We start from the raw sequence: 71,843 nt of genomic DNA, 5'->3' as shown, positions 1-71,843 counted from the left end.
CCCCAGAAATATTTCTGCTCTGAGATTCTTTCCTTACTGTCTTAATGAGAAAACACCATCTCCCCCTCTTGATTACAAACAGCCTCAGAAAAGTCACTGGTGTTAAAAGGAAAACATTTGACCCACTCTATTGACAGAAACAATTAGCATGCTTGTTGTAAGAGCAAATGGATTAGGTTAAGGTCATGGAAATGGGAAAGAGAAAAGTTTTGGAGCCCTGGAATCAGTAGAGTGGGAGGCAGAGAGTGAGGCGAGCCAGCTGTGGTCTTACACTGGAAAAGCTGCATTTGGGTTTAAAAACAACCGGTGCCCTTTGTCACCTTCAGAATCACTCCAGACACACAGCTCAGGGTGAGTTTTAAGATGAATTATTGATATATGACACAAATACATATGCTAAGAAGGAAAATTCTAATGAAAACTTGTTGAATATGTTTTTCTAAATACTTATCTTGGTAACTTCATAATGCTTTTCCTTCAAAAAACAGAAGTGAAGGTCGCTTTTCTTATATTTAATGCATTTCAAACAAAAGTGGCATGGTTACTGACTTTTCTGTGTGTGCAAGGATGATGCAAATTGGCCTGTATGTCCAAAGAGATTCACTTCTGCTTCACTGTTATTTTTGAAAGGAATTTCTTCAGCAATGCCGTTCAAAGAAAGAAGCCTGTTTTTTTTTTTTTTCTCTGTTGTTGCAATTCAAATAGTAATAAAACCTAGTAAAGAGAATACTTCAGAGTCTCTTATTTTGTTCTCTGAAACAGGATTGCTGATTTTTAAATAGTTGCTTTTCAGCTGCTTGCTCAGAATCCCTTATACAATTGACTATGCCAGCTTGCCTGTTACTGATGTGCCTGAGGCAGATGGCTATGTTTTCTGAACAAACAAATATTAAAACACACATAGAATTCAGCTGAATGTTAAAAACAAGGCAGTGGAGTCTGTTTACAGCTCTCAGCAATGTTTTCACAACAATTGAGACATTTTATTTTATTAAACCAATTTAAAGCTCTGTTTGTCACAGAATTTCTATTGATGTTTTCTCCCTGGATGATCTATTTAAATCATCATTAAGTGATACAATGAGGCTGGTTTAAGTCCTACTTTAGCACTCTCTTTTCCAGATTTTATCAATCTGATGTTTCTGGACCATGGAGGGAAGTGTAACACCATTTGCAAGGAGAATTTTGACAGAGCAAAGCTGTGACTCCAATGATTATATCCTGTGTGTACAAATACAATCCTACCACTCAAGAATTGTTTCATTTTGAAAAGGGAAACGTGTCATGTTAGATAATTATTTTTTCTGTCCTGCATTTGTGCTCTTGAGAATGCTGACCATTCTCAAGTTTTACTTTATTTTTCAAAACCAGTTAAAATCCTGGATTAATTATAATAATTATTAATACATATATAGTATATATAATATTTTTTTTTTGCTGAGACTTGAGGGGCTTTTTGGTGCAGCAATGATTGTAGGTCATGTGGAAATTAGTAATGAATGGCGTTCTCTTCATTAATCAATGTTCACAACTTGGTGGCATGTTCTGTGAAATTGACTATTTATCAAAAGAAATTTTTTTCTTGCTGAATTTGTCCAGTTCCTATTTTTGTCTCAACACCTCACCTGGAAGTGTTTGAGGGGTAGGCAAGCAAAATGAAGAAGGTTGTGGTGGCCCCTAAAACACAAGGGATCCCAGCTGCTGTTTCTGAGATGCTCTAGATCTTCCTTGTCTCCTATGGAAACAGTTAACTGTCCAAAATATGTGTTAAAGAATCATTGGAACAGCAACTGGCTTGCTGATAAACTAAGAGCTCTTGTCACCAGGTCAGAGAATTGTTCTCTCTCAGTCCTTCTGAGTCAGGGCACATTTCAGTATCTTACAGAAAATTACACAGCTTCTGCAGCAGTGCCTTTACAGAGGTACAAGACAGCGCTGCTCCAGTACAGTCATGATCCTGGGAGACAGATTTTTCAGGATCAAATATAGAAATGTCTCCCATTTTTATTTGTATACTCCGTTTGCTCTATTTGTAAGCTCCCCAGCCACAGGACTACTACAGAATTCCCTAATCTGCAATACTTCTGGGAATTTGAGTTGAAGGTTATGTGGTTGTATCTTCACTTAGTGACAACTTAAGAGAGAGGGTCTTCAGAAAATTCTCTATTCACATTCCTTTCAATTCAACCCCTGCTCACTGAAATATAACCAGCTGTTAGTAAATAAATGGATGTGCTGGTGCCCTTATCATTCCTCTGAAATGGGCAGCTCTGCAAGGGTCAGCTGGCTCTTGTGGAGCACAGTAAATGATCCCCACAATGTCAGACCAGGCCAAGCTAAACTGCAGATGAACTGTCCTTTTGCTCTCAAAGTCTGCAGGCATGTTTATGAAGTACAGGAAGAAGTCAGAAGCTTGTGTTGGAAGGAACAAGCTTTAAAAGGACTAATGAAAGCATAATTAGATCCCAAATTTTGTCCCTTCTCAGCTGGCCATCCTGAACTTTAATTTTTTTAAATTAACTGCATAACTACTGTAAGCTTGCTTTATTTAGATAAATGTAAACAGTGCCTTAGGGTACAGGATGTAGCAAATACTACATTTGGTAACTGGTTACACCTATCTTGCTCTTTCCATGTAAGAACTACCTTGTACAATCTGGGACATGTTTTACTCCAGCCTTGCTGTATCCGAGCAGGACTTCAAGATGCATTAGTCATTAACACAATAGCCTGATAGGACTTAATTGAGAAAGCTGCTGGTTCTTTGCAACAATATCAGGCTTTAGTCTGGTAATTCAAAGTTCTCAAATATCTGAGACAAGTTGCTTTGCCTTAAACTTCCTTTTTGACCTTTTCACTGGCATATACTTTTGCCTTACACTCTTTTCCAAATAATCTCAGCTTTTTATTGACTCCAGTCCAAAATGTTCTGTTTGAACTCTCTCAGCAACAATTTCTCCTCTACACAATTTGGTGTTATCTGCTCGGTTTTTCTTGTTTTCTTTGACATTCAGCAATCAGCAGGCCTGGCCTGGGATCAAATAAGTGCTAGAGCTGAGTCTCCCTGAGCACATGCAGTGGCTGCTGACATCACAGGGTCAACTGCAGGATACCCTTTCCTGGAGCTTTTGTTATAGGGTATCAAATGGGCTGTTAATGGCTCTTGTCCTGAGACCTTATACCCATTCTTGTCCTATTAATACAATCCAGGAAAATTCTATGGGCTGAAATTGCTGGACCAAGAAAACATTTACCAGTGGAAGAATATTTTCCAAATATTTCTTTGGAAAAATATTTACCATTGCCAAAGATTTTCATTCACTGGTTCTTCACAGTAAGGATTTTAGTACTGACCTGTTGATAGCAAACCAGACTCTAAGCAGTTTTTATGCAATGCAGGGTCTCAATGCCTTATCCTCCACACTTGTGCATAGGAATCACCATGAAAATCTCATGCTCACATTTCCTCTTAAGACTATCTTGTCCCAGTCTAATTCTAAACATTCAAGAATCAGTATGATAAGTTCCAGCTAGGAAAAGCTTGAATCTTTAAGTTATTTAAGGTCTTGCTCCTCTACATATACAAATCTAGTTGCACTCTGTGGTCAGTTTAGGAATGTCCAGAGAACCAGCCAACCCAAACAGTCTGAGAGCCTGAAAACTTGTGAGCTAATGTTTTTCTCATTTGTTTATCAGGAAATAGGCTTATTTATATAATTTAAATTCAGGCATGGTTGGCCTTTCTAGATACATAAAGAATTAGATCTGATATCCTAGTGGAGCCAAACGAGATGACATACATTTGGGAAAATGAATACATGGCCCTTACATTTCCCAAATCATACCATTAAAACTAGCTTTTTCCTTTACAAAATAACCATACCTCTTGGAGTTGCTTCCATGACTGTTCTATTATAAAAATTGAGCTCTTAGGAAAGATAAGATGACAAATTAGAGTAGCAAATACTGAGTGTTGGAACAACAAGGAAGATGTGTCAGTAGTGCAGGACAAGAAGGGAATAGAATGGAGAGAGATGAGCTGTTAAAACTTCCTCAAAGGAAGCAGAGGGAAAAAATAGAATCAATACCAAGCCTGAAAGAGGACTCTAAAAAAAAACCCAGAAAGATGGCTTATTTTTGTTGTAGAAAGAAATATGTTCAAGGCTTGGGGAGGAAGGAATAATCAAGGATAGAAAGCTATAAAATTATGAGTTATTGCCTGGAATTTCATCTGAGGCTTTGTGACTTCAGTTTCACTGTTAATAATTTAAGTTAATAGACCCACCCGCTATTGTGATAGAAAAATGGCCCCTTGGTTTAGAGTGGACTGTTTATTCTATATTTAATACTCCCTGTAGGTGATGGAACACTTGAGAGTGCCGACTCTCAGCACAGCCATCTGATATTCAGAATTAACAAGTCAATAAATATGCCCCCTTTGTTATGTGCAAAAGCCCAAGATGTTCTTGTGTCTTTGATTTTTCCTATTCATTAAAAATACACAGCCTTTCAAAGCATTCCCTGTCAAACAGAGATAATGGAGATTTCATTGGCCATTGCCTTGTACATGCTGATATATCCTCTAAACAAAAGTGTTGGAATGTTGACACAGGAGGAATCCAGCCAGCTGGAGGGCTTTAGTGAATAATAAAATATAAAATTAAAGCATTTGTAACTGTTGTGTTTAATATAAAAAATCTGCACAAGTTAATGATTGGATGGGTAATTTAAAACAAAAGCCCCAGCAGGCAGAGAAACATAACTACAAGCTAGCAAGGGGGATTCTTGATCCAGCTCTCTGGAGAGCAGAGTTGGAACATGGCATGTATTTTTGCAATACAAAGCAATTACAGGCATCTCCAAACAATGACAATCCATAAAATGTTCTGGTGTTCTGATTATTTTTTTTTCATTAGATAAGGTTGAGAAGTTACAGGATCCCATTTCATGCTGACAGCTCTCCACATCTGATAGGAACACTAGGAGATAAAAATGCTTAAGTAATCAAATGCTGTGCATATTTTTAAATGCACCCATTATGTTTAGTACAGCATCATGAAAATAAATATGTGAACTTGTAAAAATTGAGAGCTGTATTGGTTCCTTAAAAAATCAAATTCAGTGCCTGTGCACATGCTGAAACAACCCAAAGTTCAGCCAGTGAAAGAGGTGAAACATCACAAAATCAAATCTAGCCTCTAATAAGTAATCTAAATTGACTTTTACAGGCTCCTGTTGATGGTGACCATATTACCCACTGTGGGAAAATCATTCATCTTGTCTCTGCAATGCAATGGAAACTTTCGATACTCAGAAGTAAAAGGGATTTTCAGAAATTTGAAAACCAGGATGTCATGCTTCCAGATTCACTCTACAGAGACAAATCAATAGCAAACCTGGTTTTGTAAAGCTACTTACCATTTCAGTTAATCAAAATGTGTTAAGCTGTTCCTAGTAAGAAATTTTAAACATAAATGAAAAAATATATGGATTCATTCATATTGAATTCATCACAGAAAAAAATAAAGAAGTTTTCCTTGATTTACATTTGGCTTTGGACCACATTATAAACTGAATGGCAATATGTGTAGATTTTTTACTTATACCTGAAAAAATTATTATTTAAAATAGCACATTAACTTAGCTTGAGAAAAATCTGTTTATATATCTCAAAGTGTGTATCCATTAGAAAGCTTAATTCAGTAAAACTGCATCTGATAAGATTTTCCTGCTATTAGGCCTAAGTTTACTGATATTTAATATTTTGATCAGTGATCTGGAAGTAAATATAAAATTGCAGTGGATAAAATGTGTGGAATCCATGAAGAGTGCCAGAATGGAAGTTTGAGGGATGAGCTGGAGAAGGTAATGCCACAGACATGAAGGCACATTCTGCTCTCCTTGCATCCCCTTAGAGTGAGAGAATGTACATTGGTCAGCCTATTGATTTTTAAAAAAAGAACCAAAACCCAACAACTGAAGCATTTTCATCTCCAGAAAAAGAAAAAAGACAAATTCTCTTTAACAAGAGCAACATGGACAATGGCTGTAGCTGAAGGAAGACAAATGTAAACTGGAGATAGGGTGCAGATTTTTAACTGCATTCACCATTAAAGGATTAAATGCCTCAACTATAAAACATACAACAAAATACTAATGAGTTTATTATTCTTCACTATAGAAGGACAGGAAGGCAACAATATTGTCCCATTTGACTTAGAAGTTTTTAAACTTAGTAGTTTAAACTTAGCATTTTATAAGTTAGAATGCTGGCCAGCAACTAAAGAGATAGCAAAGTAGGGAAGGAAATCTCTCAAAATGCTTCTTGTTTTCCATTATACCTACAAGGTTGGTAACTACTTTTGTCCAAAGGAAATCTTCCATGATTCAGTAAACATGAGCACAACTGTAAGTTGAAAATGTCTAGGATTTTGAAAGTTCATGTTCATTAACTGTATCAGATAAGACAAAAGAGATAATGATCTGTGGTGCTGAAAAAGGTTATCGGGAGCTTCTTACTGACATATGAAGTGTAAAGTAATTCCAGGCAATTCTGGTCAAACAACAACATATAAAGTAATTTGCAGTCAGCTGTTTCCTGGCCTCTCTCCTCAGCTCAGTTCTCAAGAAAAGTTCCCATGATTTCTGGGGATGCAGCTAGCTGGGGCTGTTTTCAGTGTTATCTGCAGACTAAGCAGAATTCACTTCTTTGAATCCTGTACTTGAGAAAGCTCTCTATTATTGAGCACAAAGTATGAGCTGGAATGTTTATGTTTACATCTGAAGAAACAAAAAATTTTTCAAGTACAGAAATATTATTTCAAGATTATCTATAGTATAAGTTGTTAGGTATAATGACTTATTAATTTAAAAATAATTTTTTACAATTGATGAAATAGGTACTGGTTTTAAATCTTTGCTTTAATATATTTTAAAATTGCACAATATGAATTTTTTTCTTTAGTCTTCTGTGAAATTGTGTTGTCTGCATTTTCCAGCCTTTAATCAGTAACACCCTGCTGTTACTGTTGGCCTCTTTTGTGGAGGAGATCAAACTTGGATTCTCTCCAGAAATGTAACTCCTTAACCTTTACAGAATTCCTTAACTGGCTAGAGGGCAATTTGTCGTGTTCTCCCTTTACAGAGCTGAAAGAGCTGCCTCTGCTGCCCTGCAGAATGATGAGAGCAATCAGGCCACATCCAACCTCAAAAGAATTCTGGAAAGTAACTTGTTAGTAACTTTATGTTCTCGTTTGGGGGTGCAAAAGAATGCCCTGGACTCACTCTCTCAATGCATTCCTCAATATTTAGCATGAAATCAGAGAGATTCTTCTTGAAAGCTCTGTCTTCTAGTCAGATGCTGAACTACCCTTTAAAAATCTGCATACACTCCAAAATTGTATTTATTATGGAACTGATGCAATATAAATTACATAATTTTATTTCTGTTTTCATGAAAGTCCTTAAAGTTGAGAATCCAAATCTCCAAGTTAAAGAATGTGGGTTTAGTTACTTGATCAGCTGCTGCTTTCAGAGCTCTTTAACTATTCCTCTCTGTTCTGAACATCCATTTTCAGTGACAAAGAAGAAAACTGGATGCTTTAACCAGTAAATATCTAAAGATCTGCACAGCACCACTACAGGGTATTTGTCCAAAAAAGGCACCAGAGCTACTAAGATCCACGAGCTTTGAATTGTTTGTGTATTAAATTATTTTTTAAAAGCATTTTTGAAATAATGCCTACATGTAATACATGCAGAAATATTCTAAATGTTTCAAATAACACTTGAGGAAAAAAAAGAGGAGTATTTTAGAGTTCACTATGAGCTGGAAACTAGTGCATAATCTAAACAATATGATTGCACCTTGCCCTTCCAGCGATCTCCAGTAAATCCATGGCCTGACCTCATCAGTTACCAATCAGAAAACATAAAGCTAAGCTACAATGTGATTTTATGGCATACCTTGTCACTGATTTATGACAATAATGAAGGTCTGTTATGCATCTTGACATAACTGGGCATTAATAAAAGCAGAGTTGCATTAGCTCTGCCTTTATAGATGTTTCTGGAATGTATCGGTATTATTTTGGCATGCTGGTTTAAATTGAAGAGATGTGCTCTGCTGTACTGCAGTTCCATTTTTTTTCCTATAAACCACTTGTGCTTAAGAGAGCTCCAACTAAACATAAGTTGCAGTGCTTTGTGCAGCAGGTACCAGATATCACAAAGAGTTTTAAGCTAGTCTATGTTCCAAATTAACAGAATATTTCCTTTTTCCCTGTATATATCATGGCAGTCTCCTTCAACATGGCCTGGAGTTTTCATATTGCTTTCCTGATTCAGGAAACCAATATGAAAACTCCAGGCCATGATTGGCAATACCTGATCCAAACTCCAATACCTGATTGTCAAAGGATGATCTGGTTTCTCTTCTTAATAATCTTCCTGATGAATCCTAGCCTTCTTTCTCAATAAACTACTGAATATTAACAGGCAGTCACACAGTTGTTCTATGCACATTAAAAATGTACACATAATTTACATATTAAAGCACCTGAGATTCTCCTGAGAAGGAAATGAGGCTTTATCTTGCTAAATTAAAAATGAAATTACATCTGCATAAAGTACACTGTGACTTTAATGTTCCACTCAAGGGACATGTTTTCCTGTTGAAGGCAAAGGTGTTGTAGCAACAGTCAATAAAAAGTCCTTTAATGCATTTTGGCCAAGTTCTGGTTGTGCATCTGACTCTTCAACCTGGCTACAAACACTTGTCCCATGTTTCACCTGGTCTGTGCCAGGAATGTGCTGGAAACCCTGCCACGGTGCATGCCAGGGAGAGCAGACAGTAGATATTAAAGTTTATGTTGTTTGGAACCTGAAAGCTGCAAAGCTGCAGATCAATGCATGGATTGCTGTGGCAAGTTCACCACCAAAGAAGCAGAAATAATTTTCTGAGTAGCCACAGCTAGAAAAAAATGATTCTGTGATTTGCCACTACCTGGAATGGATGACAAGTACAATGAACTGCCCAAGTTCTTAACTACAGCTGATTATGAACAGAAGAAATTTTTGAGAGGTAAAGAAAACTAGATTTTAAGATTAATATAATGACAAAACACAAGGTATTTCCAGTGGAGAAGGTGCAGCTACCATGCTTGAGTTCCTGAAGATCTCTCATTTAGTAACTTTCATCTCATCAGAGATGGGCTTTAGCTGACCTGCCAGCACCTAAATTCCCTGTCATACCAAACAGCAGAACCCATGGCATCTGACACTGAACAGAAAGATTTTCAAATCTTACAGTGCAATTCTTCCAGTGAAATCTAGAGCTAGTGGCCACTCCAGCAGTTTTGCATAGCAAGAAAGAGAAAGCAATTCACAAAAGCCTGAACGGTCAAACACAAATCTGATGCTGCTCCACTGGAAAACACTACAGGAATTCTGGTGCTCATTTTGTAAGCTTCCGCTGCAGATTTTCTGTAATTTCCAAACATCTCTGTGTGACCTCAAGCCTCACAGATTTTTATTGACAACTTGTGAAGAATGCAATAAAATGTCTGCTATTTTTGTAAGCTTCAGGGCTTTATGACAGGTAGAGAGAGCTCATTTGATGTTCTCCCTTGCTGAAAGTTGTTCTTTATTCTTATATACTATAACCTTGTCACAAGTGTTCTCAGAGCTGATCACATTTCTCTCCTTGTTTATCTTGAATTATCAGATTTTTTGAAAGTCAACTGGAAACACTAATCCAGTGATGAAAAAATTTCATTTGCCTTTCTTTCTCCCTACAAAACATACTTTTTTGAAATTGTATACAATATTGTATATTGTAGAAGTATAAAATTCAGGTCCTCAAAAAATATATTTTCTATTTATGAAAGCATGACTTTAGACACCATAATTTTTATCTGCAAGTCATATGCTACATTCTACATTGGATTTTGCACAAAAGCTTTAATGAAAAGAGAAGTGTTGTCTGCTTGTTTTCTGTATTGCAGAACTTCCTAGAATTCCTCCCTAGGAAGGAATTTCATTCTCATTCTCTAAAGGGAATATGCCTTTGCTGAGACTGGTCTAAAGTCATGGGAGGCAAATTTCATTGAGCTGGCTTTCTGATTTTCTGATATTCCTGATAATGACATCTGTGTTTGTATGTATCCTAGTTCTCCATTTCCTGTGATTTTTCCAAAATAGAAAACTGAGTAATGTATTTTTCTTGATATGAAATCTCCAATACTCCTGAGAACAGTTCAGTTGTGACAGACACTGTTAAACAGCTCCATGGGCTGGGTAAATTACCAATGTGCAAAATGACTAAGGAAAAGCATCCAGGCTTTATAATTTTTGGTTAAACACTAAAGCTCTGTGCAGGTTTGCCAAGCTCTCAGGAATCAGGGAAGCAGGAAGAGGCTGCCTTTCCTTGCATCACTTTGCATCACTCACTCACCCTTGACATTGTGGCACCATTTGCACTTTCCAAAAAAACAAACAAGAAAGCCAAAAAACCAACCAAACAACCTACAAACAAACAAACAAAACCACAAAACAAAAAGTAAAGCAAGCAAAAACAAAAACAAACAAACACAAACCTCTTTGAAGTCTGACACATGCAGACACAAAAACAGATAAAGAGATAAGGGAGGGTAAGCAACTTGTCTCCTCTGTGCATCCCATTTAAGCAATTTTGTCTCAAGAACCCTCTGTGTCCTTGGAATTCTTCCTGCACTGTTATTTCCGGGAAGAACAATCAGCGACATTTACAGGGGACAGAAGCTTCTGAAAAGCCTGAATTTTTGGCAGCAGGATCAAAGAAGAGTCTTGCAAATCCTACTCCCATCACTGACTTCCAAACTACTAAAATCCCCCCTTGGTGTATATATATTCTGTCTGTACTTTTCCTCTCTCTTTATAAAAACACATGCACAGTTTTGAAGTCACTTAAAACTGACCCTTATGAAATTATCAGCATTTTTTTTAAATTTTGAACAGAACTTGTACAATGCGTATGGGGAAAAAATATTCTACTTTTCAGCCCAGAGATGGCTTAGGATATATAACCCTGCCAGGTGCCAGTCACAAGTTATATAATTCTATTTGCAGAAATCGATGTCCTTAACATAGTTTTGCTTCCATTTTCAGATAAATCCATGTGCAGCTTCACAATTTATTGGTTTTGATGGTGTGTGCAGCATGTGCTTGCTGACCAAAGAAAACACTGTATTTGTCATTTAAGTGGCAGAAGTGTTTTTGCAGTCTGGAAATGGTCTCCACAGCTTTTCCCATCATGTTAGCAAGCTTTTATTAGTTAATCTGAGTTATTTATTAGTTAACTGAGAAGACTGCTGTTACAGAAAAGCATCATGGAGTTACTACATGGATGAGCACAGAACTTGCAATGCCCTCTAGTGTTTCTTGCCTGGAAATTAAAATTTAGAGTGAAATTTTGTTAGCAAGCTTGGTTAGTTGCACTTCTAAGTGCCTTGGTGGATATTGAAAACAAACCCATTGTAAAAACAACCACACCATGAAACACAGATCCTCCATTAGATGGAAAACAAACAAATAGCTGAGATTGCAGAGACCACAAGAAATTAAAGTTGCACTGTAGTTTGATGAGAATTGCATTATCTCAGAGACAGGGAGAGCACCCTACCCTAAACCACCCTGAATTTTATGTGAGTACACACTGAGGAACAGCCCTGATGCTGGAAGACAACAGCCAAGCCAAGACATGACACAATGTATTTACAAAGTTCTCTCCCAAAACGGCAGAAATCATAAAAGCTACACAAACATCAGGATTTTGTCATCTAGCTAGCAGCTATCTAAGAAATAACAATTATTTTTGGAGCAGTGGCTGCTTTGATTTGACATGCAGCACAGCAGCTGCAATGGATCACTACAGCACTGTGCCCAAGCTAAACAGCTTTGATCGTGCTTTTATGTTCAAGCAACTCTCTCACAAAGTATCACCCTTGCTCTGCAAGGTCCTGGTGGCTGAGATCTCCCCACCCTCCTGCTCTGTGCACTCAGGAAGATATGTCCCAAGTATCTCTTAGATTCCTAGTCAGCAATTTCTTCGTTCTGCTTCATTAATCTGAAGAAAAGTCCATTTTTAGTTGGTTTTCATACTTCAAACACATCAAAATACAACAGAAAAAAGCTTCCAAAACAATGTTGTGGCAAACTCCCAAGCTATCCCCTACTCATTTGTGAGGGTTTAACTAGTTGTTGGTTTGAATGTGATGATCTTTATTTCAGGAATGTGTTGGCTTTATAATTTTTTTACTTACAAGAAATGATACAAAATTCATTTTTAGATAATGAATATAAACAAAACAGTGTCACACAAAGTTGTGTTTGTGGGACAAAGTGACCATAACAATACATCAATCACTGAGAAGCAATGAATAGGGAACTTCTTTCAGAAATAAATATATAATGCCTAGAAATTGAATTCTTAGGGATTCCTCCTCAGGCACCTTCCTGCCCATTGATTTCAACAGGTTTTAGGCAGCTGAAGTCCTTTCAGGATATAGGGATTGACCTCAATTATGCATTTATTTCTGAGCACCACAAGGAAGCCCAGAAATAATTAGAAAAAAAGAAAAAGAGCGGTGAAGTTCACTTTTATCTGGAGTCTCTGATCATCCTCAAATCTAAACCAGCTGAAGAAAAGCCTAAAAATCATATTTAAATCAAAAACTCCTTACACCTGTCCAGAATGTTTAAACTAGAACTTTTTCTAGAAGTCCCTAAAAACTGGTAAATAATGGATAAAGATTTAGAGGGAAGAAAGGTCTACAAGAAAACGGAGCCAAAGATTAATAATAGAAAGAGGGATAAGGTTATTTCTTTATCTAACCTCTAGCTGATGTTGTGAAAGCCGCTGGTTTATCCATATAGCAGTAATCTCAAACTGAGAGGGTGGAACTGATCGTGAAAACTTTGATCAGCACCAGGTGGTGCTATTTTGCTTTTTTAAAATTTTGTAGCTTGGTAAAATATTTACACTTATAAATAATAATCTCTGATGAAAGCTAAATGAGTGAGAAGAGTATCTATTATCTCATACTGTAAATTATTTGTGGCTGCTTTTGGTGTTATGCATTTATATATTTAAGAAGCAGAGGATTCCCAACACACCTGATAGGAAAATTAAAACTGTCTTTAGTCTTTAAAATAATTCTACTTCTCTCACAATTAAACTAGTTTTATAAACTGTTTAATCCATAGAAATTCTACATATGCTTCTCTCATATTTTCACACAAAAAAAGAAAGTTCATGTTAATCGAAATCCTGTTTTGTGAGGTGGCACATATAAAGTAGGTGTATTTGGTTATAAATTTTTAAATTACAGACATGCTGTTTCAAAGCAATGCACTAAAGTTTGTGCCTCCAGAAACTCAGACAAGACTAGAAGCTGGGGATAAGAGGGAGAGAAAGATTTAAAATCAATCCTAAAAAATAAATCTGGAGTCAAAATTCAAAGATTATTTTTTTATGTAGCATGTTTGCCACATATTCCTATACTTTGCCCAGATGTTGTTCCTATAAAAAATACATTGCCCCTTTTTATGGTTCTGATCTATTTCTCACAAGAGCACATGGCCACAAACTGTATTTATAGACAAGTTGACAAGAACTTTATCAGCTTCAGTTTAACAAAGTCTAATCATATTTTATCAGTCTTTGCAATATATCAGTCATGTAATAATTTTTGGGGTGGCTTTTTCAATGAGGTTTAGGTTTCTTGTTGGTACAAGAACTGTCTTAGAGGAAGTAATAAGAATCCAGCAAGTTGTTTTAAAGGCCATGAAGTAGCCACATGTTGCCAACATATCCCCACTGAAGATTCTTGGCAGAAGTGAAAGATTGATATGAAATGAGTGACATCATCCAATGCTGCTCTTCAACTTGTCACTTACTCCTTGGATTAAAGGTTTCCCCACAGACTATAAACTTGTATTTCCAGGGGTTCCTGTACTGCTGACTTCACCAGTTTGCCAAAAGAATTGCCTTTGTGGCTGCTTTTGAAGAGAGCCCAGAAGTGCAGGAGATTTGTTTGACAAATAAATTGGGTTTTCTCTATTGCTGCTGCAAGGCTGGGCTGAAGGCAGAGCCTGAAATGCACAGAATGTTTGGTGCCCCTGCAGTCTGACAAGAAAAGATCATTAAACTCAGTGCAGCAGAGCTGTTCCTTCTGCTCTCTACAGTGCAGTGCTGATGTAGCACAAGGCAGGTAACAGGACAGCTTGGGCAACCCAGCTGTCTCCACACAGACACAAAACAAGGAGCTGTTCTTTGAGTGATGCAGTAACACCAAAATCTCTCTGTGTTTAAGGGTTTTTTTAGTTTTTTTTTCAGATGCCACTAGCTTCAATAAGAATATAAGCAAATCCAGAGGTAGATGTCCATATCTGATTGTGTCAGAGGTGAAAATTAGAGTGTTGCCTCTGCCTTTTAGAATCTTTCCAGTTGTTTGTGGACAAGAGGCACAGCCAGGAAACATCCTCTTGGAAAAATTCCCTACCAATCCCACTCCTCAGTCTTTTAAACATGGCAACAGACAGGCAGCAGCAGCCTGAGGATGCATCTGGTGAGGGAGAACCTCCCCTGTTGTCCAAGAACAGCAATGCCCACACCACAGAACTGCCAACACTATCCACTGTTAATCAGCAAAAGATCAATCATACTGATTCTCCTAATGCCTGTAGATTTAAGGAATGTTTCTAGACAGAATGGCAGAACAGGAAAGTAACCTTGTACCCTAACAAACATTTGCCATGGCCCTTACTTTGGGAATGGAATACAGTAAAGTACAGTGTCCCTTACTCACAGGTATGACCAAACAGAAAACAAAAGAAAAACAGGGACTTTCTTCCTTCAATTCAAAGAATGAAGTCTTTCCCAGAACATTTCAACTCTCCCCATCATGTGCTAACATCTCAGGACTCATGACATAAATGACACATCATACATATGAAATAATAAGCTGATTTCCACCTTGTGCAGCCCATAAATGCTGATTAATCTTTGATCCCTGGGTACACTAAAACTCACCAGCCAAGTCAAGGAGATTAAAAGTGTTTGAATACTGCAAAAGTAGCTTTACCACCTCTTTTAGTCTTTTCCAAAAAGGGATTATGACTCAAAAACTTCTGACCTTGTCAGCATAGGAAATAGTTGCAGAGTCTGCTAAAGCCTCACATCAGCTGGAGAAAAAACACAGTATAATTTCAGAAAGAGGAGTATGTCATGAACACAGCATCAGAGCATTTTGCTATTTCTTTTTTTCTTTTCTATCAGCAACACCAGAATTGTTCTGTAACAAAGCAGAAGGGTTTTCACAAGGCAGTTCAGCTGGCAGCAAAAGTACCACAAATAGAAGTGGAGCCCAGGTATGTTATTGTTACTTTGTAGGCAGGCTGTCTCTTAAAATTCTCTACTATTGTCATTTCTGTGTGTTTAAACTGGTTGGATTTCCTCCTTCCCCAATCCCTATAGGTTTGGTTTTGTCTGCATTGCAGGATTTTATAATCTTTCTCCAACTGCACTTATTTTATGGATTCAGAAAAATGTCCTGTAGTGCCATGTTCTCATTTGTGTACCAATACAAGAGCTGAAAAACTTCAAATGGAATTGTGACCTTCCTTTTAAGTTGCCTAAAATCTTGCAGAAAATACAATGCAATTGCACTTTGTATTTTAGTGAAACTGTAATCTCCAAAACTCAATAAAGTAATTCTTGTAAATGTCAAAGGCTGGGATATCTGCAGGATTGATGCCCGCAGACAGATGCCCGCAGCTCAGACTGTTGTCTTTTAACTTTAAAAACTTATGTAAAACTAAGGTAATGCAAATATATTCAGGAAAAAAAAATATAGGGCTCTGAAAGTATCCACTGTATCACTTTTTACTCTCTGCTTCTCTTTCATTTTTCAGTCATGTCACCCAAAAATATTGAGTCTAGGTATACTAAATGTGGTAGAAATTGTAATTCACACCCAGCAAAACATTCTATTTGATTTTAAAATTAGCCATGTGGCTGTTTATCAACAGTGTGGTGCTATGTGATCTTCCATTTCATAATCTACAAAAAACCTAAGTTACCTTCTTTCATTTTGGCACATTTCGGGGGTCTCTATTCTTATATTTACACATTCTAGCTTTGATGAGTTGTAAGCAATTCTAATAAAGACCTTCACAACCAATTTTAAACCCATGTAAAAGTAAAATACTATTAGCAGATGATACTACCATTAAATTCAGCATTAGCTCAGTAGCTTAAGAAACACCAAAAAAAAAGTCTCCCAGTGAGAAGGAGCCCAGGGAAAAAGAAAAGCTGACAAGGAGCTTGAAAAGGCCTTCTGGACACACAGGGTGATTTTGATGGTAACATTTGGGGGTTTTGTTGTTTTCTACCGTCAAATTCCTCACCCAGATGTGGAGTTGGTGTTGTCCTGAGTGAATAGGGAAAACACAGCCCTGTTGTGTACAAATGAAACATTTCTGCTCCCTCAGGGCATGAAAAAGGTAAAAAGGCTGAAATACAAGTGGTGCCTAAGTGTTTTTCTAAGGCAATGGTGACACAACCACCAGGAATTTTCCATCAGCTTTCTGAAATCAAATGTGGGTAATGCAAAAAGTTCTTTGCTCAGTGCCACTGTGGAAGCATTATGCTGATCTTGATGCTGTACACATCAAACTCCTCCAGCCACTGCTACTTAGACACAAAACCCTGGTGTCCATTCAGCTTCCCTAGCACCCTTCTCTTAAAATTTCATGCTGGTATCAAAGAGAAAAACAAAACAAAATTTTAAGAAAAGGAAAAAATGTTAAGACACCCAAATACTCGAGTCACACTACTTGGTGAGAATCCCACCCACAAACTCAGGGTAATTCCGCATTCACCCTCTCCAAACTGAGTTGTTGCCACCACCTACTCAAGCCAAAGTCTCCAAAAAAGCTGAAGCTTTTGCTCCATGTGGTGGCCACCATACCACAGAGTGTGGTGCTAAAAATATTCTGTGGTTTCCAGTTTGCTCTCCATTGCCTATCATGCCAGTGGTCCTCCTCTTAATGGTCTTTCTGAGAAACTACTGCCTTGCTGTGCTTCTGTTACAACCTCAGGCACAATCTCTGAGGGAAACTAAAATTCATGGGTTTTATAACAGATTGCAAGACTTTATTAGCTATTGATCTTATGTCAGCTGTCAGAGAAAACCTGGAGGAGATGACCACATCTTGAAAAATTAGAGAAAACTAAACCCATAAAAGGGAACAGAGAAAATCAATTACAGCAATTCACAGGAAAGAATAAAAACTGTGAAGATGTAGGTTTTATACATTCATGTCCCTGTTCATTCAATATACTGCATCAGAATTTTACAGATGGGAACACAGTAAGGAGTCCTATGATCATCTGAAACCACTTGTAACTAGTATTTTGTGAAAGAGGGAATAAAGACCGGATTGGATTTTGTGCGATTGGTAATTATTCACATTGTTACTTAAGGAAAGAGGATCAACCGGAATTCAAAATTCAGATCCATTACTTTGACCAGCAGGAAAATACACGGGGAAGAACTATTTTCTCACATAGCAGGCGCTGGGCATGAAGCTCTGGGTGGGGGGGAGGTGTAAATTTTCGGCTGCAGCTAGGAATTGCTTTACTTCATTCATCTCAAACCCTGCTTTTCACGCTTGGCGAGATCCTGACACAAACCACACACGCCGTGTCCCAGCGCGGCGGAGCAGGCGCGCTCTCCCGGCCGCGCTTCCCCCGCGCCCCGCGCCGCGGCGCCGCTGGGCCCCGGAGCGGACAGACGGACGGACGGACGGACGGACGGGCGGGCTGCGGGGCTCTCTCCACCTGCCCGCGGCCGCCCGCAGTGCCCATGTTCGGGGCGGGCAGGTACAGCATCCCGCGGCCCGTCACCAGGAACCTGGAGGACCTGGACTCGGTGCAGAGCGTCCTGCTGCACAGGTCAGTGCCCGCCGCGGGGAGCGGGGTGCCCGGCACCGCTGCTGCCCGGGACCGCTGCTGCCCGAGACCTCTTCTGCCCGGGACGGCTTCCCCAGCTCGGCAGCCTCCAGGACCCCCGTCCCTCCGCCGGGCAGCGGAGCCACCCGAGCCCCAGCGAGCTCCCCTTTTGCCGGGGCTGCCCCTCTGTGCACGGCAAGGGAAGGGAAGGGGAGGCTGCAGGCAGGGAGCCGAGGCGCCCTGGGGTTCCCCTCCCTCCTTCCTGGAGAGAGGAGGATGTGCAGGTGAGGGGCTCTTACATGTGCAGAGAAACGTGCGGATACTCTTTAATGGATTGATGCTGTTGCATGCATGCCATAAGCGTTTTGAACCCTTCGCTAAGGGCAGGGGATAATGTATTCTAACTCGCACACAAATCCACGAGGGATGGGAAAGAAGTCCTTAAGTGGATGTACAGGAGGCGGCACACTCTACGAGAAGCAGCTGCTTTTCCTCCTGCTTTCACCATCCCTAACGTGCGATTTTCCACGGTATCCCCCTACAAAGGCATCTCGACAATAGGATCTTGCCCAGATCTGAAAGCCACCCTTAATGGCATTTTCCATGTGCTTAGCTGAGAGCCGCAGAAACTTTACGCAGAAAAACGCATCCCATTCAGCAGAATCCAAGAGAACTCATCTCCAGTTCTGCTAAAGTGTTTCCTGTTTCTCAGCCACGCTGGTTCATTTCCAGCTGCACAGAAAAAGCTCACGGGCACTTCCAGCGCCAGCTCCAAGCAGCTCTTGCTATGGAAACTAACAAGTGGTTGTTAACTCGGCTCAAGGCGAGAGAAATCCATTCCTGGGAGCGCTGGGGATGCAAACACAGAGGGCACGCTGCAATCAGCCTGTCCGGCACGGCTCTCTGAGGCTGCTTTATGCACAATAAATGTGCTCTGTGCAAACAGAACCCCGCGGATTTCTCAGTGACTTAACTGAAAATGTTCTGTTTCAGGGCTGGATTAAAAACGTGCTGCCCCGTGGTATTGCTTACGTTCATGTACTCTTAAGTGGAATAAGGCTACTCATGCTTGAAACATTTGCATGTTGACTGACTGCAAATAATGGCTTTCTTTCATGCCTGACATGCCTGCTATGCATAGCAGGTGATCCTAAAAAAAGGGCATTTAAAACATGTAAGGTGAAGTAAAAGCAATAGGAAAAAATATGAAAATTACAGCTGCTTTTCATTCTGGAGAAAACTCTTAACTCTATGAGACTGTTTTTCAAAAGAATGGGATGAGTTGTACTGCTCTTCCCAGCTTTTCATGGCTGTCTCCCTGTTGGTTTTGTGTTCTTCTGAAATACCTTCTGTGACCAGAGCTGGTACAGAATGCTTAAGAAGTCAGAATATTCTGTTTCATTTATTGAGCACTAGAGTGTTTGCTCACAAAATTTCTGTCCCTTTGGTCCCAGAGATAGCTTTCATTCTCCGTGGAGTCTGTTTATATGTAAATATGCCAATTAAAATGACAGCCCAGTGTCACTCTTCAATTCATGCCACTTTGCTGTGGATGGTCTCTGCACAGCCCTGTCAGAGGAGATTTTTTAATCACAGTCTTACAGAGTTTTATGGAAACCTGGTAATCAAAAAAATCTTAATTATTAAGGAATCCTTGTGAAATATGTATTTTGTCCTTTAAGAAACACTTGGGCAGGCGAGGTGAAAGTTGTGTTGTTGTCATTAATCTTTAAAAAAGAGGGAATTATTTCTGACATATTTTGCTTATGCTGTTCCCTGGAGAAATAAAAAACCCCAGGAATCAATAGCTGAAATATAATGTCACTCATATTTTTTGGCTAGCTTTTCTTTCAGTAAACAGGTGTTAGCAAGAAACACAACTGAAAAACAAAGATGAAACTATTTCCCTCTTAGTTTTATCTGCTTTATCTGTGTATCATTTGTGTCTGTCCAGTTGTTGGTAGAGCCTTCCTGGAAATATTAAGTGATGTGAAATCAAGAAAGGAAAAAATGAAACATTAACAAATCACTTAGGGTCTTCTTACCTCATTATCACTAATGAAGAGCTGCAATTGGAAGCATGGACACCAGTGTGTCCTATACCCTGTCTTCTTTTAACTCCAGTCTCCTTCTGAATACAGGCACGGATCAAGGCAGGCTGTTATTTTTAAAGCACAACAGCTTCTGAAACAGGTTAAGCCAAAAAAAAAAAAAAAAAAAAAAAAAAAAAGAAAGAAATAACAACAAATAACAACAAGGAACTCTTGCTCAGGAAATAAATTTCCACACATGAAAGCTGTTCTTTGCAGGAACAGCAAATCAGAACAACCTTCAGGCTTTAATTATCCACTGCTAAGTGCTCATTACCCAGTTCTCCAGTGAGGGTGAGCACTGATACTGATGCCAGTCATACCCCCTGGCAGATTTTTACCATCTGCAAGTTAAAAACAGCAACTTGGCATAGAAGGCTCATGGATTCCTTAGTGAGGAGCATCAGCCCCAGCTCCTTGGATTAAGTGTGAAGTGTCTGGCAGAAGACAAATTATTTCAAGTTTCATCCTAGTATTTATGCCCAAGAAATGACAGGCTTTCCTCTCAAGAGGGATTGTGTGGGAAAATCTGTGTCTTCACTAAAATAAGATCCTGCTGTGTGAGATATATATCCTGCAATCTTTAATTGTTCCCACAGCAGCAGAAATTCCACATTTGTTTCAGCAAAGTCTTTAGGTGGCTCCCAGCTACTCCTCTCAGAGGACCCAAAGCCTTCCATCATCCTTCCATTCCCAATATGCTTATTCCTATAAAATAGCAAGTGGTGTAAAACCACTGGCTCCTTGAGAGAGAGCCTGTATTTCTCACTCAGTGAGCAAACAACTGGAACCAATTAATCAGCTCTTGAACTCAAAGAAATTTAACTAACACAGCACCATCTGGCATTGACTATCACTTCTCTACAGAAACACTCCAGTGTGCTGCTCTGTGTATTAGAAAAAAGTGCTTGCAAATGTAAGCATAATTAGGGAGGGTGGCACAGTGTATCTCACCTTCTAAACGAAACCATAGTAAAAAAGATTTTTTCTTCAGGAAGTGTTTCTGTGTCCCTCTCTGGATAGGTTTGTAGTCTTAATAACCATGCAACAGTAATTTATCTGTGAAATCAGGTCTTCTTCAGGGACTTCAGAATGGCCCTTCAGTACTTAATATAGGTATTTTTACTCCAGTTGAAGCCTTAATCACATGGATGTGAGTCCAAAATATTTCTGTCTGTTAATTCACTTGAAATCACGCTTGCTAATGTACGCTTCCCTAAAGCAATTTCAGGCACAGCAATTTCATCCCAGGATTCTGTCACTCCTCTGTAGTGTTCCAGGGCTATAAAACCTCACTGCTGAAGCTGTGCAAATATCCCACAGAGCAGAGATTAAATCCAGCCCATGAAACATGTTCCAACAATTACTCTCCATCCCTTTCCCCGCTCACCATGTGTGTCCTGATGGCTTTACTGACACAGCTGCCCTGCAAGCTGTCTGCAGGGCTGCCATAGGTCTTGTTTTTCATGGATGTGAATAATTTAAGTCCTGAAAACCGAGTGGGGGGAGTTCTTTTGTGTATGTGTCTCGGCTGTGCATGATTTTACACGTGTAGACTGCAGGGGCTGTTTTAAGGTATTTGTTTGGGCCTGTCACGTCCTCGCTTCTCCTGAACAGCCCTGCTAAGGAGAAAGTAACTTAATTCCTCACAGCTCGTTAAATTGATACAACGGCACATAAAATAAAGCACAGAGGCATCCTATTGCTTACCAGCTGCCCTCAGAACTCTTTTTACCTCGTGTTTCCCCCTCCTGATCAGTGTTTGGTTACAACGCTCTGCGCCTCACCGCAGGACACCGGAGTTTCACTGCCGGTGTGTTTTACGGGACGGCTGCTGGGACCTGGCAATGGGGCAAGTAAATAAAGTGTGGTGCGGTGCTGTTGAGGCAGGGAAAGGCGTGGAGAGCCGGGGGAAGCCGGGGGATGCCGGGCACACGGCAATTCCCGCGGCCATGGAGGGTTCGCCCCCAGCGCGGAGGGACGGCCCCTCATGGCCGGGCGCTCGCGCGTCCCTCCGTTCCCATGGCGATCGGGGCCGCCGGCCAATGGGAGGGCGCGGCGCGCATCACGTGATCCCCGCCCGGCTCAAGGCTGTCATGGCGTCCCGGAGCGGCGCTGCCGAAGGGATGGAGGCGGCACGGGGAGAAAGCGCCGGGCCCGCGGGAACCGGCAGCGACACCGACGGCGGCACCGACGGCGGCTCCGGCGGCTCCTCGCTGGCCGCCAGCTCCGAGTAAGGGCGGGGACGGGAAGGGCGAGCCGCGGGGGCTCGGCTGGGGTCGCGCCGCCCGTGCCCAGCAGAGGCTGCAGGAGCGGCCCGGCGCTGCTGGGCTGGGCTGAGCTGGGCTTAGCTAAGCTGGGTTTAGCTAAAATGAGGTGGCTGTAGGAGCAGAGAGCAATGCGAGGTTTCAGTGCCTCCCTGCCGAGCCCTGGCGATATCGCTGTATGGGCTCAGGGCGGTCCCTGCGCTGGCTCCTGCATCAGCCCTGGGAAACGGAGGGCAAGGAGGGACTTGGCACAGGATGTAGCAGGAAAGGTGCAGTTGTTCATCTCAGTGTCCTAAGTCAAAAGGGAGTTCTGTATAATACGTATTTTAAAGTACCTCCGGGGTTTTAGTTAATTTGTATATTTTTTAGTCGGGATGAAATTAGACTTAAAACATCAGCTTGGTTCCCTGTGTTAAGACAGCTGTGCTTTACACTTCGAATGTGTATTTCACACATATTCTAAGTCAAAAGATAGTTCTGTAATAATACGTATTTTAAAGTTACAAATGCAACCTCCGGAGTTTTAGTTATTTGTATATTTTTTAGTTTGGATGAAGTTAACCTTAGAACATTGACTTGGTTCCTTGTGTTACAACAGCTGTGCTTTACACTCTGAATGTGTATCTCAGACATCTTCTAAGTCAGAAGATAGTTCTGTAATAATACATATTTTAAAGTTAAAAAAACACCAACAACCTCTGGTGTTTAGTTTATTTGTATATTTTTTAATTTGGATGAAGTGAAACATACAACAACAACTTGGTTGATTGCAGCTTACAGCACTGACTTGGTTCCCTGTGTTAGGACAGCTGTGCTTGACATTTCCAATGTGTATTTCAGGGTCTAATCAATAGCATTTCATTCAGCATGTTAATTTCATCAGGCTGTGCAGGGCAAGGGGAAAAAAAAAATGGTTTAAATGGAGAAGTTAGAATTGTGTTCAAGCCTAGTTTTATTTGTAGTTGCCCTGTACCTCTGGCTCAGAGACAAAGCTGTTGTATGTACACCTACCTTACTTTATTCCTATATTTATAAGCCAGAAGTCAACTGTAACATTTCAGCCCGAAGCCATGGGTTTCTAATATTTTTTATGTTTGGGTTTTTTCTTTTCTCAATTCTTTCATCTGAAATGCCATTTTACTGTAATTCTTTATGTATGTTTAGGGGATAAAGCTGTGCCACAGATTTCAGCACATAACATATGTCTACTACTTGTAATAATATGTGTAATACTTTTAATAATTTATCTGTATAGCAATTTATCCAGCAGAACTTGAATCCTTTCTAATTTATCTTTCTTCCATGAATGGACAATTTCAATCAGCACAGTTTTTCAGACATTTATCCCAAAGAGGAAATACCTGTGTGGGATCAGTGAAACTATTCTTAGAGAAATGCAAGCCTTCAAGTCTTTTAGCTCCTTTGACTGAAGCTTCCAGTCCTAGAGGCAAGTTGAGGTTATTGTGTAAGCATTTGTTTTGACACAAGAGAAAACAGGTCAAAATTAGTTTTTTTTTCTTTTATTTCTTCTTGCCTTGCTTGGTTTAAATTTATTGTGATGCTACAGGATTAGGAGGGAAAACCTCTCATGCTAGGTGCTGACTTGTTTCAGATTTGCTTTTCCAGATGTCTATGTGGATTTCTGTTGGGAAAGTGAGAGATTTTGGGTTTATTTTTTACAGTACAGTTCCTTCTTGACTTCTCTGTGGAGTGGTTCTGTTTGGGTAAACACAGAGTAAACACCAGACATGCCCACAGCATTTTTTTGGCCCATATTGTTCTAATCAAAATAGAGAACAAAGCTGGAGGACATGAGTGTATGAACTCATGTCCAGGCTGAAATTTTGACATCTACCCCAAAGAAGAAACAGCTTTTCCAAAGATCAGTCTTCTTTAAAGAGGGAATAAAATGCTATCATACATAACAGGAGTTTTTGCTAATCCAGATGTAATTTCTTTGTAAATTTCTAGTGTTTCCTTTTTTGTTTCCTTTTTTGTTTGGGTTTTTTTTTTTTTTTTTTTTTTGGAGGGGGTGGAGTTGGTTGGCTGGTTTGAGGATTTTTGGTTTTTTGTTTGTTTTGGTTGGGTTTTGTTGGAGGCTTTTTGTTTGTTTGTTTTTGCTTAGTTTTGCTTATACATGCCAGAATGTGGGAGTACTCCTTAAAAAACAAACCAAGGAAAAACTTTTCTCGTGTTATTTCTTGCCTACCAAATTCTGAGAGAAGTTGGATCAGAAAGAGTGTGCCCTTGACAGCCTTTAGGTTCTGTCAGCATTCTGATACTTTCTTGAATAAGAACTCAGGATTTTGGAAATCACAAACTTGGATAAATCCCTCAGGTATTGGCAGATTATCACAAGTGGTGGCTCTTCTTTTAAACTATCTATTTGGGCAAAAAAGCTAAAAATGCAGAGGACATAGGTGATGTTTCTTCTTGTCTGCAAGACCCATAGACTTTTCTCAATAACTCAATAACTGGAGCTCCAGAAAGAGTAATGCCAATGTTTGCTGTATTGTTAGTCCAGCCAGATCCTCTTGTTGAGCCCTTAAAGGTGTTCTGGTGCAATGTCTGTATAATGTTCTCCATTCAGCTAAACTTTGTCATTTATCTGTGTTTTTGAATTAATGATTCCCTATTTGCACTCTTTATTCAGTAAAAGTAGTTCTAGTGTAAAATGTAGGAATGTGTGTTAACTTGAAACTATTATAATAATGATGATGTAAATCTCCAGTCTCAGTTTTCCTTATATGCTTTGTATGAAAGAGAGAGACCTCTTTCTCATCTGGTTAGGAAGAATTAACTGGTTTTGTCTGTTCCTGAAAATCTTCCACGCAGAACATCCCAGGTAATTATACCTCTGAGGATTCTTCTTACTTTGGCCATTATGGATTCTCATCTATCTGGAGTAACACTCCATGGTTCTCCTCGAGGTTCATTTGGTTTTTTGCCCTTCAGCAGGCAGTTTTTGGTTTGTTTTGTTTTTCCTCAGCCAAAAGAGTATGATTTCCTTCAGTCTCCTTCCATTTAAATGTGTTTATAGGCTACATAGCATTTATCTCTTTATTCTGGGTGTGTTCCAGTTATTACATCTTCCTTAAAACCTGCTATCCAAAACTGGACATGGCTGACACATCACTGTTGCCAAATTAGGACAAAATTTTTTTTGCACTGAGCTGATGATGTTTCTGTTATATCCTAGAGCTGCTTTGCAGAAATGTCTTGCTCTTGCCTTTGGGTGATCCACACCAGCTGCCAGAGCTGTTTCTGTAGCAGTGCTGCTGCCTCTTTGCATTTTTAGTGTGCATTTCTGCAGATGCTATTTGGAACTTGGGTTTTAAAAACTGTTCCCTAGATTTAATCTTAGATTGTTGTGGGGTTTCTTTTAATGTTAAATCGAAGTGATTTTTAAAATGTTTATCTTCTCTTTCCAAAGGGCTGGCAGTGCAAAGTGTGTTCCCATAGCATTACAGAATATCCTGAGTTAAAAGGAGCCCACACGGATAAACAAGTCCATCTTCAGGCTCTGCACAGGACCACCTCAAAAAATCATGCCATAGTTATATTACAGATGCATAAAGGAAAAAATAACAGGAGAGAACAAACAGAATGGAATTTTTTCTCTTAAGAGAAAATCCCATCATGCACATGAATGTAATTACTAATTAAAACTTGCATGTCAAAGAAATGTTTGTTTTCTGAAAAGAGAATACTGCTTTTTGCAATGGCTGTTTTCCTCTAAGGAAAGCAGAAGAAATTTGAAGAAACAATTTTACTGGTGAGAGGGATGTCTCTCCTTGCCATATCCATCATTTATCTAAAACAAGCTCTAATCCTTGTGGCAGACTTAAAGCAGTTGAGCTGTCAATGTTCAGGAGGCAACAATTATTTTTCCTGCTTTTTATTCAACCCTTGCATTCTCTCTGTCCCCTCCCTACTTAAAATAATCAGATCTCACTTGCACAGTGATCTTCCTTATCAGAACTCATTGATCATTCTTTCTTTTCCAGTGATCTTGAGCCTGAGTGGTTGGATAGTGTGCAGAAAAATGGAGAATTATTTTATTTAGAGTTAAGTGGAAGTGAAGAAGAAGTTCTGCTTCAGAACAGCTGTCCAGAAATGCCAGCAGTGAATCATGTGAGGTTTCGTGAAAACGAAGCTGAAATCATTCAAGAGGGATCACGAAAGGAAAGGAAGTATGAACTGAAGAAATGGACCAAAATGCTAAAAAAGAAGAGTCTTTTACCAAAGAGTTCTGGTAAGAAAGGCAGTGGAAGCTGCAATGAGCACCCCTCTGGTCCTACTTCCATACTGAAGCACCGCTCTGCTCAGAAAATGGGTGTCACTGTTCAGCACAAGTACAAAGATGTGTCTGTGTATGTAAATCCCAGAAAACTCTCCAGTGCTGGGGAAGAAGAGCAGCAGAGGCTGCTGGAAGCCTTAGTAGGGATTGTCCATCAGTCCTCATGGAGCAGCAGAAGAGTGGAAAAACAAGGCAGGAAGGATAAAGCTACCAGAGGAGCCAGTGAGGAGAAGCTTGTGGTACATGGCTTGGTGCCAGGTAGTTCTGCAATGAAAACTGGTCAAATCTTGATTGGTAAGTAATTGAAGGAATAGCCAATTGCTGCACTCTTCCTTTAATGTGAAGATTTGTGGGATTTTTGCTGGTTGAGGCAGCTGACTTGAATATTCTCGAGATGTAAGCAATTACATCAGTTCTGCAGGGGTTGCTTTATGTTATTGCATCTGATGGTTTGGTACCCTGTCAGTTTTACTGTGTTACTGCTTTTTAGAACATGTGGCATAACATAAAAGGTGTTAGTTAATACAGTGAGGAGATGAGCATCCCTTAGTGTTCAGAGGCTGAGCAGCTTGGAGCAAGAAATACCCCACCACCACCTTTGACTTAGGATTTTAGCTGAGGATTTCCTCAGTAGTTAAGTGGGACTGGAGCAAACCTATAGCCTGGCATATACTGTATGTAGATTTCCTTCTTCTCCACAGGATCCCCCTTAGATAAAAAGCTTTGCTTATATATGCTTTAAATGGATTTTGTGTCATAAAAATGAGGGGAGAAATACTGAGTAAGATACATTCTTATATTACAAACTTTCCCCACAGCCTTGTTTGGTTATTTTTCTATTTAGCAAGTCCAACAGCAGCTTCCTCAGCAGTTGTGACTTTGGGAGGCTCCAGATCCATGGCAGGGCTGCAGTTTGGGGAGGCAGTGAGCCAGTACAGCCTTTGTGGTGGTTTGGCAGTCAGGCCCTTCCATGAGCTGATGAAATAAGCTGGCAGGAACCTCACCCAGAAGAGAAATTGGCTGTCTAGTATTTTGCTGGTGCAGTAAGTTAAACTTGGGTCACAGAAGGTCTGACAGGCACCCAAATGTGAACGATGGAGGGGAATAAACTGCTGTCAGGGGTAATGAGGGAGCAGAAATTCTCCCATTCCCAGCACTGAGGCCACTCAAAACTTGGCACTCACAGGACATCAACCTCAGAGACAGTAAACGTGAGACAACCAGGCCACATCTTTAAAGGGTGAAAAATTATTTAATTACCCTTGAAGATGGTTGCTCACAGAGTGGGAGAGCAAAGATGTGAGGTTGGTTAGAAGATCATTAAAAATCTGAATGCTATAAGTGTAGGGGGACACAGTATGGGTAAATGAAGGTGGTACAGAATGTAACCTTATCCCCAGTGAGTTGCAGTTGGAGCAATTACTAAAGATTAGGAGCAGGCCTGATGTTAACAGGCCACACCTGCAGCCAATAAGAGCAGTGGTATAAAAGAGTGGATTGGTGGGCTCTGGAGTCAGATGGCTGCTGCAAGGACCAGGAGCAGTCAGTGCTCAGAAGAGATGCCTGCGAGAAATATTGAGGAGGTATGAAACTGTGGTGATACAGAACTTTTGCAATGTACTGATAATAGAACTCCTGCAATATAATGACAGCAAATGGTGGCCCCAACATGATTCAGGAAAGAGGACTTGACTATATGACCTTGTGGATTTGGGGAAACAATATTTGACCATATAACCCTGTAAATTTGAGGAAGAGGACTTGACTACTAAACTATTGGTAGAATATATCAATTACAGCTATTAGTGTTTGTTAAATAGGAGTATAAAAGATTTTGAAGAAAAGTACTTTGTAAACTGAGAAAAGCTACAAAACTGACCCAACACTCAGAAATATATATTTGTCCTGTGATATATTGTCTGAGCATCTGTATAACTATTGGTTCTGAATGAAGTATATGACTATGTCATAATGTTAATTTACTTGAATATGTATTTCTAGAAATGCTGCAACTCTGTAATTAAAAGAAAAAGGGGGAATTGTAGGGGGATACAGTATGGGTAAATGAAGGTGGTACAGAATGTAATCTTATTCCCCAATGAGTTGCAGCTGAACCAATTACTAAAGATTAGGAGCAGGCCTGATGTTAACAGGCCACACCTGTGGCCAATAAGAGCAGTGGTACAAAAGTGGATTGGGGGGATCTGGAGTCAGATGGCTGCTGCAAGGACCAGAAGAAACAGTGCTTAGAGGAGCTGACTGTGAGAAACATAGAGGAGGTATGGAACTCTGGTGATATGGAATCCTTGCACTATAATGATAAAAAAACCTTTGGTATATAAGACAACACCCTTGCACTATAATGATAATAGAACTCTTGTTATATAAGACAACATCTAAGTAGCACAAATCCTACAAAGTCAGCATGAGTGCTTTTGAAATTCTGGTGTTGTGTGTGTAAAAAGGCACATCAGTGCTTCAACTGGGTGATTGCTCCAGCATGAGTTTTTGCTAGAGATGCTGAAGAATACTCCAGAGGGAGAATTGGATAACTTTCAAATTTTACCAGCAAGAACTGATTAGTCAAGAAGTGGGGGATGTGAGGGAGGAGAGAGCGAGTTTCCACTTGATCTGCTTAAGGGTGTTTAATCTAATTAGTGTAAGAGTGGGTGTTTGTAACCTGGGAGTTAATTTGGGGACACAGATTTGCATATAATATTTTTGTGAGGGCAGGTGTGAAGTCTCACCAGTGTAGGCAAGTACCAGATCCAGGAGATCAAGGTGTCCTAACCAGAGACAGTATTTAATCTACTGCACTTAATGCTTCCCAGATCTAGTGGGGACAAAAACTGTGGGTTTGTTTTTTGCTTGTTTGAAATAGAAGAACATTTAACTTCATTTAAGAGGAGTCTTGCACTTTATTATGTCCCAGGCTATCATCAGCCCTTTTTTTGCACATTGGAAATGAAATAGTTTTAAGCATACTGGGGTTATTCAGCTCCTAACTGGGAAAATGAGCTGTGTTCAGTGCCAACAGTGGGAAATATATCATTTTCATATAAAAATACTTTCAAATTATATATCTATAGTGAAGCTGAGTACTCTGGAATTTTTATGTGGTGTCTAGAAATAGGGATGCTTTGCATAAATTCGATGCTCAGATTTCAGTCTTGTCTGCATAAAGACTATACAGTAAAAAAATGCTGTTCTTGTCAAAAATCTGTTGGGTTTACTGCTTCTGTACTTCACATCACAGGATGGGATAGCTGTGGTGTACACCTAGAGCCTGTTTTAGAAGTAACTAGAGTTCAATAGGTAGCTCCTCAGATCATCACAGCAGCTGAAGCTGGACAGAAAGATCAAGCACAATAACAGCAGAACTTTGCCTTTCAGTTGTTGTTGATCAAAGCAGGTTTTAGGAGTCATATGGAGAATTGCAGAAACAGCCAGTAAAGGATGTTTTTGTGCTCAGTCTAAAGCTGAAGAATTAGCACAAAGTGAGCAGCTTCTTAGGTCATCAAAATGAGGAATACCTTATCAGCACAGGATGATGCCTGCTGGCTGCTCTGCTGATAACTTTGTTTATAGCCAGTGACCTGTATGTGTATAAACATTAACCTGCTCTTGTTTAGCTTTATAATATTTCAGTGGTCCAGACCAGCTTGGCAGTAGTCTTTTGTGAGCCAAATCCAAATTATCTTTAAAAATACATGCTTTAAAATGACATCTGGTTGTCTTCCTGGTCACCAGTTTGCAGCACTCATTTTGACTCACAAAGTGGTTTATGCTTCAGCATTTTTAGAACTTCTTTTTCCATCCTTAATAATCACTTTCCTCAGGTGGCTTCCCCTATTTGCTTTGAAATGTGTGTCCTTTATAGCTTTGAACACTTCAAATATCTGTTTATTATTTGCACAACGCACTTTAATTTTTGGTTTGAAGGTTGCATATGGAAGTCGTAAGTCTTGTTGCTGTACTTTATTAACCAAGTGGAAAGCAGGCACTGACCATAAGAAAGTAAACACAACAGTTTTGCAAGCTAAAAAACCCTGCTGCTTTGTAACTCAAAGAAGATGGCACTCAATCCATGTGTTGTTTATCAGTTTCTTTATTTTTATTTTTTTTTTTTTACATTTAGCAGGCCAGCATCCATCTTAAATTTTCAAAACAGAAAAGCCCTCATTGATTTTTAAACTCGCTGCCACTTTGATTTTGGCTAAGATGAAATACAGTTGCTTCTATCTTGTGCTTTTTAAGTGTCTTTTGTATTTTTGGCAAAACATTTTCCTTACTTCGCTTAATCTGTAACATTATGCAGAGTTTGGTCTGCTGTGGAAGACTTTGAGCATATTTTCAAAAATGAAAACCTCAAAATATGTTTAGATCCTCACAAAAAAGGGTTGTGATAGGTAATGCCATTATAATTTGGTTCCCAGTCCCCTTCAAATTGAAACATGTTGGCTTCATGCCAGGGAAAAGTTCTTTTAAATGCTGTTGAGCATCATTTTTATCGTAAAAAATTAATTCCAGTGACACTGAAAATGCAGTAAAGCTCTTTTCATCAGCGAAATGTACTGTTGTTATCCTCTTTGAAAGAATCTTAATGCTCTTATAGCCAAATAGCTCAGCATGAATCTTCTCAGTATGATACTTTATCAGTGTGTACAATTGTCAAAAAATTGTGAAAACTCCCCCCGGACAAGAAGTAATTGTGTTTGATAGTAAAGATGGGCTATAATAATCCAGTTTTGAACATGTATGCAAAAGCTACAGCTGCTATTGCAGATTTCAATTGAAAGGTTTATGTCCTTAGAGTCCTGTCAGAAAAAAAAAGCCCTTGAAAGGACCAAAATACTGGGAGAGATTGTGATTTATATGTGGAATTACCATACATGGTGTATTTGTTGAAAAGACTCTCCAGAGCAGACATGTTGGGCTCACAGGATGGAAACAGAGTTTGTGTAAGCTTTGCTGTGCTCTCACTGTGGCATTTGGGATGTGGCTTTTATTCTTTTACTCTCCTCTTGAGGCACAGCAGCACTGGTGTGGATGAAAGCAGCCTGCTAACATATAAAACAAGCAATTGATCTGCCTTTCTTCAGTAGGAATGCATTCCATAGTTTGCCTTTTTTGGAAAGGCATATGGGAACTTTTCTAAGTGCTCCCACCAACTCATTACCAAGAATGGAGCAAACGAAATATCAGGATTCCATGACAAAAGTCTCCTCCATCCTCTCCCATGGGAACAATTTTATTTTGATAATATCAGGAGAAAAAATGTGCCCTTCCCATCACAGTATGGAAGTTGTGCTCAATTGTCAGTCAGTGTCCCTGGGCTTAATCCAGTGGGCATCTACTTTTGCAAATGGTGCTTGCAGGTTTGTCTCTAGGGAAGGGATGGTTAACAGAAATCATGGTCTTGTGCCTCAAGTGGCAAAGAGATAGGCAGCTCTGAAATAAACGTTCTAGGGGTGCCAAAGTCTTTCCTAAACTCTGTCCTTAAAGAGGCAGGAATAATTCCAGCAGCTGTGTGCAGACTGGGTGTTTGAGATCAACACACACTGGTCTGAGTTGCTGCTGACTGGGTGGGAGAAGTCTCTTCTGATGAGAAGAAATAAAATAGAGAGAGTTCTGTTTCATCACTCAGGTAAAGTACAGCCCTGCTTAGCATTGTGCAGATAACATGCATGGCTGTCTTAAAGTTTCTTTGTGGACTGAGAATCTTTCCGCAGTAGTGACAGCCCTGAAAAGGTTGATCATTGATTATTGTGATGTTTAAGTAAAGCTTACTTCATTCCTTGAAAAGAGTCACAGGATCATAGAGCAGTTTGGGTTGGCAGGGTCCCTGAATGTCATCCAGTCCTTTCCCCACACCACAGCATCCAACCTGGCCTTGGATGGGGCAGCCACAGCTCTGCTGGGCACCCTGTGCCAGGGCCCCACCACCCTCACAGGGAACAACCTCTTCCTAATACATCATCTAAACTATTTTCTTCCAGAAGGACTTGTCTTTTTTCTGAAGGTACATTTGTAAGGATTGATATCCTGGAGCTGCCTGAAGAAAATTCCTTTCCTCTGTTGCAGTGGTGGTTCATGAGTGATCCTTTATTCTGATGTTTCTCCCTATATCTTTAATTCAGTGATGTTTTAGATTGGGATGGTTTCACTTAAATCTGCAGACCATTGAGTTAGACTAACTTAAACAATTGTCAAAGCTATTTATTTTGTATATATTATATATACACTTTGATTTCACTTAACATGAATTATTTAAGCATTAGGTAAGTGAAATTAGATTAAACTTAATACAATTGCATTGATTTTTTAACATAATTAATGTCTGAAGACCTGAATTTGTCTTTCTGTAAGTTTTTCACACTGCTAAAGGGCAAGAAACAATTCTCAAACAAAATGTAGATGTCAAGCTCTTACAAAGTACAACTTGCATGTATTAACTCTTTCCCTGCAGTTAATTATCACACTGAGTAGATCTTGTGGTCATGTCCTGCTTTAAGACTACTCTGGGTTCATCATTTTACACAGCTCATACTTTGCCCAGTGATATTATTTATTCTGATACTTCATAGTCTTTGTTCTTTGACTGCTGTTGTGGGTAGCAAAAAATGCAAACACTCCACCCCCAGTTCTGGAAAATCCACACTAATCAGTAAAGATTTTCTGTTGTGTATCAAGTTCCTTTTCTTTGATACAGGATTTCCTGGCAGAAGGAAGGCAGCCTTACAGGGCTGCTTGGGCTGTGTGCTCTGGAAAACTGTTCCATGTATGGTCCATGATTACATTTTTACCAATTGGATGGAATAAATATTTACTGCTGCAATGAAAGTTTTACATGTGTACATTAGGCGTTGAGTAAATAAAACAGTTGGAGTGTGTAACGTGAATACTGATGGCTCTTCTCCCTTCAAAGTGGCTTTGTCAGTTCCACCCTGGTGGTTCCAAAACATTCCCTCAAGTGTTGAGGTGTGTATTCTGGTCTTCACAAAGTGTGTGCAGCTCCCCTGAATGGCTCTACAGCAGAATTCCTAAAGATCCAGTCAAACAAACAGAACACAAACAACTTTTGTTTGAGCGGATGAGTTTAAGATGAGTACAAGAGCAATTTATGCTTTCTCTTGTAGTTGTGGGTAATGATCTGTAATAGTGTTCTTAGCAAAGAACATAGTAATCCTGTTTATAGTTCTTGTTATATTAGAGTAGCCTGAGTGCTCTGCTTTTCATTACTAATTTTCATGTCCTGGGGCTCTGGCATGGACTTGCTGAGTTCCTTTTAAATGCTGTTTAACTTTGAGCTTTTCTGTCTTTGAATTACTGTTGTGTTGAAGATTTGACCGACTAAAACTTAACTGTGCTGTGCATCAAGAAGCACAGTTTAGGGAGAGAGCTGTTTCTTGAACAAGAAAACTTTAAACATTTTTATATGTAGAATAAAATGTAGCCTTTTCTTGGTTTTGCATTCAGAGGGAGTAGGAATGAATTTCCCTTTAATGTAAAAGAAGAGTGAGCAACTGATTACCTGGTGTATTAAAGAGGAATATTGCTTGGATTTTGGAGGTAATCAGTGTGTCCTTACTGGTGGTGAAGAAGGATGTTCTGTCTCTTGTTGGCCTTGATTTTGATCCCTGCTGATTTTGAGCGATCGACCTTGTACCTGGGAAAAATCCCAGTTGCAATTTGCAGGCATTTAAAACCAAGGTAGAACATAGAAATAATGGTAACTGCCAGTCTTCTTCTGAACTTGAGCATTCTGTGGCCCTGAATAGATTATCAGGGAGTGGAAAGACCTCAGAGACTCAGGCTGTGCTTTTCCATGGTGTGCATGTCATTAGCACTGTGTCACTTGGAGCTGAGCAAGTCTTCTCCCTGGAAAATTGAAATGCACACTGAACCTTACAGTGCTGCAGTGCTTTATTTCTGCACTTTCTGCACATCTTTCTTGCCAAGTCCAGGCTTAAAAGTAGCAAACATCTACTTAAATATAACAAATGGACATTTGTGACAGCTGGAATGGCATGTTAATTATTTTTTAATAACTTTGTTTTGCTCTGTATTGTGATGGAGTAGCAACTGAATTTCTCATGTCTTGTCTGTTCCACCTCCAGGAGATGTTCTTGTTGCTGTAAATGATGTCGATGTGAATTCTGAAAACATAGAGAGGGTTTTGTCTTGCATTCCAGGTCCTATGCAGGTACAGTATACAGCACTATTGAACATTTATTCCAAAATCCTCTCCAGAAGTTAGTACTGCTTCTAGCCCTTTTTTTCCTGAGGAAACAAAATTTAGGTGGCCTTTTTCTTAAAACCTCCTCCATTGTCTTTTAACTGCATTGCTTGACTTCAGTCAGAGTAGAAATTTCAGAGTTTAATTCTGATAAAAATCAGAATCAGAAAAATTCTATGAAACTAGGTGCTGATGTCTAGCTGAAAAACCAACAGGTCAGTGGAATAGTAGTGGGGGTTTTTTGCCAATTACTGTGTTTAAAATGGTAATAATTGCTCTGAAAATACTTAAATAGAATAATTATAGCTTCATCAATATAAACAACACTCACAAACCACAACAGTAAAAACAAGCCTGAGTTTACATGGAGTGCTGTTAAAAACATTTAAGAGCATTTAAATTGTAAAATTGATACTGGTTTAATACTTAAATACAAAAATTAATTCTTGGGGTTCTAAGAGATGTTAGATTGAATACTTTCAAGATCTTTCAAAACTCCACAGTGATGAAACTGATAGAAGTTAGTAATAAAAATTGGTACCAAGAAAAGTTCAAAAAAAACTGATAAATGATATTTTTTTTCCCAAAACTTGCTGCATATATCTTCCAGCTGAATAATTTTGGAGCTCTAATGAAGAATTAGATAGCTGTTTCAGAGCTAAGCCAGGAGAATGTTACTTACCTAGGATGTTACTAGCATAAAATGGAATATTTTGAGTTATTCTGCTTAAATACACTTCCTGATGGACAGGAAGACAAAATAAAAGTTGAAACTTTTATGTGTATGAGGTGTGAGCAGGAGCAGGTTAAAAATTCAAGTGTCTCTTGGTAGTTTTTCTTCAGGTAGAATATACAAGGTAATGACAATAATAGACATATTTTATAGTCCAGAGATTTTTCAAAGTGGAAATTTATGTTTTCTTGAACACAAAGGTCTATTTGCAAGTTTCTGTGGAAATATATCTTCAGTTGCAGTGAGATTGAGTGCTGGGGATATCAGTTCAGGAAGCTTTCCAAGATATCTGACAGCCTGAAGTTTCCCTGAGCTACTGGAGCCGTGGTCAGGTACTGGCAGAGCTCCATGGGAGAAAAGCCTTTGACCAAACAGAGAGTTGCTGTAACTGTTATGAAATGCAGAATGATGAAAAAGGCAGAGGTGATGCAGTGTGTGTAATTGCACCCTCTCCAGATGAGGGTGTGGGTATTATTTGTTGCCCAAATGCAGCCCTTGACGGAGCAGTTCTGGTGCTGCAGTGTGAGTGTTTGCTCTGTCAGTAAATCTGTCAGGCAGGCAGAGATGACTTGAATTGTGGAACAGTTTGTCATGGTGGCTTTCCAAATCCTTTCATTAAAGTGCAATTATTCCTTTTCCACTGTGCAGCTTGAGTCAATCCAGACAAGTGGTGGCTAGAATAGACCAGTGGAGATGTAAATACAGACTTCTGGGTTCTTTGCAATGCACTGCACTGCAACCCTCTGAAGGAACAGAGGGTTGTTGTAGCTGACATTTTGTAATACAAGCCAAATTGTTACGGTGTTTTCATTCATCTTACCTTGAAGAATATAAAAAAATATGCATTTTAAAGCCTTTTTACTTATGTTATTTCTGTAAGTGAAGTCCCTATTCCTCTGGATTCATGTTAAAAATTGCTGGAATTTTAAAAACTTGACTACCTAGATTCAATTGCACTATGTGACATAAAATATGTCATTATTGTATTTCCAGAATTTTGTTTTTCTTACCTCAGTTTAGACAACTAGATCTAGGCTTGTAAGGGCTGGTTTAGTGCATTTAGTGAGTAATAGAAGTCCAAGTGCTACATTAGTCTTTTCAAAATAGTTGCTGTTTCCTAGCACCACAAGACAGAGAATACAGAATAGGAAGGGCAAGATATCCTGAAGGAATATACTCTTCTTTGCTCTGATACTCAGAAGTTGCAGAACCATTTTACTCAAAACTTGCTAAAACTATCCAGCCTGAGGCAGACCTCTAGAATGAGAAATTTCAGCCTGAAACTTTGAGTAGCAGTTGTGCAGACCATAAGCACATGGCAAACAGATACTGGCAACGGGAAGCAGCAGGCAGCCTTTAAAAGGCAGGCAGTGCCCCCAGCTCTGTCTGTAATGAAATCCATCTTCCAAGCATGCAGCTTTCTTGCAGATGAAATCATGCCTTTCTGGGGCAGGCCAGTGGCACAACAGCTCCATTTTCTGTTTCTACACTGAGAAATGTATAATGGTATTAGGAAGCAGATTAAATACAGAGTGACTTTCCAATCATTACTTTCCAGCTTCCAGCAAGGACTTGTAATATCAATTAAGGGTTTCCATGTTCTCCTTTGTTTCTTAAAATTCCTTTGACCTCCACAGCATTCTGGGGCAGTGATTTATGTGACTGATTTGATTATGTTAATTATCACTGGCTTTCAAATTGCCATCTAACCAAGTGCATGTCAGACCCCCATGTTCCTGTGTTCTGAGAAGAAGTTAATTGTTCATGTCTTACCCTGCCATGGCTCTGGAGAGCTCTGTCATGTTCCACTTTGTCACCTTCCCTAAGCAGAAAATGAGGATCCATGTCCCTCACAGTGTGCTGTTCCTGCCACCTTCTTGCCATTTGATTAAAGTCTGCTTGAGAAATGTTATAAGTATTGAGAACATGAGCATGAAATATAGAGTGGAATATTAATGCTTTTCTCATTCTTCATGTCATTTTCTGTGTTCTGTTGTGCATGGAACTGATTTTCTTCAGGAGAAATGGAATCAAAGCTGTGGAAGATTTCACAATCACTACTTATAAAAGGGGACTCGAGTAGTCATGTTTAATCAGATCCTATGCACTGCTCAGGATGAAGATTGATTTCTTCTCCACAAAAAAAAAATTATATATATATTTAGGATATGTTGAAATGCAGTCTCTTGGTCCATTTCTATTCAGTGATATGGGAGGCAGCATGGATGACTCCAGACTCCAGCTCTGTTCAGTCCAGTTTGTTTTGAGCTCTTCCCTGGAGGATCCTATGGTTGTGTCTCTTAAGACAAGACAGACTAAGTTTGTTTTTATTTTAACTGAGAGACTAAAAGATAGACTGCAGTAAGAATGACATCTGTGTGTCATTAATGTAGAGACTGTAGCCTGAGTGTCATGACTAAATGTCCAGAGACAAGATGCAGTAGAAGTTGAGAGAAATAACTATTGAGCCTTAAGGAAATCTGTAAGAAGTTGGACAGAGTATGAGGAAATATTCTGAAATATATGCAGATGGCATGACAGAGAAACAGAACCGAGTCTCAGAATGCTGGAGAAGAAAACACACTCTTCTGAAACTGTCAGCTATCAAGTTACTGGCTCTTAGAAAGCAGCTGCTTCTCAGCAGAGTTGGATTCCTTGTCAGGAATCAAAACTGGACTGGTGAGGAGAGGGTGAGGGATGAGGTACTGCCAGAAAAGAAAGAGGTGGTGCAGGACAGGAGAGCAGTACCAGGGAAGAGGAGGAGAAAAAAGACTGATAGCAGCCCAAATAGGAGAGGGGAAAATCAATGGAAAGTGTTGGGAGAGGGAGTGAAGTGGAAGATGGCAAGCAGTGACAAATGTAGCTGTAAGAGCTGATGATGGCACTTCTCTCTGAGCCAGTCTGACAGGCAGTGGGTGTTTTAAAGCACATTATTTCTTGCTGGCACTCCTCTCCTGAAGTTTGTGTACACACATGCACAACGGCAAAAATGATCTGTCTTTAAATGTATAAATTATCTGCTTGGGCTTCTCAGAATTTATTGCAATTGAGAAAAGAAAAATGGGTTTTGTTGCATCAGTCCTCAGGCTAAATTGCCACTGATTTTAACAAGCAGGATTTGGTGTGATGTATTATGTTCAGAACTTCCTATGTTGCAGTATTTCAAGGCAGATAAACAGTCTTGAGTAAAAATGTGTGCAAGAGGAAACTAAGAGCATGCCAACTTAGTCCAAATATATCTTTAGTCAGCTTGATAAAAAAATAAGGTCTCATCCAAGAACATAAATGAATTTCTTCTCCTTGGAACTAGCATTTTTATGCTCACTCAAGAGATAAGTGTTTCTCACATCTCCTCCTTTCATACTTAGGATAATGTGTTCATACAAAATAAAAAATCACTTTCATCACTGCTGAGACAACTGACAAACATAATATTTTTAAGTTGGGGCTTAAAGTAGGTCTATATGGCAAATTTTGAAACATGTTTCCACATGAAGCTTGGATAATATGTTGTTAGTGTGTCAGGAAATACTCATTTATTCTAAAGCTCCTGGATTTAAACTTATTTGGGAAATAAGGGACAGTAAACTCTTTTTTTTTTTTTTTTTTTTTTTTTTTGCAAAATCAGCTTGATCATGTAAGCTTTAAAGGTTTTGTTTAGGAGAGGATGATGTGTTTTGTGTTCTCATCTTTTTTCTTAAAGGCACAGCACAGTGAGGGATGTAAGTAATTTTTAGGCTACTTGGTATTTGTGTAAATTGTTAAATACAGCAACAAAACTCTTATTTTCTGATTTTATAGTTAAAAAAAGGAAAGTTAACATATTGAAAATGAAAGAATTGCTACCATTACAGTTTACCAGACTTTTGCAGTCCAGTGTAAATTTAAATGGATTTCCCTGGGCAAATGTGTCAGTGCACTCAAAATGGCGAAGAAGTGCTCAAGAAAGAGCCTTCAGGATATGTACTTAGGAAACTGCTGACATTTTGAAAGAAGTCAAATACTGTATGTGTTTCAAAGGCACAATAATGGGTTTTTGTGCTCAGACAAAGCCAGAGCAGTAAGTCTATTTTTCCGTTCTCACAACCATAAGAATTAAGTATGAAAACACAGCAAACCACATGCTTACTCACATGGTTCATAGACCATGTAATAGCTGGCTTTGTCCTTTGTAATAGCTGCTTATGTAATGCTGAATGTATCATTGGTTTTCTTGAAACAGCAGGAATTTTGTTTGCTTACATCTTCCTCAGTAAAGCTGAGGCTGAGAAAACCTAACCTCTTAAAGGGCTCCAACTCCATCTGTTTCATCTGCTGCTGCAAGGTAATTGGAAGTACAGCCTCATTCTCACAGTAGTTAATTACCTTAATAGGTTAAACTGACATTTGAGACCTCGGTGTTTGAGGCTGAAGGGACTTGTGAGCAAAGGAACAAACAGACACAGTCAAGCATGGACAACCTGGCTCGGCTGCTGTGGGGAGAGGACACTGTGGAGCCTCAGCAGGATGTGCCTCACATTGTCATGTTCCTCACACTGAAACTGGACTCTGGGACATCCAGGGATGAGGTATGTGCCTGACTCTGGGACATCCAGGGATGAGGTATGTGCCTGACTCTGGGACACCCAAGGATGAGGTATGTGCCTGACTCAGTCACCCTCAGCTCACTGACCACAGCAGCTCCTAGGACATTTGATGTAAAAGAATAAATAAAAATCATCCTAATGGTTTGGAGTTGGCAATAATCCATAAAATAGCCATTTTGGTAGAAATAAGGTGTGAAATTTCAGCATCACTGCTGACAAACTGCTGGCTGGCCTTGAAGTCAGGTGAGGAGCAGCCAGGTGGTGACTGCACAGCCAAGGTGCATTCCCCAGTGCCAGGCTGGCTCTGGGATGCTGACCTGGAGGCTTTCAACACCAGGATCTGCCTGGTGGTCAAAGAAATATCCCCCTGCAGGAGCTATTGGCAGTCCTCATCCATAATCTGTCTGGCCTCTCCTGTTTTGAAATGCTAATGTGCCTTTTCTTAGAGGGCTCTGGCATGTCTGCTGGTAGCAGTCAGCTGCTGATTATTGCTTGGGCAGCTTTTAGAGCCACTGAGGTACTTTTTATTTATCCTGTAAAGCTTCCTTTCACTCTTTCCTTATTGTGTTCCTCGGGAAAATGTTGCCAGTGTGCATGTAAGTTTGTGTAGTTGTTCAGAGTGTAGCCATAGCTACAAATAATTCCTCTCCAGGCAGGGACACAGAGCTGGGCTTGGCCTCTTGCCCAGTCTGGGAATGACAAGGGGACAAAATGGACTTCTTAGGAGCGGACACTTGGGAAAAAACTCTTCTGCTTTTGTGTGAATTCTCAAATCTAGCATTGTGTCTCGGTCATCTTGCATTATTTGTGCTGAGGAGCCATCAAACAAAGCACAGGTTTTTCCAGTGCCCAGGGACTAAGATGGCAGGACAGTGATGGAGTGGGGAGCAGAAAGAAATAATTTTGCTTTCTCTCCCTTGGAATTTATCCTTAGATTGAGATACCTTGACTTTTTTTTAGTAGTATTTTTCAACTGATACAAATCTACGTTCTCTTGGTGGTGGGTAATAAAGTGTTACAGTTATAAAAATAGGATTTAATTTTATTTTCTAGAGACAGGGCTGAGAAGGAGAACCCTAGAAAATTACATGGTACCATAATATGTACTAGTCCAATACCAGTGTTTTCTTGACAACATAAACTTTATGAAATATTTAAAAAAATAATTTCAGGGTGTCTGGCTCCTCTCTTCCACATATAAAAGCCTGATTGTGATTCTGCACTTGACAGTAAACTGAGTGCTGGTTTCTTGCCCCATTGTTCCTTTACATTCTCCCAAGGAGTGGATTAATCCTGAACACTGAGCAGAGGTAAAAGAGGGATTGTAATGCCCCTGTTGTCCCTTCACAACATGAAATAATTGTTTCCTGAGAAGTCTTGGTGGCAATTATGCAGCCCCAAATATGCTGAGAGATGCTTTGCTGATATAATGAAGCTCTTTATGCCGTATCCTTGCAAAAGAATGCCTCCTTCTTTAAGGCATTTGTCTTTAATTTCATTTTCTGTACTTCAGGCAGCTTCTCTCCTGTAGATGTACTGTCCCAGATTTAGTTTAAACTGTACTTTAAATGAAGTTATGGCACACCAAAGCCATCCTGCCCAATAGAAATAGAATGATCCTTTAAGAAGCAGAGTATGCAGATCACATCTGTGTCAACTGTGGCAACTGCAACTTGTAAATAAGTGTTCCACTTGGGAGCTTTTGGCACCTGAAATAGAATTAATGAGCTTTAAGACTTGTAAGCTCTGTCTGCTCAGCTCTACAGGGAAGTGGTGTTGGGAGTCATTTGGGATATGTGTCCCTATGGTAACAGTTCCTCAGTGAGTAAGGTCAATTCTGCCTTTTTATATTTTAGTTAGAGGTGGGTATTGCAACTACACATTATTTGTAGCAGTGTGCAACACTCACATCTTTGTATATGACCTGATTTTGGCAATAGCATGTCTTAAAAGGAATAATGTTCATTTTCCTTCTGCTGTTACTGGAAGATTGTGTCCAGGTTTGGGGCTGGGTTGAGGGAGGATTTACACTTCAAAAAATGAGCTGCTTGAATTTATTAATCCCATTGTCATTGGCCTGTGACCTTTGGGCTTGCTTTGGAGAGAGCTGATGTGGTGGCATGTGCTGGCCCTTGCTAAATCACTGTATCCACACATGATAACATTGTGCCTGTTTGTTACACTTGGCTTTTCTTTCCCTGGGAACGTGTTCAGGTCATTCTCAAACAAATTTTGTCTAAAAGCCCCAGTTAATAGTGGGTGGGGGGGAGAAAAAGTCTCTCTCTCTAGCCCTTTGCATGCTGCAATTAGAAAACAGCAGGGTTTTTCCAGCTGAGGGATTGAATGCAGAAAAAAGATCCTTGTCACTAATGAGTATTTCTAAGTAGAGTTAATTAAATTGGATATAAATGGAGAGTTTGTCAGGTCCTTCTATAATGAAATTCTGCATTCTTTTAGTCTTGATGAAGGAAAAATTTTTAGTGGGTGTTGGCACTGGCTGAATGTGATTAGTGACATAAACAGGGAAATTAATCATGCCTGTGTTTCATTTGTTTGTGGAGAAAGATAATTTACTATAATCTTTGCAGTGGAGACGATGCAAAAAAAATAATGGCCCATCATGATTTGGCAGGAAGCAATAAATGAGGGGCAATCATGTTTGCTTATTACTGTACTGTTATAGTTGCTGAAATAATAAAGTTCTTGAAAGGGCTATAATAAAAGAATTTTTTTTTTTTTAATGGTTAGAAAGAGAAAAATATCTCACAAATATAGAGCTTTAGTTTCAAATGACTTGTGTAAGTGTATCTGGTCAGATGTTTCATGAGACATCTTAGTAGTGTGTTTTAAAATTTCAGCACCCTCACTCAGAATAAAGATTTTTTTCCCCTCTCTTGGCATCAGATCTGTTAACAGTGTACTTAAAGCTTTAAGTTGCAGAGGCCACGCTGCTTGTTATTTTATGTTTCTCCATGTAATAATTAATCTAAATAAGTCATGCTTTTCTATAAAATACAGTTTTTCAAACTGTAGAAAAACTGTAGGAACATTCATATACCTTTTAGAACTTTCCAGTATGCCCATGCAGCACAATGCTGGTTCCAATGTCTTATAAAAGGATATGATGAAGGATTTAATGTTTAAAAAAACCCCATCTGTTACCACCAAAAAAATCATTATCTTGTGTTCTGTGGGGATTTTTTGGAGGGATTTTGTTTTGGCTTACTTAACTAACAGCTAACTTTCTTCACAGCAAGAAATTATTTATCAGTACCCCATATCAGAAGCATCCCAAAAACTGAAAAGTGTGAGAGGGATATTTCTCACACTGTCTGACATACTGGAAAGTGTTACTGGTACCGAGATTATCAGGTAAAAGTGTTTGAAATGTAATTACTGTTTTTATTCTTTTATACATACATGTACAGAGGTCATGCATCAAGTTCTAGACAAACCAGAGCAACTCAAGCTGTTTAGGCAGTAACTCTTTAACTAAAACAGTTGGAGTGCTCAGCCTGGATGTAAATGGATTTGGGGGAGTTTTGTTGTAGTGGGTAGCAGTGACTAGGATTTTTAGTTCAGTGAAATTATTTTCAACTCCTTTATAACTTCACAGTGTTAACAGAAACACTTCTGGTTTCATTTTTCTAGCTCCTCCCTGTTCTTGTGTGAAAAACTTGTTCAAGTTGTTTACTGGAAAGAATCTGACAAGTTGCTCGTCATTGGCCTTCCTGAAGAAAAGTGAGTTTCAAAGGAAAAGGTTTTGTTTTCCTTTAAATTTTGTGTCCTCAAATTTATTGTGTGTACTCTTCTAACAAAAAAAGGCAAGAAAAGGCTTAAAATGTTCTCTTTTTACTGTAACTAGTTTTTGTCTGTGATTTCACTTTTTTGATTGACTTAATCCTCGTCTTTCATATATCCATTGTTATAATTTCTTTTTCATTTCCTCTGAAGAGAATAAGATCCAGAAATATCTGTAAGTTAGAAAAGAGTAATATCCTAGGATTTGGTGAACTCAAGTTCTTTGCAGAGACTGCTGAATAACAATAGTAATATTACATATTTACACATTCTAGGAGGCTTATTCATCATAAAGATGTTTTAATTTTTACTTGTCAGTGTGCCACTTTATCAGCTGAGGAACATGATTCAGAATGTTGTCAGGACCTTGACATTCATGTACAGTTCTTTGGACAGGTGAGTTCTTGCAGAAGTATTTACTTTTCAGTCACTCATTTGTCATTGGTGCTCACTGAAAAAGACAAATATTAGGATTAATTTTAATGTTTCCAAGGAATATCTTGGCATGTTGCTTTATACTTGTATAAAAACAGGAATTCTGTTGGTCTTGCCTTTTGGTTTCAGCCTTAACATTAGTAAGATACTGTTTCAGCAGGCTTTGTCACTTGAGAAAGTTTTACCCTTGGTCAGGTTAAATCATTCCCATAATCCAAGTCACTGAGGATGTCAGCAGCACTCTGCAAATGTTACCCTGTGTCTGTGACAGATACATGTGTATCAGTGTTACGTTTTTAACATAGTAAACACTCTGGACTTCTCCAGAGTGAGTGTCTGGAGTGCCAAGCTCCATTTGGCAGAGTGAGTGTCTTTCTCTGCATGTGGAAATCTCCCAGGAGACTTTCAGTGTGACTGTTACCTAAATAAAACTGCCCAGGTGGATTACTCATATTCTTGCATTTAATTCAGGCTTTATGTATGCCATAGTGAATGAAAAAGAGCAAATCTCAGTTTCCAAAAGGATGAGGCTGATGTTTCACTCACCTTAAGCTGCTCTGTGGTGGTGCTCATAGGGGTCCCAGGACAAGGGAAGAGATGAGAATCTTGACTCCATGTTTCAGAAGGCTGATTATTTTATGATATGTATTATATTAAAAATGATATATTAAAACTATACTAAAAGAATAAAAGGATTTCATCAGAAGGCTAGCAAACAAAAGAATGGAATGATAATAAAATCTTGTGACTGACCAGAGAGTCTGAGCCAGCTGGACCTGTGATTGGCCATTAATTAAAAACCACCACATGAAACCAATCACAGATGCACCTGTTGCATTCCACAGCAGCAGATAATCAATGTTTGCATTTTGTTCCTGAGGCCTCTCAACTTCTCAGGAGAGAAATCCTAGCAAAAGGATTTTTCATAAAACATGTCAGTGACACTGCTCTATGGTAACACCATACTGGTTTAATCTGTTCTTTGGAGGTACTGCCTGGATATCAGCCTAGTGGGTTTTTTTCATGTTAAAAAAAAAATCCAAACGTAGCATGATGCTGCAAAAAGGGTTGTGTATCACTGAGGGTTATATAAACAAGCTGCACATTTCTCAGAGTTATTCTAACTTGCGGTTCATGTTTGTCCAGTGCTTTTTGCCAGGTGGAAAATGTTTCTCGCCTGGATCATTTTTTCAGCCTGTTGTTCCAGCGTGCCCTCCATCCTGCGAGGTTCCAGGCTGGCAGCAGTGCCCAGCTGCAGGATCCCTGCAGTGCCCTGCTCCCGGGCAGCCTCCCCGCGCTGCGCTGGCTGACGCTGCCCCAGCAAATCAAGGTCAGGTCCTTCTCACATCTCTCCAGCTTTTCCTCACCATGACACGCCAAAAAGTCAGTGCTCTTCCTCTCTGATTTACCTAAGTGCTTTGCCCATGCCAGATGGTTCATTTTCCTGTAAAATTCAAGTTTGCAGCTACACCACCATTCCCACAGGATTGCTGTTGTGAGTGTAGTTCAGTGACTTTTCTAGGAAAAGTAGAGAAAGCACCCCCTGGTATGTAGCTCTGTGTTTGATTTTAACCGTTGAAGTATTTTGGTAGGCAGGAAATATTATTCTGGAAGCCCATTTATGTCACTATAGGACACAAAAGAATGTGATGTGGACACTGCTCTTTTCAAGGGAAAAGCAACTTTTTAATTTCTGACTCCAACAATTATATATTTTTACAAGTGCCAGTGGATTGGAGGGTGACAGTGCCACCCAATGACACTGGACAAACCAACAGTCCATCAAATTTCTCCTCCTCCATAAAAGAATGCAAAACAATAAGTTATTTACATCAAGTGTGTGAGGAAGTTTGTTACAACAATATAAAATCAGAAGGCTTAGAAAATCTTAAAAAATCAAGGTGACACGTGTACTTCTCATAATTTAGGAGAGTTATAAATGGCTGTTGCAGAATCAAAATAAATACCTACATGTGGTTTGTTGATGCTAGACAGGTACAGTTTTTCTCCACCATTTCACTGTGCCATGTTACCTCCATGTTAGAAACTGAGTTGTGCTTTAAGCAGTAGTAAGACAAAAGGTAAATCACAGTAACTAACTTTATTATAATTTATATAATTAAGTTATAATTGAATTAAAATTAATGTATTTTAATAATTAAATTATATAATTTTATTATGTAATAATTATATAGACTATAATAATTTAATTATAACATTAATAACATTTTAGCTGCCAGTTGTAAACCTCACTTTCATTACTTTAGTATCTGTGACTCCAGTTTAAAATATCTTAGCCTGTGCCATTGTTCCTAAACAGATTTCTCTTTACTAATGTGGCTTTCTCCCTTTTCTCCTTTAAAGGTGAATTATCTTCTCCTTTATCTTTAGTCACAGACTGATCGTTATTTAGTTCTTTCCACCTTACACTGCAGGGTTTTTACTGCTTTTTTACAATTTGTTGATTAGGAGTCTTTCCATGCTTTTTTCTTACTTCTCAAGTTTTTGTAGAGAGGCTCTGTTGTGCCTTGCTCTCCAGTTCAGCTTGCAGGCTGCTTTTTTCTTATAAAACAATAAGTTTTAAAAGTACTTAGGAAACATCATCATTGATACTTATAATACAGGCATCACTTTCCAGAGTTCTTTGAGACCATTCCCATTTGCCAGAAGAGTTTTGTTGTGCAGAAGATGACATTTCCAGTCAGAGTTTTGGTGAGGAGCTACTCTATTCTGTAAGGAATATAAAACTAAAAATGTCAGTTCTTCGGGCAGAAAGCCATTTAAATTTTGACTGGGGAAAAGCTGAGAGGATGATTAGTTGTTGAGTGCCAACAACTAGGCTTGCTGACATTTCTCTGTTTGAAAACTGGCTGTATTTCAATTGGAGGCAGCCTGTTAACACAGCTCAAGAAGTTTGCAACTGTGATTTAGGATCTTTTCATTAAGTAGCACACTTATGTCATGAGTTTCAGGGCCTTGGACCAAGAAAAGCACTCATAGTTAAACTTGATTTAACCAACAGCCCTTGCAGTTCCAGAAATAAGGAAGCTTAAAGTAGTTCCAATGGAACAAAAATCATGTGTGAGAGAGTTTTGGTGACTTGATAGAGACAAAAAACTTAAATCCATTGGATAAAAGATTTTTCTGAAAGCTCAGTTGGATGCGGTAGTGTGCCAGGTTTGTCTCTAGCCCTCACGTTTTAAAGCACACTGAAAGTAAGAGTGACATCTCCTTTGTACCCACACTAGGCTCAGCAGGCACATACACAGAGAAATGGGACAGTTCAAAGAGCAGGAAAATAGCCAGCAATTAGGAAGGATTTGTCTTAATTCTGGTGTCCCCAGATATTCTTGGTATTTGATGTTACTAATAAAAAATAGGTGCAAGTTTTTATCCCATCACTTTAAATCCCAATCTGAGATGAGCAGGACAGAGTGAGATGTGCTATTACTGGAAATTAATGTGTTGGAAATGTTTATTAAAAAAGCTTTTTTTTTTTTTTTTTTACTATTTCAGATGGAAATTGACACAGCACTGAGTGAGCTGGAAGCAGCTGATTTTGCACAGCTGGTAAATATTTTGGTTTTGTTTGCTTTGTACTGTATCTCCTTCCCTTGGTGTCACATTCAGTGGTTTAAACAAAGACTATTTTCAAAATCCATCAACTTCTTTTAATGAAGTGGGAGTAAAAGCAGTTTATCCTGAATTTCTCTCCATGCTTAATATTATAACATATTATAATCCTATAGGATTGGTCACTGAAAATCCATGATTTTATATAATTTAAATCCATGGGATGTCTACAAAAATCACAGAGGTGATTCTTGTTAGATTTCTTCTTTGTGTAAGTAACTGTCTCCTTCCCAAGCAATTGTGAACCAACTTGGAAACATCTATGAATCAGAATTTAATTGTCTAGTTTACAGAAGGCAATTACAAATTCTGCTTAGTTTTAATACTGTTACAGAAGGTAATAATATAATTTATTTCAGTAACTCTTAGCTGTGCAGGGTGTAAACACATTGACATTTCAGCTTTACTTTGTAATGAAGTAGCTGTCTTGAGATCCAAATTACTCTAAAGTTACTGTAAAATTCTGTTCAAAAGAATCCCTGCACTGAATAAGCTGGATGATCATTTACAGAAATCAGTGTTTGAGTCACAGTTTATTGCACAAAAATTGATTCCACATACTTAAAATCCAGTACATCTATCTAAAAACAGTGCTGCTAATGGGAGAGCACTGGGCAATACAAGATGAATGAATGGGAATATTTTGAGGAAAATGTCAAAGACTGGAAAAAAATGCTTTGACTTGTAAATTTTACTCTAGGAGGGCCCCTGGTGTCAGTAGTTATGCTGAAGTTACTTTGCTGTTAACTGTGAGAATGAACATATCCTAACAAAAATAGTTTATGAACACATAACAGTTAAATAGAAACTAGTTATTTTAAGCTGAAATTTTTAGCGACAATTGTAATGACACAAAATTCAATGATGGAGGCTAAAAATTTGGTATTTCCCTGAAATGCTCAGTATTAACTGCTGTACTGGTAATAAGAGGTGGTCAAATATGAAATTATTGAAATATTGATTACAGTTGGCTGGAATTAGTTCACTTGCATTTGGTAAATAATATTAAAATACAGAATTAAAAATTGCACATGCTTTTTCCTCCCCAACAGTCTGAAGATTATTATGACATGAGAAGATTATATGTGATCCTGGGCTCTTGTCTCTTTTACAAGGTAATATTAATGATTAAGACCTAAAGGTTAGGAAAATGCATCTAGAAATCTGATGTAATGTTTCAGAATCTCACAAATCAGAGGTGAACACATAACTGATTTAAGCATGTATTTTTAGTTACAGACCTAAAGCTTAAACACCATAACAGAAAAAATCAGTTTCAGGAAATGCTATGTACTGTATGAACAGCAAAAACAAAAATACTTCTTTAAAATTTGAATTTCTTGGTGTCGTCCAAGGATTGGAAAGAGGGAGTAATAAGAAAGTAGGAAGAGTCTGTTCAACTGAGTTTGTAGGATATTTTAATGGGAACTCTTGTGCAATCCTATGTTTTAATAGCAGGTGCTCTCTCTTGAATGTCTTTGAGTCCAAGACTTGAGAAATTGTATTGACAGCTTTTTTCACTTTGGCCTCATTCATAGCCTTATTTCTCTTTGGTAAATGGAGACAGTGTAATCAACAGTACAAAGAGGAATGTAACAGCCTTTGCTTTAAGAAAACCTGAATTTTATCAGGCAATTGTTTTAAGAATTTTAAGAATTTTATCAGGCAATTGTTTTTGTGCCAGGAGTGTTATAAGAGAAGTGGAACTGCACAGTATCTACCATGAGAGCACTTCAGCTGTGAAGTCCTTAGTGCTGGAACCACTGTAATATGGGTTTTCTTTGGAAATTTTATTAATTCCAAATTTTTTTAATTTATAAAATTTAATAATTTTATTAGTGAGATTTATTAGAGAATTAAATGAGAACTCGAGCACCTTAACACTGTAGCTGTTTTGCAAGCTGGGAAAGCCCAGCTCACCTTTGATGACTCGCATATGTGCTGATAGTTGATTTGCTTATATTTAGTGTTTTGATTATTTAGAAAAAGCTCAGTGTTGTATGAATGTACACCAAAAAGTCTGTGGACAGAAACCCTAAGATCTCAGTGCACATGGAGCAGGAGTATCTCTGTATGAAAAGCACTCTGAAGTGCTGCGTGGTGGTGTTGTCCTCACTGAACACTCTTCTTTCCTGTGTTTAATGAAGGGTTACTTGATTGGCAATCACTTGCCAAAGGAAGACCTTGTTGACGTGGGTTTCTATTGCCAGCACTACTGTCTGTTATCCCTGGCAGCAGAGCAGAGGATTGGGCAGTTGGTGATCTGGCGGGAAGTGTTCCCACAGCATCACCTGCAGCCGGATGAGGAGTCACATTTCACAGGATACAGGGAGCCTGAAGCAAGATACTTCTTACTGGTAGTGGGCTTGGTGAGTTGATGCTGCAGCATGCCCGTTCTCTGAGCCTCTCCTTTGCTCTTGTGAGTTGTGTGTTCCCCAGATCAACACTTCCCATGCATTTCTTTGGGTGTCGCCACAATTCTCTTCACAGACAAAAGCAATCCCAAGAATATTTCTGGGTTTCACATTCTCTGAACCTCAGAGAAAGAAAAACCAGTTCTTATCTCATTTGCTGTGCCTATGTTAGTTCACAAGTGGAATGCATTGGTTGTTTACCTGAATGCAAGATTGTTTACCTGAAGAGAATTGGTAATTGGATTGTGGTGTGAGTGTTTTAATTCACTGACCAGTTGAATCCAGGTTTGTGTGTTTCAGGACTGTCAGCTGACAGTCACGAGATGTTGGAGTTGAGTGCTTGGCAGGTTCAGTTGAGATGTAATGTCATATAGAATAATGTAGTATAATAAACCAATTAATTAGCCTTCTGATAAGATGGAGCCCTCCTCATCATTTCTCCCTGCCACAGGGGTCATCTTGTTCCAATAGTTGGGTAATTTTTTCAAAATACTCAACTTGTAGCTGTTTCATGGGATAGAATTTCCTAGGGAGCATTTTATAAGAAATTCTCATTATTTTTATGCCTTTTAACTTCAGTTGAAAATGCTTCTACCTTCATAATCTTAGTTTTTCAGACAGCTCACATCAGAAATGTCTGGGTTTGGTTTTCTAATGTGGACTTCGTTTCAAGCAGACAGCTATTGTAGTTGCATTGCCTGCAGACCAAGGAAGGAATGATGAATCTGACTCCATGTTCTCAGAAGGCTAATTTACTATTTTATGATAATGTGTTATATTAAAGACTACTCTACTATACTAAACTAAAGAATACAGAAAGGATACTTACAGAATGCTAAAAAGATAATAATGAGAACTTGTGATTCTTTCCAGAGTGTGGCACTGATTGGCCAATGAGTCAAAATAACTTGCAGCAGAATCCAATGAAACAATCACCTGTGGGTAAACAATCTCCAAACATATTCTACATGAGCAAAACAGAGGAGAAGCAAATGAGATAAGAATTGTTTTCCATTTTCCCTGAGGCTTCTCAGCTTCCCAGGACTAAAATCCTGGGCAAAGGGATTTTTCAGAAAATGTGAATGCCACGAACAGCTGCTGAGTTTGTGAGCAGTCTGTTCTGTTTGCATTTACAGGGACACTTTGTCCTGTGTGTCCTGCTGGAGGCAGGGGGCTGTGCATCCAGAGCTATTGGGAACCCGGGACCAGACTGTATCTATGTAGACCAGGTCAAAGCAACCATTCTCCAGCTGGAAGGAATCGACGCCAGCATCGAGGAAAGGCTGGATTCTCCCTCCGTGCCACCTTTAGCCTGTGCTGACTGGTTCCTTCCTGCAGCACGGGACAGGCTGGAGAGCTTGAGCACCTCCCCAATGCTGAGCAAGCTGCAGAGCTCCTGCAAAGCTGGGAGCACTGCAGGGAGCAGGAGGAGCCTCTTTGGGGACACTGGGCACACCCCACGGGACAGCGGGGCGGCCGAGCAGGGCAGCGAGGGGCCCGCGGAGGAGGAGAGCACAAATCCACAGCCTCTGATGGAGCAGGTCAGAATTGAACAGCTGCTGGGGGCTTGGGGAGAGGGCAGCCCCTTCAAACTCAAGGTGACTTTTACAAAAGGCACGTTATAAAAGAGTAAGTCCCTTGAATTCCCTATAAAATAATTCTGTTGCCTTGGGAAGGGCTGAGTCAGCCTCAGAGCCATCACACTTTATTTTATCATTGCTTGTAAATATTTGGAGATTTCACATGTGAAGTGGGCACAGCTGCATTGAAAAAAGCAGATGTAATTGGAGACTATCTCCAAAATAACCTATCACAACTAATTTCTGTACAGTTGTATGACCCCAAAATAACCTATCACAACTAACTGCTGTACAATTGTACAACTGTGTCTAAGTTTAGTCTAAAATAGGCTATAAAATACACTTATATAAATTGATATAACTGGGCCTTATTCAAAACACAACACTGTCCTCTTCTTTCTGTTGGTTTGGCTGGATTCTGTTCTTTCTTTCACTATGTGTTCTCTGTTATTTCATCTATCATTTTGTTCTTCAGGCCACTAGGAAAAAACACACCCTGCCAAACCCATTTCATTCAGGAAACCTGAAAAAGAACTCTTCAGAGAAAGTTACAGAACTTCCTAATGCTATGAGGTAAGAAACTATTTTTTACTGAGTATTTAATTTTTTTAGGCCATGCTTAGATTGTTTTTTAAATATACACAGATCACAGAAGTCCCCTCGTGATTTTATCCCAACCAAAGCTTTTCTATGCAGAGATTATCAGAAGTGAATCTGTTAAACTGAGAGCTTAATTAAACATAAAAATTGGAAATGATACAATAAAAGACAGCTGTTTCTGAATAATATGTCAGTATTGTGCACACCTGTCCCATGTCTGTGTGACCTTGGTATTTCAAGCAGGAGTTTCTGGACCACACATGTGGTTAGCTTCTTGCTTCCATGTTATCTCTAGGTAGGTGTACAAGGAAAAAAGCTTTTATTTCACTTTCCTGTTTTGGAGACAATTTTTGAGAACATAAATTTATGTGGCAATGCCTAACTAGCAGCACAGTTTAATTTGTTGGTTTGTTAAATTGAGTATTATAGTCAAAATCAGCAGGATTTCCTTGGTGTGAAGACAGAAACCTTTGAATGCCTGTATCCATTTTGTACCCTATTGTGATTAGAAAACCAATTCTGCCTTAAGAAACAAAAGCTGCAAATTATTTTCATTATTTTAATTATTTTAATTAAATGACTTCTCCAATATTTTTAAGGTTGACATCTGGTCCTGAGAACACCCTCTTCCACTATCTGTTTTTGGAGACAATGCAAGGAATCTTTATTACTCCAACTCACAAAGAAGTAGCCCAGCTCGGTGGCTCCATCCACCCTCAGTTAATTGAGAATTTCTACCAGTGCTGCCTTTCAATCCGTTCCATTTTCCAGCAGTCCATGAAGAAAGAGGTATGGTAATTTGGATTTCTCTTTGTCCAATCACATTCTCAATTCAGTATTTCTAGGTTCTTTTCACTTCATTATTTCAGTGGTTCACGAGCAGCTGTATTTGCATGTCTGCAGACTCTAAACCAAAGTGGAACAGTGTCAGTTGTATTTTTTAGATCCTAAAGTGACAATTCAAGTGAGTTAAGTGAGAAAAGGGGAAATAACAGTACAGACTGCATGAAGGCAGGTTTACAAAGAACAGCATGGTTTTTCTTAATGTTTCTTTGATGTTACTGAAGAAGTAATTTCTGAGTCCCAACACAGCTTGGCACTGATTGGCCAATGAGCCAAAATAACCCACACCAGAAACCAATGAAACAATCACCTGTGGGTAAGCAATTGCCAAACTCATCCCACATGAGCACAACACAGGAGAAGCAAATGAGATAATTATTTTCCTTTTTCTCTGAGGCTTTCTCTTTTCCATTTCTGGCTAGACCCATGTGCCTTGTAAATCTAGGAATTTTTAAGTGTTAAAAATGGTGTTAATTTGGTGGCTTGGTCACATGGCACTGGGGTTTGGCTGAGTAGGACTTTGGCAATGAGCCGTGTGTTTTGGGCATTTCTGTTGGGAGATATAGACACCCAAAAGCAAGCAGAGACAATGAATGAGTTTATCTCTAGCATCAAATTGCCTTTGGCTATAGCTATAAAGTAGGCATTTTATACTTCAAGTCATAAAAACTGGGAGTTAGAAATAACTGATAGACGTGTCTCTTTCAGCAAAATTTGCTGTGGTCTTTGCAGACTGGCTCTAGCAATTAATGCTGAAATTGGCAGGCTGTATTATAGCACAAGGAGAATGTTAAAGAATAAATAGAAATTTGCCTTGTTCATTGTACATGATAAAAAATCAAATACAGAAATGTACGATTATACTGTGTGTTCTTTGTCATCTGCTAAATATTGTTACAGTTTGGGATCCAGAGAGCTGCACCAGTAATGCAAAGTTACTGTAAACTGACCAATAATTAATTTTTCCTCTATTTTTGAGAACTGAAAATTCAACAATTTAACTTTTCAAATGTGTCCAGGAGTCTTGGAAAAAATCCTAAATTTAGCAAAGATAAGCTCAGTGGTCTGAAACCCCAAAATAAGATGTTTTGACTATGTTTTCTCAATCTTCAGTCCCTATATCTTCAATATTGTAGGCAGGTTGAACAATGTGGTTTCTCCATCTTCATGTGGCAGACAGAAATTCCTTGAGTTGTTTTCTAAAAACATCTTTTCTTTGACCTTTGAAGCAATAGTTTCACTGGCAGATCCAGAGATGAACTGGAAAATTGCAAGGTTTATTCAAAGGCTTTTCTCAAAACACAGCTCTAACAGCTTGAGAAAACACAGAAATGTCTTTATTTTCTATGATTTTATGCCTTCATACTGAGTAAGAGTCAGAAAATGCTCTGAGCAAAGTGCTTCAGCTGCTTATTTACAAAAAGAAATTCCTGCCTGGCCAAGTTTGCTTAATAGACTTTTACTATCACAGTTCTTCATTAGGGAGGCACACAGAAAAGAAAGATGAGAGCTTTAGCTGTTGTAGCACACTTTTTAAAGTGCTGTAGTAACTCAGATGTCTTATTAGAAAAACAGTGTTTAGCTTGAAAGGAAAAGTCAAAAAAGGAGCATATGTCTAATTCCAACTTGTATAACAACAGAAAAGCCTTTTGATGCCCAAATAACAAAACTGTGGAGAAAAGAATCATGTAAGCAAGTCAGTTCTATCTCCTAAGCCTGGCTTTTTGACAGCAGAGTCACCCATCAGGGAGTCCTGAACAAATCACATGCTTGTATTTGCCTGTGTTTGTCACAATGTCTCATTCTCTACTAACATTTCACCAGCTGTTTTACAGAAAAAGAAGGCAGCAGGCAGTGGGATTTCAGATTTCAGTAAGGCAGCTGAGGACCCAGGGCTGGTAAGAGAACATGGGCTGCTGTTTGAGTGCTCTCCTGAAAACTGGGCTGACCAGAAGAAACCACCACCAACAATGAACTACTGGGTTGTGGGGTAGGTTTAAAGACAAATTTCACCTCCAGTTTTTCATTTGGGCTATGCCATTGTGTTCTTGAAAAATAAATTTAACTGTAGCACATCACTTGAGCTGACTTGAGGTAGCTTTAATTTAAGGGCACTGAGAAGTTGCACTGATGTGAATTTCCACCTTTAACAGCTGCTGAGTCAATGACATAAATAAGGTGACAGTTATAATTACTGTTATATTCTAAAAGAGGCTCTTTCATTGGGAAGAAAAATCTTTCAAAGAAAGAAGAAAAATAATTGTTTCCCAGCATGAATGTACGTAACTGCTGTTTGTGTGGAAAAAATTAAAACATTGAAAAAATGTTTATACTATTGTTGATGCCTTTTAAAAAATAATTATAATAAGAGCTCCTCTATTTTAGCTCTTTCCCTAGGAGCCCTCATTGGATTAATATGTGGAAATGTAACTACCCACATGTTATTACCTTTAAAAATTAGTAAATAGGTGAATCCTGGGGCTTGCTCCCAAGGACCTTGATTGCAGCTTGTAGCCCACAGACTTGGATTGCTGCAAACAGACCCAGAAGATCCTGAAAACCTGAAGATTTTTTTCCCTACACAGCCTTAACAAAACTGAGTAGAGAATAACTTGATTTTAAAATCAGTGTATTGAAAGAGGTAAAGGACAGACACCAACATCTGCAGCATGTTTTAAGCAACAGCAGCTTGTTTTAATTTCCTGCTGAAACCTTGCAGTACAACCAGAATCTACCATTTGGGGAGGAAAAAAAAAATAACACTTTTGATGATTTTCTTCTTTTTATTCTTTCTTCTTTTTTTTTCCCCAGGAGACTCATTCTCCATCCCAAGCCTCAGGAGTGTTACGTGTGTTTCCATGACTCGGTGGCAGAAGCTGCTGTGGAGCTGGCCTTTAAGCTGTCCTTTGGCTTAGCTGCATAGCTGAGCTTCCTGCACACCCAGGCATCCTGCAGGGTGGTGTTCATTCTTTAAAATATCCCATGTCAAGGGAAATGAACTCAGTTTGGGTGCCACCCATGGGGCATCTTTGAAATGCTTTAAAAAAATCAAATACTTTGTGGTATGAAGCAGTTAAAACTTGAGTGGTGCTTCTGATGAGCTCATCAATGGAATGGTTATTTTCAGAGAACCAAAGTTCCTATTTTTATATGCTGTCACTTTTTTTTTTTATCCTGGTCCTAACTTTATTATATGAAAACACCACATCATTTGTATGTTCACTGCTGTTCAGTGTACAATATGCAGCATAAAATGGTAAGCTGATCCTCCAAGTACTCCGTGAACATGGAAATTGGTGGTGGAGGAAAAAAAAAATTCTCCAGTAACTTTAAATTTTGCACCTCTGAGAGGCTGGAAAACACTGAATGTTTTCAGTAGCATTGTGTTAATCAAAACAGAGAGAAATCTTTAAGACAATTCCTGGCACTTAGCCTCACAAAACTGATGGTTTACTGTTTTTGCTGTCCTGGACACTCGAGGACTATAGTGTGGTTGATGTTTTACTTGACTCCGTGAGTTTTAACTATAAATATTACTTAAATTTGTTAAAATGCAATTTTGAAGACACAAAAAAAGAAGGGGGGTGGGCAGGGTGGTTTTAAGATGTGCATAGACTTGGCCGATTTTATATTCATAATTTCATAATAAAAATGTATATTTGTTAAAGAACAGTAAAGCAGGATTTTCTCTTTGGTTTTATTATTTTATTCTAATTGTTTTTCATGAGTGCTTTTCATAAAATGCATAACTAGAATTGCATTTCAAGCAACGGGATCAAAAAGTTTAAGTGTTCAGGAGAGCCAATTCAGTTTCATGGGTTCTCATGGCCAAATCTTTAGATCTCGTTCTCACTAGTAAAGGACACAGTTTGGGGTAGTGCTAAAACAGTCAATCAAATGCTTGCAGTGCTCACAGGGTGATTCACAGCTTGTCTTCATCACTCAGCACTTGCTTCAGTTCCAAGCAGCAGAAGTCTTGGGCCTGAAGTGCGAGCTGTGATTGAGGACTTTGCTAATCAGCTTTCTCCAGGATTTATGGTTCCTAGCAGATGAGCAGCAGTATTTCAGTCTGAGCCCACAAATGACAGCAGCAGTGGGTTAGCTCTGTTCTCTGCGTATAAATCAAGTGATGGGAGAGTTACTCTGCTGCACCTCTCAAAAGTCTAAAATATCTGAGATTTAGGCATTAGATTTCCTGGTAGATGGAAGAAGGAACGTGGAGGAAAGCAAGCTTGCTGCAGTGCTTTCAGCTGTTTATCTTAATGTCCAGGAGAAGCCTTTATTTAATTTATTTCATCTAATTCTAAAAGTGCCACCGAGTTTCTGATACCTGTATCAGCTGTCAGGCATTGCTTTAAGATGGAGTGTGAGCACCCTCTCTGTCAGCCAAAATGCACAGGGAGGCTGCTGCAGGAGAGCAGTGTCTGGTTCACTTGTAGATTGAGATTTTCTAGTGCTAACACCAAATTCATACACTGTTGGTAAGTTTCAAAATAAACCCAGATTTCCAAAAGGAAGTCCTTGAAAAAGGACCTGAAAAGGAAGATTTTTGGCCTTTGCAGCTCATACCAAATAGAAGTGATATTCTATAATATCCTTGGTATGGTATAAACTTTGGAAATGTCAAAATCTCTAGTTGAGTTTAAAAATCCATTTCTTTCTCTATAGAATCTCTGGCACTGTTTGGCAAACATGACACACTATTTCCCAACACAGGCTCTAAAGGTTGCTTTTAAGGACCAATGCAAACATATTTTTCTGTCCAAAGGGGATAAGGGAAAACAGGTAAAAACAATCTTTTGCATATTAATTTTAATAAACAAAATAGATCTGGTCAAGAGCTGTGCACTTCTTTCCCTCAGCATGGCTGGTAATTCGTGGTGGTACAAAGAGGTAGGTTTCCTGTGTAGCCTGTTACAGCAATAAAATTTGGGTTTCATCTTAAATGATTGATGACTTTGAGGTGCCTGCAAATGCCCCTCCATTCAGATGGATTCTTGAAAGGCACACAGGCCAACACACCCGTGGAATTAATGACAAGGAATCTTGGTCTTGGAATATGGAGTGTTGATACTGGCATTTGGCAAATTGCATCAAATTCATTCATATCAGCAGAATGGAAAATAAATTCTTCATCTCTGGTTTGTTTAATGTGAAAATAGATGGAAAATCTGCTTCATTTGTCTCTGTCTTAAGTTATCCCTTTCAGGATTTCTTTGATTAGGTTTTGATAATGTAAACAAAAATGCAGTGTTCTGTGTTTTCTCTTGTTGACAGTTCTTTACTACAGTGCCAGAAAATTTCCTTGCCACAGGCTTTTCTGGTAGTGCTGACCAGGAGGAATTCTGTCAGTCACTAAAGTTTGATTAATCTCCTGATATCACATGGAAATTCTTAAGCAGTCCCTTTTCAATTACAGTCATTTGTGTATGAAGAGTTTAAGGTTGTTTTCTTTCTTTACTTATAGTGGAAAACAGTGAAACAGGCATTGTGTAAATAACACTGTTTATAGTTCTTAAAATCTCCTGGAAGTGCTTCCAGATGGCTCACATGTGTATGTGAGCTCGAGACTCAAATTTTAGAAACATTCCATGAATAACACTCAAGATTAATTTCCTTAGGAGTACAATATTTAGCCAAGTGCCATATCCACTGTTGAAGCTCAGGGTCTTTGGATGCTGTCTTATATGTTCTGCTCAGGTCAGGAAATGGGATACTACAGCTGCAGAGTTGTTCCCAAACTGGCAAATAAAAAGTGATTTTTGGGTACAACCACATGGTCTGTATTTACTGCACAAGATGTGCCCCTGATGCAGATAAAGGCAGTGCAGCTATGTCAGAGCTGTAAAAACTTATGTAAAACGTTTCTCCTACTGTGATCAACTTGTACCAGTGAAAAGATAAACTCATTGTAGGAACTGCTCTGAGACTGCCATGTTTGCTGATTATTTTGTAAATACAGTGTTTTGGACGGGTCTTGTTCTTGGTGCTCTGAAGTTTCACTTAGTAGAAAGGTCAGTATTCTAACAATGTCATGCTCTGTTTTCATAGCTGTATGCAGCAATCTTTGTGTTTCAGTTTGGGCAGGGCAGCAGGAGGCAGATCCACTGAGATCAGCTCAGTTGTCAGACCACGCTGCTCCTACAGGGGAAGGCAGTGAAACTTCTGCAGTGGCAGTGCCAGCTTTACCTTACCAAAGAAATGGATTTTATCAATGTGCCTCAGGTGTTATATTTACTTCTTTCTAAAGGCAGATCAATGCACAATAGTATTAGAATCCTTTCTGGTACTTAAAAATTTACCAATGTGCAATTAGAAGCATAAAAGTAATAAGAAATGCACAATTCTTAAAGAAAAGGATGAAGTGGAGAGAAAGAAAATTCCCTGGAAGTAGTGCTGAGCACAGCTCAGCATTTGTGTAGATTCTGAAATTTTGCCTTTGTTTAGATTCTGTAGGGAAAGGTTTTAACTGGATTTTGCCAACTTTGGGTGCAGAAACCAGAGGAGTTTGGTTTTTCCTAACTTAAGGTGTTATGGGGTGTGATTAAAAGAATTAATGACCATCCTTGTTCTGTATCAAGAATATCAACTGAAGATTTTCTCAACTGGAGATGATTTCTGGGTAGTTTATGTCCCTAGATACATTTCATTCATTCAAACACGTAAAATTATTTCCTGAAAAGCGTGTCTGGAAGGTTTTGCAGTACAGAGAGAAATCTCTGCTGTCTCTGGGGCTGTTGGCTTTCCTGATTTGCCTGCAATGGACAACTTAACTTAACTCTGGTTCTTGTCTGTGCAAGGTTATCCCAGGAATTGGCTGCTTTGCTTCACCTGTTGCTCCCTGTGCCTTTTACTTGGGCTGAACTAATAATTTTGTGATGCCTTTGGTATAAGAAGGTACACAGTTTGGAGTTCTTCAAAGGTTGGTTTATTGCCTGCCATGTTTTCACCTGTAGAGAATCCCAAGAGCTGGGATTTAAAACAGATTTAAAATCCACACCTATAATTTTAACTTTTTTAACTTTGCCACACAGATTTTTTAATTTTTGCTCCACTATAGGGAAAAGCTGAAACAAGTAATGCTTCTTACAGATCTGAGCAAGAATGTATGGGGAGGAAGGGAAATCTTGGTATTCCATAGAAAAAAAATTCTTTCCAGAGAAAAAGGAAGAGAATTTGATCCTTAAGGATTCTGCTGGAGGACAGCAGCTTTGGAATGGCAGATATTTGAGCTGGGAAGTGTTTCAGCAAATGGAAGGCACTACCTGTGGGAATACTCTGTCTTCACCCCTCCAGGTCTCTATGCTTTGTTAGAAATGAGACAAAGCAGTGATCTCCTCTGTTTAAATGTCTCAGCTCTGCAGGCAGTCTGTGCTGGAAAGCAGAGTGCCTGCATGCATAACAATGTGCATAAATTTCTTTTCTAGTAGGTGCTGCTGAGCAACAGTTCCAGGAACTGGGCACTGGATTATTAAAATCACAAATACAGATGGGCTGCCTGGCCTGTGCAGGGATTTGGGAGCTCAGTACAGGGAATTGTTGTGCACCAAGCCTTCAGTTTTGGATGTTATGGACACCACTAAGGGAGCTTTTACAAACAGAAATGAACACCTTTTAAATCTTTATCATCGTGTTTATTAAGAATTCATGAGGGTGTTAGCACCAGCTTTTCCATTTACAGTTATTTGTGCCTGACAGACTATTACTGAAGGGCCAAGCCATTCTACAGTAGCAGAAGTTGATCAAAATTACATTTCTTACCTACTGGATTTTACAGAACTTGTACAGGCTTCCACTTTTGTTTTGAAGAATTATGTTCAGTTCACAGCTTGGTGAAAACTTTCAGTAGAAAACTAGGATGGGTTTTCCTACTCGGAGCCAGGTGTTTGGAGTAGGGCAGGTTTGTGGATAGCATAATTTTACTAGGTTGTTCAGTAGCATTTGAAGTACATTTAATAATGCTAATTCCTGCTGTGAAGATTATCTTCAAATAAATAATTCTTTAAAAAACCATGAAAATGCTCTTGAGAGAACAGGAGTTTGGTCCCTGCATCCCTGAGCACGTTTTGCCCCCTGATAACAGGAGTTGTTAGTTCCAAAGTGTTTTGTTTCAAGGATCTCCTCTCTTGGCATTCCAGGAAGTCAAAATAAAATCTGAATAAATGCTGGCATAGAACTTGCTTAGGTCATTTCAGAAAATACCAGGGATTCTTAAATTCTTACATAATGCCCTGCATACCTCTGGTAATCTGTCCTAAATATCACAAACCTTGAAGCTTACCCCATTAGCTCTGTTAATGTCTTCCTTTCAAAGTAAAGGTGATTTCACTGTTTCATGCTTTATCTGAGCAGCAGGCCTGCAGTTCATGCTGGCTTTATTTCAAAGTGCTGTGTCTCTTGAGGCTTTGCCAAAGCCTCTGCTTCTGGTCATTAACTTGCCACTAGGATAGAGAAGAGTATCAAGATTACTAAAAACACAAATTATAATAATTTAGATTAAGGTAATAGGTTTACTAGCACAAAATATGAGAATGAGAGGATTTATATGTGCTGTGGGTGTACAAATGTATTTTGTGAGTGATCCTTGTTTCATTCATGTTGTTCTGAAGGTACAAATGAAGCTGATTGATATGATTTTAACAACTTTTTGTCATGCTGCTTATTCTGATCCAGGTGGAGGCCTTGAATTAAATATATCGCCTGTTATTTCTCCAGTTAAGACTCTGTTTTCCAGATGGGATAACTTTCTGAAACAACAACCCTACTGCAATTGCTGCTTTCAGCAAAACTGGTTTTGTCAGCGAAGCAGCAACAACCATTATCAAATAGCCGCTCATTTGCATACATTCATGTTGATCCAAAACAAAATATGCTAAATGGTTTTTAGCAAGGTTATGACAGCTATTTATATTGATGGACATAAATATTATATTTATTGTAAAAATGTATTTCATATGTGTGTATCAGTGGCCTGAATTAGAGAAGATTGTCTTTCTGCTATTATGGAGGACCCAGAACTTTACCTTGACATTGCAAGTAGATTTGATTTCAGATGTACTTGAATTGTAATCAATATTAATTTTTAAAAAGTGTCTTCTCTCCAATATAATTAGGGATTTGGATTTGTCTCTCTCAAAAAATGTGTGCACGTTTTTTGCTAGTGAAGACAAAAAAAAAAAAAACAGTGCTAGTTCCTAATACAGCCCTTAAAGTATTTTAGGGGACTCTATTGATCACTTATGAACTGCAATCTACTTGGTAAAAAAACTATTTCACTCCTACTAAAGAAGGAAAAAAATGAGCTGTGCAAGTTTGAACAGCACTGAAAAAATTCAGAGCACCCTTAGGATGGGAGTGACCTCATTTAATTCCTAAGCCCTCTACTTGCCCAGTAGAGCTTAAAAAAAGCATCAGAAGAAGGATCACAGCTTTTCTAAATTTAGCCATTGGTACCAGCTAACACAGAGTGTGACACCAGATAAATGTTTAATGGTCAAAAGATCCTCCTCTGGAGTGATCCATTAGGAGAAAAGTTTCTTAGTGTTCTGTACTACAGAAAGACCAAGGAATCCAAGAAAATACTTATTTGCCTCTTGTTTGAAATTCTCAATGTTTCCATTTTGCTCATACTAAAACAACATTGAAAAGGTTTTTACCTGGCTGGCAGCATTTTAAGCCAAAACACGGCCTAAAAATACAAAGACCCAAGCATACTTAGTACAGTATTTCTTGAGAAAGTTTAAAATGGCTCAGGATCCTTCTCAGTATTAGGGATAAATCTTAGCATATACATTAATGAGAAAACCCTTATTTCTGAGGTAGTAATTTTCAAGAAGGAAAGACCAAACCTTGTGGAGTATTGACAACTCAGGATAAAAGAGGCATTTAAGTGGCATTTAAATGTCTGGTTTCAAAGAAATTAAGCCCAGCAGTGTTCCTAAGATTTCACCCCAGCCATTAAGTTTGACGTGAAACCCTTGGCTCATGGAATTTGTACAAATGGATTTACTTTCTGGTGGCTGTCAGGAATGTTTGCACGAGTCTGCTGCTCCCCAGAGCAGCTTCAAACCAGCTGGCTGGGGTTGCACAAGCACACAGGAGCATTTGCATTTAATCTCTTTGCCCCCGAGGCTTCTATTCAGTCAGAGTCAGCCTCAAGTGCTGCTGCCATGCCTTGAGCCACTTTTTTCTAACAGGGATGAAAAGAGCAGAGCTGCTGTACATGGGACAGGACCTGGTTTGCCTTTCTGATCCTCATCCTAGCAAGTAAAAATGAGATAATCAAGGCAGGTGGAGTAGTTGTGTTAGAAATAATTCTGTGTACCAGTGGTTTCTCTTGCCTCTGGAGGTTTTAGAGGAAAAGAATATGTTTTCATTAGGAAAATTCTGGTTGTTTAGGAGACCATTGAGGCCGTGATAAATGGGGAGATAATCAAGCCTCTTGACAGGGATGTTAAACTAGTTTAGTCGTTTTGTGCTTATTTTTAATCTCTCCAGTGGAACAGAACCGTGCAGTGTCACATGCTGTGTCACAAAGACGTCACATTGCTGTGTGAAACAGTGTCATTTTTAGAAGCAAATAAATACTTAGGGAACTTTTCCAGCCTGTAGGTTTATTTTGTGAAGTTTCAAAACATAAATATCCGATACCCATAAAACGCGGGGTAAGCAGAGACACTTGGGGTTCGAGTTGACTTTTCTCCCTAGGGAAAGCAAACAGACGGGTCTGTTTCTGGAAACAGACAGAGCCCAAGCCCAGCTGGGGATGACTCTTCCATAGGTGTTGGCAATGGGTGGGATGAAGGAGCAGAGAGCACAAACTCTGCCTGGCCCTGGCCCAGGAGGCACCCAGAGCTGTGCCCACCTCTGGGGCACACACAGCTTCCACCTGTGTAAAACAACAATCACTTGTTTTTAAAAGTTTAAAAGTTTAATTGTAATAAGATGGTTATAAAAATAGTAGTATAATTAGAGTAATAGAAATTTGAACAATTTGGATTAGGACAATATGAGGCAATAGAAACAAGGAGTTACAGACACTCTGGGTATCTCTTTCTGGGCAAAATAAGCCCCGAAAAGGACCCACATTAACAGAGGATTAACCCTTAAAAGCAACAGCCTGTTGCATTTTCATACCTCTCATACATGATGCATAAATTCCATTCAAACACAGGATTCTATCTGGGCAGTGTAACTTTCTTCCTCTTAATTCTGACTGCGTTTTCATGACTGAGCGAGGCGGTAAGGAGTTAAGTTTCTTCCGACAAAAGATTTTTTTTTTTTAAATTTATACAGCATAACTTCCTAACATAACAGATATGATATTCCTTTTAATATTTTCGAAAAGCCAATCATAAACCACGCGGTTTTCACACACGGCAGGGCTCGCCCTGCACCACAGCCGCTGGGGCTCTCCGTGAGGGGCTGTCCCCTCCTCAGGGCGGCTCCTGAGGGCGGCAGCGCCAGTGGCCCCATGGCCTCTCTGCACTAATTGCCGCGGATTGCTATAATCTCATTAACTCGGCCCGTGTGGCACCGGCAGCCCCGAGCCAGCCGCGCTGCCCGGAGCCTTTAAGGCGGCCGGGGCGGTCCCAGCGCAGCTCTGACGCTGTGCCGCTCTGGGCGGCGCCGCTCCCGCCCCGCTGGCCCGCATCCCTCCCGTTCCAGATCCTTCTGGAAGGGCAGCGCCGCCCGAGCCCTGCCGGAAAGAGCCGAGGCGGCGCCGGGGCCGGGCGGGCTCCCCGCCGGCGGCGCCTGCGCACGGCGGGCCCGCTGCCGGTTGGTGCCGGCGCTCCGCAGTGGGGGAGCGGCGGGCGCGGAGCCCCAGTGCCGGTCCCAGCGCCAGAGCCAGCGCCGGGCGCAGCCATGTCCGTGGTGGGCATCGACCTCGGCTTCCTCAACTGCTACATCGGCGTGGCGCGGAGCGGCGGCATCGAGACCATCGCCAACGAGTACAGCGACCGCTGCACGCCGTGAGTAGCGGCGCGCCCGCGCCCCGCCCGCCGGCGTCCCCCCGCGGGATCCCCGGCGCGGCGGTGCCGGCAGAGCCGGGAGGCGGCACAGAGCGCCTTGCCGGGAACAGCGGGGTGTGTGCCGGCGTGCCCTTGAAATCCCTCCCGGAGGAGCCCGGGGCGCTGCGCTGCTCGCTGGGCTCCCGGGCAGCCAGGGATACCCCTGGAGTGAGCGTGTTTGCCCGGCTCCGCATGGGCTGCCAGGGCTGGGAGCGTTCCCATTAGCAATCGCACGAGTGGTGGCGAGACTGAGGAGGAGGAGGAGGAGGTTGATTCAGCGGCGCGATGAGTTTTTCCCTTTCTTTGGAGCTGTTGGTGCTCGCAGCGCATCTGCCGGCCCTGGCATAGCGAGGTCTGGCGGGGAACGGGGGGGCACCGGGCAGCGGCCGTGATGATGGGAGACGCAAGAGGAGGTGGAGATATTGCTCCTCTGTTTCTATGGGATACGTCTAGGATTTTTTAGAACTCCATCTGTGCATAATTTGGAAGGAGGATTCAGGGATTCGTGTAACACTCATGAAAATCGGGGGTTGGATGGTGCTTCTGTTTTTACAAAGGGGCTCGGAGCCAACAGGGAAAGCTGTTCCTGCTGTGCCAGACTGTAGTAAGTTCGGGGAAATGCAGGTTCGCTTTCTAAAAAGTTGGTTTTTAAAAGTACAAAGAAGTTGGTGGCCGAAGAGCATGCCGTCTGTTTTAATGGGAGTACTCTTGAAAATTCTGTTTGCTGTTTAGAAAAATGTGCTTCTCATATGAGCTCTGAGGAAGTAATTATCCTTGTGCACCAGATATGCAGTGAGAACTGAAATTCTCTGGCCTTTCAAATGCCAAGTATCCCATGAAATTGTTGCCCAGAGAATCCTCAGGCAGCTGCAGGTTCCTTCTCCCTTTTGATGAAGAGCACTTGTGATTTTTAGCTCTTTTTGGAGTGTGTTCTGTGCAGGTAGGCTTACCTGCATTCGATATTTTTCACACTAGTGCCTGATTAACTGTACTTTCAAGATACTTGCAAAGTGATTGTGAAAGAGGTTCAAGTTAGCAATTACAGCATCTGGCGTGCACACACACTTAAAGGCAGTGCCTGTCACATTTTAAGTGACATTTTCATTGACCTTTTCTGTCTCAGAATGTGGTAATAGAAGAGATCTTGAGGAACATTTTTTCTAGTGTTACTGTCTTGAGAGAAATCAAACAAAGGTGAATAAATATGTAACAGGTTATTGCTGTTATGTAAGTTTCTCATAGTAGCTAAATCTTTACTTCGAGTGATACAGACAGATCTAATTCTTCAATCATCACAACTTCCCTTATTGCACACATTAAATGAACTTATTTGAATGTGGACTTATTTAAATGAACTTATTCCTGTGGAGGTGCTCGCATCATACAGGTGCTTGAGTTATTAGTTAATTACATTCTGTAATCCAGTGTCAGTACAACTATGTATCATCCTGGAAGCTTTAGCACAAGCATTTTACAAAGAAGGGAAAAAGACCCTGCCAATAAGCCTTGCATTTCAGTAAAACCTGGATATTTCCTGGCTTTTGGCCCTGTATCTCTTTGAAAACTGAGACTTGATTTCTCCTGGCTGTTGAGCACATTTCCAGTGCTTCTGGCACGTTAAGCTCATGGCAAATGGTCCTTTCAGGTGCCTCTGCCTCACCCTCTGTGGTTTTGTGGGAAAACAAGGCCGTTGCTGATAGCTCATAACTTACTTCACACCAGGTGTGATTAATGTGATCACATGCTGTAATTGAGATGATGTAATAAGGAATCTTGGAAACGACTGAATTTTCTGAAGCCAAGGAGGGCACATTTATTTTTTTGGCATCTCTGCTTCCCAGCTGCAGGAGGGAAAATCCATCCATCCCCCTGTGCTGGAAGTAATTGAAATAACCCGTGGCAGGAGCTGTGCTGGCTCTGAGCTGCTCCTGCGTGGGGTGATGTGCAGGTTGTGCTGGCTGTGAGCAGAGGTAGAATTCCTGCCCTGGGAAGGTGTGATGCAATAGCATTCGTTTGTAAATCATTTGCTTGCCTTGGAAATTGCTCGTTTGTCTCAGTTCCCCTAATTATCACAAGGAGGAATTGGGGAGCTGTAGGACTGTAAGAGTTGTTTGTGCAAGCTGAACAAAATGTAGGGAGATGCCTGGTGTGTTTGCAGCAGTTGAACCTGGAGGAGGTTTTGGATGTCACAGAGAAGAGGTTGCTAGAAAATCCTGCCAAATTGCAGTGCCCCCAGTGATGGAGGGCAAGCAGGAAGCAGTGTGCTGGAGTAACCTTTGTGCATTAAACAATTACATTTGAGCTGTGTGAAATCCGAGTGTCTCTGTTCCCCCTGAATGGCCCTGGCCAGATCTGCCTTTTGGGGCAGAGTTGTATTTCAGGTCTGAGATGCAAAGGTGCATTTAGCACCTTCCAGAACAGGAAAGAACATTTCCAGAGGCAGTGCTGAGAGGCCAGATGGTGGCTGGGCTCTAAGGCAGCCCTTTGCTGATCCAGGGGGTGGTGTTGGTGGCCAGGAAGCTGCAGGGAGCTGTGGATTAGAGCAGTGCCTGGCAGGGAGCTGTCCCCAGGTCTCTCCATCCCTTGGTGCCCATTCACAGTAAGGACCCGGGAGCATTTCACAGCTCGTTCAGCTCCCGTGGTTTGTGGGGTTTTAATTGTTGTTTTAGGGTTGTTGCTGAGGGCTTTCAGGGTGTGAATGTGGCCCTGTGAGACTCAAGGGTGGTAGAGGTGAGAGATCCTGGCTGGTAAAGTTCTGGGGTTTGACTGAGGTCTCTCAGGCTTCTGAGGTTCTAACCTGTGACCCAGAAGGAACTATCAGTGCCTTTCCTTCCTGATAAGAACTGTGGAACAGTTCAGCTTTCTCAGAATTCCTTAAATGCAATTAAAATAGCAACACTTGCAGTTGCTTGTTTCTAAGCTAATTTACAAAATAACTAGAATTCCACTTCAGCTTCTGGTGCTTCATGCAGTAATGCTGTTATTTAACACATCCATGTCCTGCTGCTTGAATTTTTGTGAGTGTTCAAAAATACCACAGAAATATTTTATGATGTTTTCTTTTAAAGCAGAATTTTTCATTTTTTCTTTTCTTTGTCTTTTTTTTTTTTTTTTTTTTTTTTTTTGCTTAGAGCATGTATATCTTTAGGATCCAAGACCCGAGCCATCGGGAATGCAGCAAAGAGCCAGGTAAATGGATCAAAAACTTTTTTTGACCTGTAAACAAGTTCCTCTTGGAGAAGATTGTCTTGTAGTCGTTTATTTTGATAGCTTGAAGTATTGTGTTCGCTGGGATTTGTTTGTTTTGGTTCTTTCTTTGGTTGAAAGGCTGTTCTGAAAATGACTAGGTTAAAAAACTGGTGAGAGAAGAGGTGTGGGGAGGCTTTACATCCAGATGGGATCTGAATTAGAGGAGAACTTTAAAGGAAGGGAAATGTGTTAATTTGTTGAAGGTTCATTTAAGGTTAATGTAGGTAATAACTTCATTAGTTCCTGCAGGCAGCCACTGCAACAGTATAGCATCTTAAATATTTCATGCTGTATCAAAAGCTCCTCTAAAATAAAAAGTACAGTGAAAATTGATGGCAGCAAGTTAATGCATATTACAGAGAGAAGAAAATATGAATTTTTCTAATAGGTGCCATAGATTAAAAAGTAGGTGATTCTTTCACTCTCCTCACACTTTGCTTTTCATTGAATGTGTGGGGCTTGGCACACGTCAGTGTGTGCATTAAGCCCAACATGAAAAATTCCTTTCAGCACAGTCCTCTGTATCAGAATGTCATGGGTAATGAAAATATCTTTGCCACAGATCATCACAAATGTAAAAAATGCAGTCCATGGCTTCAAAAAACTGCATGGAAGAGCGTTTGAAGATCCTTACATCCAAGCTGAGAGGGCCAAACTTCCCTATGAGCTTCAGAAGATGCCAAATGGCTCTGTAGGAGTAAAGGTGGGTGAGAGCTTTGGGTGGAATCTCTCTGGTGGCAGAGATGAGCACTTTGGGCCCTTGTCACTTAACTTCCTCTGTGGTCAGTTCCATTTTCCTTTAGGAAATCTGAAATTTAGAAAATCTGAAATTTAGAAATCTAAAAATTTAGAAACGATGAGATTTAGAAAATTGCTGTGTCTCTAAATAAGTCTGTACCTTCTCCAAGATGTCCATTGAGGCTTCTCATCAATCGTAATAATTTTCCTTAGTCACATTAGCTTTTCACTTGGCCTTACTAGGTTTATCTTCAAATCTGTGTAATTATAGTGTGAGATTATTAGTTCCCATCAGACATGCAGAGGCCAAGTGTCAGGAAAACAACATAATGCTCTGAATATGAAATTTGAACAAGTTAGCTTTAATTTGCTTCCAAACTAAATGGCAGGAGTGCTTGGGATTGCTGGAGAGATAATAGCTTGTTAGGAATTCAGGACACAGAACCTCCCATGAAGGCTGAGGATTCAGCCACGTTTCCTGAGCAGGGCAGGAATGTTGGAATTGCCTGGTTTACACCTTCCCTGCCTCCTGTGCTTGAGTGACTGTTGCAGGAAGCAAATGTTCCTTGGGATTGCTCCAAAGCTTTTATTTTTAGCCTGTGTTATAGCACAATGTGATCCTACTTATATTATGCTCTTTTTTTTTTTTTTTTTGCTGCCTTATTTTTTTTTAATTCAAAATACGCAAGCAGCAGAAATACTGTATCATTGTGAATAATCCCTTGAGATAACTGAGGTGTTAATCTTCCCACAAAAAGAAAAACTCCAAACTGAACTGTTGAAGATTTGTTGTAGGGAGCACAGATCAATAGAAAGAGAGTTACTTGTGTCTAGAGCCTGGTGTTCAGTGGGTCTCAGTGCTCAACATTATGAAGAATAGTCCATTATTATGAATGAATAATTCATAATAATTATTATGAAGTTGCACATCTTGAGAGCAAGGTTGGGATGATTGGTCACAGAATCCCAACTCTCTGTTCCAGGTGAGGTACCTGGATGAGGAGAGACTGTTTGCAGTGGAACAGATCACAGGAATGCTGCTGGCCAAGCTGAAGGAGACTTCAGAAAGTGCTTTGAAGAAACCAGTGGCTGACTGTGTGATTTCAGTAAGTTGTGTATATTAATTGCAGATTTGTGCAAGCGAGGGCCATTTATACCATGGTAAGAGGTTCAAGTAGCAGATAGAAATCATATCCCCAAAAATGGGCCTTTGTGGCAGGTTTTCCAAATGAGAACACTTCTTGAAGCATGTGTGAGGAGATGAAAAGGTTGTTCAATCCAGAGTGTATTTTCAGACAGGACACAGTGCTTCAGCTGATGCAGTCTGTCTGTCTCCAAGGCTACAGACAGTATTTCTGATTACTGTACCTCTTGTTACAAATGGGAGCTGTCCTAGGTGTAAGCATTTCCTCCTTGCTTCCAAAGAACCTTCCCAAATTCTTGAGTTTCTTTCTGGTTGCATGGGTGAACACTGTTGTATTTGAGAGTTGCCTGAATTAGGGCTCTGGTGGTCATGCTGATAATGTGATACCCCCAAACCACTTGGCTTTGTTTGAAACACTTGTTTTATTTTGTTGGATCCACAGTTCCGTGTCTGCTTTCCACATGGTGTTTGTTTGCTGGCCCTGCTGGGAAGTTTGGGCAGGAAGGATTGCAGTTATCCCTTCTCTGTCAGGCACAGCCATGGGAACTGGAAAGCTGTGTGCTTGAGCTGTTCTAAAACCTGCTTTGATCTTTTTCCTTGCTTCCTTAAGCTGGGAGAATACCTCCCACACACCCAGGCATCCTTGGCAATGCCCCACAGTGGTAGCCAACAAAACACACAACAAAATGGAGCTCTGCTCAAGAGGCTGCTGAAGAGGTGCCAGCTGATTGCAGCCAGATCCTGAATGGGCTCTGATGGTGCTGGGGCTATTTTTGGTGGCACTGAGCCTTGCAGCACACTGTAAGCTGGCACTGATAGCTGAGAAAGGGATGCAGGTTCAAGCTGGATTCCAGCAGTGCTTCTGCCACTGACTTGCTGTGGGGCTCTGTGTGGGTATTTGTTGGGTTGGCTTTGTCCTGCACAAGTGTTTGCAGAAACTGGTGATGATTTTAAGGTGAAAGACTCATTCAAACAATCTAAGAAAACATTTTCAGGATTTTCTTTATGCATGTTAAAATCTGCTGTATTTAAAACAGCCCTGGATGCAACTTCATTTTTGTCATATTTTGAATTTTTAATTAAAATATGCATTAAAATAAATTTGCTAGCTGTTTTATTCAGACAGCTTTAATAATTTGAGGCTAGCTTATAACAGTTTTTTGTGGTAATGACATTTATAGGATAGCT

The 71,843-nt window shown here is 39.8% G+C and overlaps 2 protein-coding genes across 2 annotated transcripts in view; both read left to right on the top strand.

The window, feature by feature from the left end:
• The first annotated feature begins 22,155 nt into the window (after nt 1-22,155).
• On the top strand, nt 22,156-57,190 carry INTU (inturned planar cell polarity protein). The gene is made up of 16 exons (XM_059470463.1): nt 22,156-22,315; nt 26,357-26,943; nt 34,770-34,855; nt 39,995-40,189; nt 43,461-43,579; nt 43,859-43,948; nt 44,327-44,404; nt 45,590-45,773; nt 47,960-48,013; nt 49,129-49,191; nt 50,224-50,445; nt 51,627-52,031; nt 52,546-52,643; nt 53,270-53,459; nt 55,349-55,503; nt 56,325-57,190. The coding sequence occupies exons 1-16, from the start codon at nt 22,179-22,181 to the stop codon at nt 56,434-56,436; spliced, it is 2,775 nt and encodes a 924-aa protein (XP_059326446.1). The 5' UTR covers nt 22,156-22,178; the 3' UTR covers nt 56,437-57,190.
• Nucleotides 57,191-65,293: 8,103 nt separating this feature from the next.
• Nucleotides 65,294-71,843, top strand: part of HSPA4L (heat shock protein family A (Hsp70) member 4 like) — a 24,256-nt gene continuing 17,706 nt past the window's right edge. Inside the window, exons 1-4 of the mRNA XM_059470078.1 lie at nt 65,294-65,485; nt 68,656-68,713; nt 69,336-69,476; nt 70,495-70,617. Of these exons, the coding sequence (XP_059326061.1) occupies nt 65,379-65,485; nt 68,656-68,713; nt 69,336-69,476; nt 70,495-70,617 (429 nt within the window). The 5' untranslated portion in view covers nt 65,294-65,378. The remainder of the gene's footprint in view (nt 65,486-68,655; nt 68,714-69,335; nt 69,477-70,494; nt 70,618-71,843) is intronic.

This window comes from Ammospiza nelsoni, chromosome 4 (genome assembly GCF_027579445.1).
Source record: "Ammospiza nelsoni isolate bAmmNel1 chromosome 4, bAmmNel1.pri, whole genome shotgun sequence".
NCBI classification, from domain to species: domain Eukaryota; kingdom Metazoa; phylum Chordata; class Aves; order Passeriformes; family Passerellidae; genus Ammospiza; species Ammospiza nelsoni.
This window is presented reverse-complemented; position numbering and strand designations above follow the sequence as displayed.

What these genes read in the sequence shown, in the direction of transcription:
- INTU (XM_059470463.1), top strand. Translation starts at nt 22,179, where the DNA reads ATGGCGTCCCGGAGCGGCGCTGCCGAAGGGATGGAGGCGGCACGGGGA. An exon ending in ATTGGCCTTCCTGAAGAAAA is followed by an intron (nt 43,949 to 44,326) that starts GTGAGTTTCAAA and finishes TTTACTTGTCAG; the next exon opens with TGTGCCACTTTATCAGCTGA. An exon ending in CACAGCCTCTGATGGAGCAG is followed by an intron (nt 52,032 to 52,545) that starts GTCAGAATTGAA and finishes TTTGTTCTTCAG; the next exon opens with GCCACTAGGAAAAAACACAC.